This window comes from Triticum urartu, chromosome 1, assembly GCF_003073215.2.
Source record: "Triticum urartu cultivar G1812 chromosome 1, Tu2.1, whole genome shotgun sequence".
Taxonomy (NCBI): domain Eukaryota; kingdom Viridiplantae; phylum Streptophyta; class Magnoliopsida; order Poales; family Poaceae; genus Triticum; species Triticum urartu.
The window spans coordinates 444,082,544-444,154,632 of NC_053022.1; the positions used below are offsets into that span (position 1 = coordinate 444,082,544).

General features: G+C 44.5%; 1 protein-coding gene and 1 long non-coding RNA gene across 3 annotated transcripts; both read right to left on the reverse strand.

Moving 5' to 3' along the window:
* Positions 1–25,964: 25,964 nt before the first annotated feature.
* Positions 25,965–27,593, reverse strand: LOC125535257. Its single transcript, XR_007294607.1, has 4 exons — positions 27,405–27,593; positions 26,772–26,848; positions 26,431–26,529; positions 25,965–26,304 (listed from the first exon to the last, which is right to left on the reverse strand). It is a non-coding gene; the product is annotated as an uncharacterized LOC125535257 (long non-coding RNA).
* A 12,206-nt stretch (positions 27,594–39,799) lies between these two features.
* Positions 39,800–59,607, reverse strand: LOC125517347 (pyruvate, phosphate dikinase 2-like). Of its 2 annotated transcripts, XM_048682543.1 has the most exons (20): positions 59,340–59,607; positions 59,034–59,242; positions 48,984–49,040; positions 48,504–48,875; positions 46,763–46,925; positions 46,418–46,653; positions 45,973–46,101; positions 45,490–45,669; positions 44,929–45,072; positions 44,632–44,796; positions 44,315–44,476; positions 44,076–44,165; positions 43,779–43,917; positions 41,686–41,863; positions 41,355–41,484; positions 40,994–41,122; positions 40,645–40,782; positions 40,379–40,456; positions 40,207–40,298; positions 39,800–40,118 (listed from the first exon to the last, which is right to left on the reverse strand). In XM_048682543.1, the coding sequence occupies exons 2-20, from the start codon at positions 59,226–59,228 to the stop codon at positions 40,076–40,078; spliced, it is 2,820 nt and encodes a 939-aa protein (XP_048538500.1). In that variant the 5' UTR covers positions 59,229–59,242; positions 59,340–59,607; the 3' UTR covers positions 39,800–40,075. The 2 variants fall into 2 exon arrangements, with proteins under 2 accessions (XP_048538500.1, XP_048538506.1); XM_048682549.1 differs by lacking the exons at positions 48,504–48,875; positions 48,984–49,040.
* Between the last annotated feature and the right edge of the window lie 12,482 nt (positions 59,608–72,089).

Sequence of the window (72,089 nt, forward strand, 5' to 3'; positions counted from 1 at the left end):
ACCCATGTGGAGCATGGGAAGCATTCGCTGGAGCGCGGGAAGACTAAGTGGAGCACACAAACAACCCGAATACCGTATCCGGTGCCACGTGTTATTTATCACGCAAGTGTTAACATAAGGAAATGCATGTATAACTTACTAATCATCGCACGCGAGTACTCGCAGACGCATCGTGTGTGATACTCCTAGCCACCGCAAGCAACTAGTTTACATTTTTCAAAGTTTTTTGTACACACAGAATTGCACACGAACTAAATGTATTAACCGTCTGTGTTGTAAATTCTCATCACAAACAGTTCATCTGAGTCGGCTATTTGCCATGTATCACACACATCTTGTTAAGTTGAACCATTTCTATTGCATTCGCTAATCGAAAACGGTTCGTCCGAGTGAACCGTATGCCCTATATCACACACACCTTGATCTGGCTAACCGTTTATGTTACACTCCCTAATAGCAAACGGTTCATCGGAGCAAATTGTATGTCGTATATCGCACACACATTGATATGGCTACCCGTTTCTGTTGTTATGCCTCATCGCAAACAGTACGAACTGGTTAACCGTGTGCCCAGCATTGCACACGCAACTAAAATCTGAACCGTGTTTTATGCATCCTCCATCACAAATGTTTTGCAACTTTTTTGATGGTTTTTTTACATCCCCGTTTTTTATTAATGCATCACACATAGTTTCGTCAAAGGGTCTCTGATCGTAGTGTCGCGTTAGCAGCATCCTGCAGTAGTGGAAATGCATACGCCATGTAATTGATTTACTTTATTGCTATGAGTTAGCAATAGTTGGAGAAGCAATAGTTGGCGAGATGACCACGATGCTACGATGGAGATCAAGGTGTCAAGCCGGTGACGATGGAGATCATGACGATGAATTGGAGATGAAGATCAAAAGCACAAGATGATGATGGCCATATCATGTCACATATTTTGATTACATGTGATGTTTATCTTTTATGCATCTTATTTTGCTTAGTACAACGGTAGCATTATAAGATGATCCCTTCACTAAATTTCAAGGTAAAAGTGTTCTCCCTAAGTATGCACCATTGCTACAGTTTGTTGTGTTGAGACACCACGTGATGATCGGGTGTGATAGACTCTACGTTCACATACAACGGGTGCAAGGAAGTTTTGCACATGCAGAATACTTGGGTTAAACATGACGAGCCTGGCATGTACAGACTTGGCCTCGGAACACTGGAGACCGAAAGGTCGAACATGAATCATATAGTAGATAGGATCAACATAGAGATGTTCACCATTGATGACTACCCCATCTCATGTGATGATCGAACATGGGTTAGTTGATTTGGATCACGTATCACTTAGATGACTTGAGGGATGTCTATTTAAGTGGGAGTTCTTTAGTAATTTGATTAATTGGAATTAATTTATCATGAACTTAGTCTTGATAGTTTTGCATATATATATATATATATATGTTGTAGATCAATAGCTCGTGATATAGCCCCTCTATATTTTTTATATGTTCCTAGAGAAAACTAAGTTGAAAGATTATAGTAGCAATGATGCGGACTAGGTCCGTGATCTGAGGATTATCCTCATTGTTGCACAGGAGAATTATGTCCTTGATGCACCGCTAGGTGACAAGCCTGTTGCAGGAGCAGATGCAGACGTTATGAATGTTTTGCAAGCTCGATATGATGACTACTTGATAGTTTAGTGCACCATGCTTTACGGCTTAGAGCCAGGACTTCAAAAACATTTTGAACGCCATAGAGTATATGAGATGTTCCAAAAGCTGAAAATTGGTATTTCAGATTCATGCCCGTGTCGAGAGGTATGAGACCTCTGACAAGTACGTTGCCTACAAGATGGAGGAGTATAGCTCAGCCAGTGAGCATGAACTCGGAATGTCTGGGTACCACAATCGCTTGAATCAAGTAATCTTCCAGATAAGATAGTGATTGACAGAATTCTCTAGTCACTATCACCAAGCTACTAGAACTTCGTGATGAACTATGATATGCAAGGGATGACAAAAACGGTTCCCAAGCTCTTCGCGATGCTGGAATCGGTGAAGGTAGAAATCAAGAAAGAGCGTCAAGTGTTGATGGTTAACAAAACAACTAGTTTCAAGAAAAAGGGCAAGGGAAAAAGGGAAGTTCAAGAAGAATGCCAAACAAGTTGCCACTCCCGGGAAGAAGCCGAAAGCTTGACCCAAGCCTGAAACTGAGTGCTTCTATTGCAAAGGGAATGGTCACTTGAAGCGGAACTGCCACAAATACTTGGCAGATAAGAAGGATGGCTAAGTGAACAAAGGTATATTTGATATACATGTTATTGATGTGTACCTTACTAGTATTCATAGTATCCCCTGGGTATTTGATATTCGTTCAGTTGCTAAGATTAGTAACTTGAAACATGAGTGGCAGAATAAACAAAGACTAGTTAAGGGTGAGGTGATGATGTGTGTTGGAAATAATTCCAAGGTTGATACGATCACCATCGCACACTCCCTCTACCTTCGGGATTAATGTTGAATCTAAATAAATGTTTTTGGTGTTTGTGTTGAGCATGAATATGATTGGATCATGTTTATTGCAATATGTTTATTCATTTAAGTTAGAGAATAATTGTTGTTCTGTTTACATGAATAAAACCTTCTGTGGTCATACACCCAATGTGAATGGTTTATTGAATCTCAATCATAGTGATACACATATTCATAATATTGATGCCAAAATATACAAACTTGATGATGATAGTGCAACATACTTGTGGCACTGCCGTTTAGGTCATATTGATGTAAAGCGCATGAAGAAACTCCATGCGGATGGATATTTCGAAACACTTGATTATGAATCATTTGATACTTGCGAACCATGCCTTATGGGCAAGATGACTAAAACTATGTTCTTCAAAACAATGGAGCGATCCCATGACTTATTGGAAATAATACATATCGATGTAGGTGGTCCAATGAGTGTTGAGGCACGCAGCCGGTATCATTATTTTCTGACCTTCATAGATGATTTGAGCAGATATGGGTATATCTACTTGATGAAACACAAGTCTAAAACATTTTGACTAGTTCAAAGAATTTCATAGTGAAGTGGAGAATCATCGTAACAAGAAAATAAAGTTTCTACAATCTGATCGTGAAGGCGAATATTTGAGTTACGAGTTTGGCCTTCATTTAAAACAATGTGGAATTGTTTAACAACTCACGCCACCTGGAACACCACAGCGTAATGGTGTGTCCGAACATCGTAAACCGTACTTTATTGGATATGGTGCATTCTATGATGTCTCTTACCGATTTACCACTATCATTTTGGAATTATGCATTAAAGACAGCCGCATTCACGTTAAATATGGCACCGTCTAAACCCGTTGAGATGACACCTTATGAACTGTGGTTTGGCAAGAAACCTAAGCTATCGTTTCTTAAAAGTTTGGGGATGCAACACTTATGTCAAAAAGCTTCAGCCTGATAAGCTCGAACCCAAAGCGGAGAAGTGCGTCTTCATAGGATACCAAAAATCTATTGGGTATACCTTCTACCACAGATCCAAAAGGGTAAAACTCTTTTGCATAGAATGGGTCCTTTCTAGAGAAGGAGTTTCTCTCGAAAGAAGTGAGTTGGAGGAAAGTAGAACTTGATGAGGTAATTATACCTTCTCTCAAATTGGAAAGTAGCACATCAGAGAAATTGGTTCACGTGATGCCTACACCAACTAGAGAGGAAGTTAATGATGATGATTATGAAACTTCAGATCAAGTTACTACTGGACCTCGTAGGTCGAACAGAGCATGTTCCACACCAAAGTGGTACGGTAACCCAGTCTTGGAAATCATGTTACTAGACCATGACGAACCTACGAACTATGAAGAAGCTATGATGAGCCCAGATTCCGATAGATGGCTTGAGGCCATAAAGTCTGAGATAGGATCCATGTATGAGAACAAAGTGTGGACTTTGGTGGACTTGCCCGATGATCGACAAGCCATTGAGAATAAATGGATCTTGAAGAAGAAGATAGGCGCTAATGTAATGTTGCCATTTACAAAGCTCGACTTGTCGTGAAAGGTTTTCGACAAGTTCAAGGGTTGACTACGATGAGATCTTCTCACCTATAGCGATGTTTAAAGTCATTCCAAATCATCTTAGCAATTGCCGCATTTTATAATTATGAAATTTGGCAAATGGGCATCAAAACTACATTTCTTAATGGATTTCTTAAAGAAGAGTTTTATATGATGCAACGAGAAGGTTTTTTCGATCCTAAAGGTTCTAACAAAGTGTGCAAGCGCCAGCGATCCATCTATGGACTGGTGCAAGCATCTCGAAGTTGAAATATATGCTTTGATGAGGTGATCAAAGCATATGGTTTTATACAGAGTTACGATGAAGCCTGTATTTACAAGGAAGTGAGTGGGAGCTCTGTAGCATTTCTGATGTAATATGTGGATGACATATTGTTGATTGGAAATGATATAGAATTTCTGGATAGCATAAAAGGATACTTGAATAAGAATTTTTCAATGAAAGACCTCGGTGAAGCTGCTTACATATTATGCGTCAAGATCTATAGAGATAGATGAAGATGGTTGATAAGATTTTCAATGAGTACATACCTTCACAAGATTTTGAAGGAATTCAAAATGGGTCAGTCAAAGAAAAGGTTCTTGCCTATGTAACAAGGTGTGAAGTTGAGTAAGACTCAAAACCCGACCATGGCAGAATATAGAGAGAGAATGAAATTCATTCCCTATGCCTCAGTCATAGGTTCTATAAAGTACGCCATGCTGTGTACCAGACCTGTTGTGTGCCTTGTAATGATTTTGGCAAGAGGGTACAATAGTGATCCAGGAGTGGATCACTCAACAGTGCTCAAAATTATCGTTAGGTACCTAAGAGGACTAAGGAAATGTTTCTCAGTTATGAAGGTCATAAAGAGTTAGTCGTAAAGAGTTACGTCGATACAAGCTTTGACACCGATTCGGATGACTTTGAGTTTCATTCTGGATACATATTGAAAGTGGGAGCAATTAGCTAGAGTAGCTCCATTCAGAGCATTGTAGACATGGAAATTTGCAAAATACATATGGAGCTGAATGTGACAGACCCGTTGACTGAACCTCTCTCACAAGCAAAACATGATCATACCTTACTACTCTTTGGGTGTTAATCACATGATGATGTTAACTAGATAATTGACTCTAGTAAACTCTTTGGGTGTTGGTCACATTGTGATGTGAACTATGGGTGTTAATCACATGGTGACGTGAACTAGATTATTGACTCTAGTGCAAGTGGGAGACTGAAGGAAATATGCCCTAGAGGCAATAATAAAGTTGTTATTTTATATTTCCTTATTCAGGATAAAAGTTTATTAATCATGCTAGAATGTATTGATCGAAAACCTAAATACATGTGTGAATACATAAACAAATACCGTGTCCCTAGTAAGCCTCTACCAGAGTAGCTGATTGATCAAAGATGGTTAAGGTTTCCTAACCATAGACATGTGTTGTCATTTGATAACGGGATCACATCATTAGGAGAATGATGTGATGGACAAGACCCATCCGTTAGCTTAGCATATTGATCGTTCAGTTTATTGCTATTGCTTTCTTCATGTCAAATACATATTCCTTTGACTATGAGATTATGCAACTCCCGGATACCGGAGGAATGCCTTATGTGCTATCAAACGTCACAACGTAACTAGGTGATCATAAAGATGCTCTACAGGTATCGCCGAAGGTGTTTGTTGAGTTGGCATAGAATGAGATTAGGATTTGTCACTCCGAGTATCGGAGAGGTGTCTCTAGGCCCTCTCGGTAATACACATCATAAGCTTGCAAGAAAACGACTAAGGAGTTAGTCACGAGGTGATGTATTACGGAACAAGTAAAGAGACTTTCCAGTAACGATATTGAACTAGGTATGAAGATACCAATGATCGAATCTCGGGCAAGTAACATACCGATAGACAAAGGGAATTATGTATGTTGTCATAACGGTTCGACCGATAAAGATCTTCGTAGAATATGTAGGAGCCAATATGGGCATCCAGGTTCCGCTATTGGTTATTGACCGGAGAGGTGTCTCAGTCATGTCTACATAGTTCTCAAACCCGTAGGGTCCGCACGCTTAACGTTCGATGACGATATAGTATTATATGAGTTATGTGATTTGGCGACCGAATGTTGTTCGGAGTCCTGGATGATATACGGACATGAAGAGGAGTCTCGAAATGGTCGAGAGGTAAAGATTGATATAGGACGATGGTATTGGGACACCGGGAGTGTTTCGGGGGTTACCGAGTACTTATCGGGTCACCGGAAGGGGGTTCGGGCACCCCCGACAAAAGATATGGGCCTTATGGGCCAAGAGGGGAAACGCACCAGCCACAAGGGGCTGGTCTGCCCCCCATATGGGCCGGTGCTACCTCTTTTAGCACTATGTTGGTTTTCCCCAAAGAGGAAGGGATGATGCAGCAAAGTAGCGTAAGTATTTCCCTCAATTTTTGAGAACCAAGGTATCAATCCAGTAGGAGGCTACGCGCGAGTCCCTCGCACCTGCACAAAACAAATAAATCCTCGCAACCAACGCAAATAGGGGTTGCCAATCCCTATAGGGCCACTTACGAGAGTGAGATCTGATAGATATGATAAGATAATATTTTTGGTATTTTTATGATAAAGATGCAAAGTAAAATAAAGGCAAAGTAAATAGCAAAGTAAATAACTAAGTAGTAGGAGATTAATATGATAAATATAGACCCGGGGGCCATAGGTTTCACTAGTGGCTTCTCTCGAGAGCATAAGTATTCTATGGTGGGTGAACAAATTACTATTGAGCAATTGACAGAATTGAGCATAGTTATGAGAATATCTAGGTATGATCATGTATATAGGCATCACGTCCGAGACAAGTAGACCGACTCCTGCCTGCATCTACTACTATTACTCCACTCATCGACCGCTATCCAGCATGCATCTAGAGTATTAAGTTAAAAACAGAGTAACGCCTTAAGCAAGATGACATGATGTAGAGGGATAGACTCATGCAATATGATGAAAACACCATCTTGTTATCCTCGATGGCAACAATACAATACGTGCCTTTCTGCCCCTACTGTCACTGAGAAAGGACACCGCAAGATTGAACCCAAAGCTAAGCACTTCTCCCATTGCAAGAAAGATCAATCTAGTAGGCCAAACCAAACTGATAATTCGAAGAGACTTGCAAAGATAACCAATCATACATAAAAGAATTCAGAGAAGATTCAAATATTATTCATAGATAGACTTGATCATAAACCCACAATTCATCGGTCTCAACAAACACACCGCAAAAAGAATATTACATCGAATGGTTCTCCACAAGAGAGGGGGATAACATTGTATTGAGATCCAAAAAGAGAGAAGAAGCCATCTAGCTACTAACTATGGACCCGTAGGTCTGAGGTAAACTACTCACACTTCATCGGAGAGGCTATGGTGTTGATGTAGAATCCCACCGTGATCAATGCCCCCTCCGGCGAAGCTCCGGAACAGGCCCCAAGATGGGATCTCATGGATACAGAAAGTTACGGCGGTGGAATTAGGGTTTTGGCTTTGTATCTGATCGTTTGGGGGTACGTGGGTATATATAGGAGGAAGAAGTATGTCGGTGGAGCAACAGGGGGCCCACGAGGGTGGAGGGCGCGCCTGGGGGGGCAGGCGTGCCCCCCTACCTCGTGGCCTCCTGTTACGTGGCTTGACGTAGGGTCCAAGTCTTCTAAGTTGTATTCGATGAGAAAATCATGTTCCCGAAGGTTTCATTCCGTTTGGACTCCGTTTGATATTCCTTTTCTTCGAAACCCTAAAACAGGCAAAAAAACAGCAATTCTAGGCTGGGCCTCCGGTTAATAGGTTAGTCCGAAAAATAATATAAAAGTGGATAATAAAGCCCAATTATGTCCCAACAGTAGATAATATAGCATGGAGCAATCAAAAATTATAGATGCGTTGGAGATGTATCAAGCATCCCCAAGCTTAATTCTTGCTCGTCCTCGAGTAGGTAAATGATAGAAACAGAATTTTTGATGCGGAGTGCTACTTGGCATAATTTCAATTTAATTCTTCTTAATTGTGGTATGAATATTCAGATCCAAAAGATTCAAGACAAAAGTTCATATTGACATAGAAAATAATAATACTTCAAGCATACTAACAAAGCAATTATGTCTTCTCAAAATAACATGGCTAAAGAAAGTTATCCCTACAAAATCATATAGTCTGGCTATGCTCTATCTTCACCACACAAAATATTTAAATCATGCACAACCCCGATGACAAGCCAAGCAATTGTTTCATACTTTTGACATTCTCAAAACTTTTTCTATCTTCACGCAATACATGAGCGTGAGCCATGGATATAGCACTATAGGTGGAATAGAGTGGTGGTTGTGGAGAAGACAAAAGGAGAAGATAGTCTCACATCAACTAGGCGTATCAACGGGCTATGGATATGCCCATCAATAGATATCAATGTGAGTGAGTAGGGATTGCCATGCAACGGATGCACTAGAGCTATAAGTATATGAAAGCTCAAAAAGAAACTAAGTGGGTGTGCATCCAACTTGCTTGCTCATGAAGACCTAGGGCAATTTGAGGAAGCCCATCATTGGAATATACAAGCCAAGTTCTATAATAAAAATTCCCACTAGTATATGAAAGTGATAACATGAGAGACTCTCTACTATGAAGAGCATGGTGCTACTTTGAAGCACAGGTGTGGTAAAAGGATAGTAACATTGTCCCTTCTCTCTTTTTCTCTCATTTTTTTTCTTTGGGCCTTTTCTCTTTTTTATGGCCTCTTTTCTTTCTCTTTTTTTTTTCCGAAGTCTCATCCCGACTTGTGGGGGAATCATAGTCTCCATCATCCTTTCCTCACTAGGACAATGCTCTAATAATGATGATCATCACACTTTTATTTTTCTTACAACTCAACAATTACAACTCGATACTTAGAACAAGATATGACTCTATATGGATGCCTCCGGCGGTGTACTGGGATATGCAATGATTCATGAGTGACAAGTATGAAAGAATTATGAACGGTGGCTTTGCCACAAATACTATGTCAACTACATGATCATGCTAAGAAATATGACAATGATGGAGTGTGTCATAAATGGAACGGTGGAAAGTTGCATGGCGATATATCTCGGAATGGCTATGGAAATGCCATAATAGGTAGGTATGGTGGCTGTTTTGAGGAAGGTATATGGTGGGTGTATGATACCGGCGAAAGGTGTGTGGTATTAGAGAGGCTAGCAAAGGTGGAAGGGTGAGAGTGGGTATAATCCATGGACGCAACATTAGTCATAAAGAACTCATATACTTATTGCAAAGATCTACAAGTTATCAAAGAAAAGTATTACGTGCATGCTCCTAGGGGGATAGATTGGTAGGAAAAGACCATCGCTCGTCCCCGACCGCCACTCATAAGCAAGACAATCAATAAATAAATCATGCTCCGACTTCATCACATAACGGTTCACCATACGTGCATGCTACAGGAATCACAAGCTTCAACACAAGTATTTCTCAAATTCACAACTATTCAACTAGCATGACTTTAATATCACCATCTCCATATCTCAAAACAATTATCAAGTATCAAACTTATCATAGTATTCAACACACTCATAAGAAAGTTTTATTATTAATCTTACATACCAAGCATATTAGGATTTTAAGCAAATTACCATGCTATTAAGACTCTCAAAATAATCTAAGTGAAGCATGAGAGATCAATAGTTTCTATAAAATAAATCCACCACCGTGTTCTAAAAGATATAAGTGAAGCACTAGAGCAAAATTATATAACTCAAAAGATATAAGCGAAGCACATAGAGTATTCTAACAAATTCCAAATCATATATGGCTCTCCCAAAAGGTGTGTACAGAAAGGATGATTGTGTTAAACTAACAAGCAAAGACTCAAATCATACAAGACGCTCCAAGCAAAACACATATCATGTGGCGAATAAAAATATAGCTCCAAGTAAAGTTACCGATAGAAGTAGATGAAAGAGGGGATGCCTTCCGGGGCATCCCCAAGCTTTGGCTTTTAGGTGTCCTTAGATTATCTTGGGGGTGCCATGGGCATCCCCAAGCTTAGGCTCTTGCCACTCCTTGTTCCATAATCCATCAAATCTTTACCCAAAATTGAAAACTTCACAACACAAAACTTAAAGTAGAAAATCTCGTGAGCTCCGTTAGCGAAAGAGAATAAAAGATCACTTCAAGGTACTGTAATGAACTCATTCTTTATTTATATGGGTGTTATACCTACTGTATTCCAACTTCTCTATGGTTTATAAACTAATTTACTAGCCATAGATTCATCAAAATAAGCAAACAACACACGAAAAACAGAATATGTCAAAAACAGAACAGTCTGTAGTAATCTTTAGCTAGCGCAAGATCTGGAACCCAAAAAATTCTAAAATAAATTTACGGACGTGAGGCATTTATATATTAATCATATTCAAAAATAATTAACTAAATAGCACTCTCCAAATAAAAATGACAGCAGTTCTCGTGAGCGCTAAAGTTTCTATTTTTTACAGCAAGTTCAACAAGACTTTCCCCAAGTCTTCCCAACGGTTCTACTTGGCACAAACACTAATTAAACACAAAAAACACAACCAAAACAGAGGCTAGATAAATTATTTATTACTAAACAGGAGCAAAAAGCAAGGAATAAAAATAAAATTGGGTTGCCTCCCAACAAGCGCTATCGTTTAACGCCCCTAGCTAGGCATAACAAGCAAGAATAGATCTAGGTATTGCCATGTTTGGTAGGCAATCCATAAGTGGCTCTCATAATAGATTCATAAGGTAATTTAATTTTATTTCTAGTAAAGTGTCTCATGCCTTTCCTTAACGGAAATTGGAATCTAATATTTCCTTCCTTCATATCAATAATTGCACCAATCGTTCTAAGGAAAGGCCTACCAAGAATAATAGGACATGAAGGATTGCAATCTATGTCAAGAACAATAAAATATACGGGCACATAATTCCTATTTGCAACAATAAGAACATCATTAATTCTTCCCATAGGTTTCTTAATATTGGAATCCGCAAGGTGCAAGTTTAGAGAGCAATCATCAAAATCACGGAAATCTAACAAATCACACAAAGTCTTTGGAATCATGGAAACACTAGCACCCAAATCACATAAAGCATAGCATTCATGATCTTTAATTTTAATTTGAATAGTTGGTTCCCACTCATCATAAAGTTTTCTAGGGATAGAAACTTCCAATTCAAGTTTTTCTTCATAAGATTGCATCAACGATATGTTTAGTAAACGCTTTATTTTGACTATAAGCATGGGGAGAATTTAGCACGGATTGCAACAAGGAAATACAATCAATCAAAAACCAATTTTCATAGTTAAATTCCTTGAAATCCATAATAGTGGGTTTAGCAACATCTAGGGTTTTAATTTCTTCAATCCCACTTTTATCAAATTTAGCATCAAGATCAACAAATTCAGCATTCTTGGAACGCCTTCTAGGTAAAGGTGGATCATATTCAGTCCCATCATTATCAAGATTCATATTGCAAAACAAAGATTTAATAGGGGACACATCAATAACTTTTAGATCTTCATCATTATTTTCATAGGAACTAGAAGAACACGCTTTTATAAAGGCATCTTTCTTAGCACGCATCCTAGCGGTTCTTTCTTTGCACTCATCAATGGAAATTATCATGGATTTGAGAGACTCGTTGATATCATGCTTAGGTGGAATAGATGTAAGTTTCAAAGAATCATCATCAAGAGCAATTCTATCAATGTTCCTAGCCAAATAATCAATCTTAAGCAATTTTTCTTCAATCATAGCATTAAAATTATTTTGCGAAGTACTAAATTATTTAATATTAGAATCAAAATCATAGGGCATCTTATTATAATTTCCATAAGAATTGTTGTAGGAATTTGTTGGGGAACGTAGCAGAAATTCAAAATTTTCTACGCATCACCAAGATCAATCTATGGAGTAATCTAGCAACGAGGGGAAGGAGAGTGCATCTACATACCCTTGTAGATCGCTAAGCGGAAGCGTTCAAGTGAACGGGGTTGATGGAGTCGTACTCGTCGTGATCCAAATCACCGATGATCCTAGTGCCGAACGGACGGCACCTCCGTGTTCAACACACGTACAGCCCGGTGACGTCTCCTACGCCTTGATCCAGCAAGGGGAGAAGGAGAGGTTGGGGAAGACTCCATCCAGCAGCAGCACGACGGCGTGGTGGTGGTGGAGGAGCGCGGGACTCCAGTAGGGCTTCGCCAAGCACTACGAGAGACGAGGAGGAAGAGGGGTAGGGCTGCGCCAACAGAGAGATTGAATCGTGTGTTGGGCTGCCCCTTTGCTCAAGTATATATAGGGGGAGTGGAGGGGCTGCGCTCCCACCTAGGGTTCCCTCCCTAGGGGTGGCGGCAGCCCCTAGATCCCATCTGGGAGGCCGCCAAGGGGGAGAGAGAGGGGGCGCACCTAGGGTGGGCCTTAGGGCCCATCTGCGCCTAGGGTTTGCCCCCTCTCCTCTTGAGGACGCCTTGGGCCTTGGTGGGAGGCGTCCCAGCCCACCTAGGGGCTGGTCCCTTCCCACTATTGGCCCATGTAAGCCTCTGGGGCTAGTGGCCCCACCTGGTGGACCCCCGGACCCCTCCGGTGGTCCCGGTACACTACCGGTGATGCCCGGAACACTTCTGGTGGCCAAAACCATACTTCCTATATATTAATCTTTACCTCCGGACCATTCCGGAACTCCTTGTGTCATCCGGGATCTTATCCGGGACTCCGAACAACATTCGGTAACCGCGTACATACTTTCCCTATAACCCTAGCGTCATCGAACCTTAAGTGTGTAGACCCTACGGGTTCGGGAGTCATGCAGACATGGCCGAGACAACTCTCCGGTCAATAACCAACAGCGGGATCTGGATACCCATGTTGGTTCCCACATGCTCCACGATGATCTCATCGGATGAACCACGATGTCAAGGATTCAATCAATCCCGTATACAATTCCCTTTGTCTAGCGGTACGATACTTGCCCGAGATTCGATCGTCGGTATCCCGATACCTTGGTCAATCTCGTTACCGGCAAGTCTCTTTACTCGTTCCATAACACATCATCCCGTGATCAACTCCTTGATCACATTGTGCACATTATGATGATGTCCTACCGAGTGGGCCCAGAGATACCTCTCCGTTTACACGGAGTGACAAATCCCAGTCTCGACGTGCCAACCCAACAGACACTTTCGGAGATACCTGTAGTGTACCTTTATAGCCACCCAGTTACGTTGTGACGTTTGGCACACCCAAAGCACTCCTACGGTATCCGGGAGTTGCACAATCTCATGGTCTAAGGAAATGATACTTGACATTAGAAAAGCTTTAGCAAACGAACTACACAATCTTGTGCTAGGCTTAGGATTGGGTCTTGTCCATCACATCATTCTCCTAATGATGTGATCCCGTTATCAATGACATCCAATGTCCATGGTCAAGAAACCGTAACCATCTATTGATCAACGAGCTAGTCAACTAGAGGCTTACTAGGGACATGGTGTTGTCTATGTATCCACACATGTATCTGAGTTTCCTATCAATACAATTCTAGCATGGATAATAAACGATTATCATGAACAAGGAAATATAATAATAACCAATTTATTATTGCCTCTAGGGCATATTTCCAACAGTCTCCCACTTGCACTAGAGTCAATAATCTAGTTCACGTCGCCATGTGATTAACACTCACAGGTCACATCGCCATGTGACCAACATCCAAGAGTCTACTAGACTCAATGATCTAGTTCACATCACTATGTGATAAACACTCAAACAGTTCTGGGTTTGATCATGTTATGCTTGTGAGAGAGGTTGTAGTCAACGGGTCTTGCCATATTCAGATCCCTATGTATTTCACAAAACTTTATATCGTAGATGTTGCTACCACGTTCCACTTGGAGCTATTCCAAATTATTGCTCCATTGTACGTATCTGGTATCTCTACTCAGAGCTATCCGGATAGGTGTTAAGCTTGCATCGACGTAACTCTTTATGTCGAACTCTTTATCACCTCCATAACCAAGAAACATTTCCTTATTCCTCTAAGGGTAATTTTGACCGCTATCTGGTGATCTACTCCTAGATCACCTTTGTACCCTCTTGCCAGACATGTGGCAAGGCACACATCAGGTGCGGTACTTCAGCATGGCATACCGTATAGAGCCTATGAAAAAAGCATAGAGGACGACCTTCGTCCTTTCTCTTTCTTATGCCGTGGTCAAGCTTTGAGTCTTACTCAACTTCACACCTTACAACTCAGGTAAGAACCCCTTCTTTGACTGATCTATTTTGAACTCCTTCAAAAACATGTCAAGGTGTGCGTTCTTTGAAAGTACCATCAGGCGTCTTGATCTATCTCTATAGATCTTGATGCCCAATTTGTAAGCAGCTTTATCCAGGTCTTCCTTTGAAAAACACTCTTCAAACAACCGTTTATGCTTTCCAGAAATTCTACATTATTTCGGATCAACAATATGTCATCCACATATACTTATCAGAAATATTGTAGTGCTCCCACTCACTTTCTTGTAAGTACAAGTTTCTAGCAAACATTGTATAAACCTAAAAGCTTTGATCACTCCATCAAAGCATATATTCCGCCTCCGAGATGCTTGCTCTAATCCATAGAAGGATCGCTGGAGCCAGCATACCTTTTAGCATCCTTAGGATCGACAAAACCTTTTATTGTATCACATACAACCTTTTCTTACAAAAACTGGTAAGAAAACTTGTTTTGACATCCATCTGTAAGATTTCATAATCGAAAAATACAGCTAATGCTAACATGATTCCGACGGACTTAAGCATCGCTACGGGTGAGAAATTCTCATCGTAGTCAACTCCTTGAACTTGTGAAAAGACTCTTTCCCACAAGTCGAGCTTCATAGACGGTAACATTACCGCCCACGTCCGTATTCTTCTTAAAGATCCATTTATCTCAATGGCTTGCCGATCATCGGGCAAGTCCACCAAAGTCCATACTTTGTTCTGATATATGGATCCTATCTCAGATTTCATGGCTTCTAACCATTTGTCAGAATACGGGCCCACCATCGCTTCTCCATAGCTCGTAGGTTCATTGTTGTCTAACAACATGATATCTAAGACAGGATTACCGTACCACTTAGGAGTAGTACATATCCTTGTCAACCTACGGGGTTCGATAGCAACTTGATCCGAAGCTTCATGATCACTATCATTAACTTCCTATTCAACAGACGTAGGTGCCACAGAAAACATCTTTTTGTGTTGCATCACTCTCTGGTTGAAGTAAAGGTTCGACAACCTCATCAAGTTCTATCTTCCTCCCACTCAATTCTTTCGAAAGAAACTCCTTCTCGAGAAAGGACCCATTCTTAGCAACAAACAATTTTCCCTCGAATCTGAGATAGAAGGTATACCCTACTGTCACCTTTGGGTATCCTATGAAGATGTGTTTGTCTGCTTTGGGTTTGAGCTTCTCCGGCTGAAGCCTTAAGCATCGCAGCCCCAAACATTAAGAAACGACAACTTTGATTTCTTGCCAAACCAATGTTCATACGACGTCGTCTCAACGGACTTAGATGGTGTCCTATCTAAAGTGAATGCAGCTGTCTCTAATGCATAACCTCAAAATGAAAACGGTAGATTGATAAGAGACATCATAGATCTCACCATATCTCATAAGGTCCGATTACGACGTTCAGACACACCATAACCCAGTGGTGTTCCAGGTGGCTTCAACTGTGAAACAATTCCACAATGTCTTAAGTGTTTGCCAAACTCATAACTCAGATATTCTCATTGATCAGATCGTAGGAATTTGATCTTCTTGTTATGATGATTCTTAACTTCACTCTGAAATCGCTTGAACTTTTCAAACGTTTCAGACTTGTGCTTCATTAAGTAAATATACCTATATCTACTCAAATCGTCAGTGAAGATGAGAAAATAGCGATATCCACCGCACGCTTCAATTCTCATTGGATCACACGCATCAGCATGTATGATTTCCAACAAGTCACTTGCCCGTTTCATTGTACCTGAAAGCGGGGTCTTAGTCATCCTGCCCATGAGGCGTGGCTCGCATGTGTCAAGCGATTCAAAATCAAGTGACTCCAAACATCCATCGACATGGAGTTTCTTCATGCATCTTACGCCAATATGACCTAAGCGGCAGTGCCACGAGAAAGTGGTACTATCATTATTAACTCTACATCTTTTGGCGTGAACATGTGTATTACCACGACCGAGATTCAATGAACCATTCACATAGGGTGCATGACCATGAAAGGTATCATTCATGTAAACAGAATAACCATTATTCTCTAACTTAAATGAATGACCGTATTGCAATGAACATGATCTAATCATATTCATGCTCAACGTAGACACCTGATAACATTTATCTAGGTTCAATACTAATCCCGAAGGCAGATGGAGCGTGCGATGGTGATCTCATCAACTTTGGAAACACTTCCAACACACATTGTCACCTCGCCCTTAGCCAGTCTCTGTTTAGTCCGTAGCTTTTGCTTCAAGTCACCAGTAATAGCAACTGAACCGGTATCCAATACCCAGGTGCTACCAGGAGTACTAGCGAGGTACACATTAATAACACGTATATACTTTGTTGAAGTTGCCAGCCTTCTTATCTACCATGCATTTGGGGTAATTCCGCTACCAGTGACTGTTCCCCTTACAATAGAAGCACTTAGTCTCGGGTTTGGGTTCAACCTTGGGTTCCTTCACTGGAGCGGCAACTGGTTTGCCATCCATGAAGTTTCCCTTCTATCCCTTGCCCTTCTTGAAACTAGTGGTCTTGTTAAACCATCAACACTTGATGCTCCTTCTTTGATTTCTACCTTTTGCGGTCTTAAGCACCGCGAACAGCTCCGGGATCAACTCCATCCCTTGCATGTCATAGTTCATCACGAAGATCTAGTAGCTTAGTGATAGTGGCTAGAGAACTCTATCAATCACTATCTTATCTGGAAGTTTAACTCCCACTTGATTTAAGTGATTGTAGCACCCAGACATTCTGAGCATATGCTCACTAGCTGAGCTATTCTCCTCCATCTTGTTGGCAAAAGAACTTGTCAGAGGTCTCATACCTCTCAACATGGGCATGAGCCTGAAATCCCAATTTCAGCTCTTGGAACATCTCACATGTCTTATGGCGTTCAAAACGTCATTGGAATCCCGATTCTAAGCCGTAAAGTATGGTGCACTAAACTATCAAGTAGTCATCAGGATGTGTCTGTCAGGTGTTCACAACATCCACAGACGACGTTGTAGGGGTTTGCACATCGAGCGGTGCATCAAAGACGTAAGCCTTCTGTGTAGCAGTGAGGACACTCCTCGGACTACGGACCTAGTCCGCATCATTGCTTACAATATCTTTCAACTTAATCTTTCTCTAGGAACGTATTGAAATAGGGAGCTACAACGTGAGCTGTTTATCTACAACATATTTGCAAAGACAATTCAGACTATGTTCATGATAATTGAGTTCATCTAATGAACTCCCACTCAGATAGACATCCCTCTAGTCATCTAAGTGAAATATGATCCGAGTCAACTAGGCCGTATCCGATCATCACGTGAGACGGACTAGTCAACATCGGTGAACATCTTCATGTTGATCGTATCTTCTATACGACTCATGCTCGACCTTTCGGTCTTCCGTGTTTCGAGGCCATGTCTGTACATGCTAGGCTCGTCAAGTCAACCTAAGTGTTTTTGCTGTGTAAATCTGGCTTACACCCGTTGTATTCGAACATTAGAATCTATCACACCCGATCATCACGTGGTGCTTCGAAACAACGAACCTTCGCAACGGTGCACAGTTAGGGGGAACACCTTTCTTGAAATTTTAGTGAGGGATCATCGTATTTAAGCTACCGTCGTTCTAAGCAAATAAGATGTAAAACATGATAAACATCACATGCAATCAAATAGTGACATGATATGGCCAATATCATTTTGCTCCTCTCGATCTCCATCTTCGGGGCTCCATGATCATCGTTGTCATCGGCATGACACCATGATCTCCATCATCATGATCTCCATCATCGTGTCTTCTTGAAGTTGTCTCGTCATCTATTACTTCTACTACTATGGCTAACGCTTTAGCAATAAAGTAAAGTAATTACATGAAGTTTATGTTGACAAGCATGTCATAAATAAATAAAGACAACTCTTATGGCTCCTGCCGGTTGTCATACTCATCGACATGCAAGTCGTGATTCCTATTACAAGAACATGATCAATCTCATACATCACATATATCATTCATCAGATCCTTTTGGCCATATCACATCACAAGGCATATGCTGCAAAAACAAGTTAGACGTCCTCTAATTGTTGTTGCAAGTTTTTACGTGGCTGCTATAGGTTTCTAGCAAGAACGTTTCTTACCTACGCGAAAACCACAACGTGATATGCCAATTTCTATTTACCCTTCATAAGGACCCTTTTCATCGAATCTGATCTGACTAAAGTGGGAGAGACAGACACCCGCTAGCCACCTTATGCAACTAGTGCATGTCAGTCGGTGGAACCAGTCTCACGTAAGAGTACGTGTAAGGTCGGTCCGGGCCGCTTCATCCCACGATGCCACCGAATCAAGATAAGACTAGTAACGGCAAGTAAATTGACAATATCGACGCCCACAACTGCTTTGTGTTCTACTCGTGCATAGAAACTACGCATAGACCTAGCTCTGATACCACTGTTGGGGAACGTAGCAGAAATTCAAAATTTTCTACGCATCACCAAGATCAATCTATGGAGTAATCTAGCAACGAGGGGAAGGAGAGTGCATCTACATACCCTTGTAGATCGCTAAGCGGAAGCATTCAAGTGAACGGGGTTGATGGAGTCGTACTCGTTGTGATCCAAATCACCGATGATCCTAGTGTCGAACGGACAGCACCTCCGTGTTCAACACACGTACAGCCCGATGACGTCTCCTACGCCTTGATCCAGCAAGGGGAGAAGGAGAGGTTGGGGAAGACTCCATCCAGCAGCAGCACGACGGTGTGGTGGTGGTGGAGGAGCGCGGGACTCCAGCAGGGCTTCGCCAAGCACTACGAGAGACGAGGAACAGGGGTAGGGCTGCGCCAACAGGGAGATTGAATCATGTGTTGGGCTGCCCCTTTGCTCAAGTATATATAGGGGGGTGGAGGGGCTGCGCTCCCACCTAGGGTTCCCTCCCTAGGGGTGGAGGCAGCCCCCAGATCCCATCTGGGAGGCGGCCAAGGGGGAGAGAGAGGGGGCGCACCTAGGGTGGGCCTTAGGGCCCATCTGCGCCTAGGGTTTGCCCCCTCTCCTGTTGAGGACGCCTTGGGCCTTGGTGGGAGGCGCCCCAGCCCACTTAGGGGCTGGTCCCTTCCCACTATTGGCCCATGTAAGCCTCCGGGGCTGGTGGCCCCACCTGGTGGACCCCCGGACCCCTCCGGTGGTCCCGGTACACTACCGGTGATGCCCGGAACACTTCCGGTGGCCAAAACCATACTTCCTATATATTAATCTTTACCTCCGGACCATTCCGGAACTCCTCGTGACGTCCGGGATCTCATCCGGGACTCCGAACAACATTCAGTAACCGCGTACATACTTTCCCTATAACCCTAGCGTCATCGAACCTTAAGTGTGTAGACCCTACGGGTTCGGGAGTCATGCAGACATGGCCGAGACAACTCTCTGGTCAATAACCAATAGCGGGATCTGGATACCCATGTTGGTTCCCACATGCTCTACGATGATCTCATCGGATGAACCACAATGTCGAGGATTCAATCAATCCCGTATACAATTCCCTTTGTCTAGCGGTACGATACTTGCCCAAGATTCGATCGTCGGTATCCTGATACCTTGTTCAATCTCGTTACCGGCAAGTCTCTTTACTCGTTCCGTAACACATCATCCCGTGATCAACTCCTTGATCACATTGTTCACATTATGATGATGTCCTACCGAGTGGGCCCAGAGATACCTCTCCGTTTACACGGAGTGAAAATCCCAGTCTCGATTCGTGCCAACCCAACAGACACTTTCGGAGATACCTGTAGTGTACCTTTATAGCCACCCAGTTATGTTGTGATGTTTGGCACACCCAAAGCACTCCTACGGTATCCGGGAGTTGCACAATCTCATGGTCTAAGGAAATTATACTTGACATTAGAAAAGCTTTAGCAAACGAACTACACGATCTTGTGCTAGGCTTAGGATTGGGTCTTGTCCATCACATCATTCTCCTAATGATGTGATCCCGTTATCAATGACATCCAATGTCCATGGTCAGGAAACCGTAACCATCTATTGATCAATGAGCTAGTCAACTAGAGGCTTACTAGGGACATGGTGTTGTCTGTGTATCCACACATGTATCTGAGTTTCCTATCAATACAATTCTAGCATGGATAATAAAAGATTATCATGAACAAGGAAATATAATAATAACCAATTTATTATTGCCTCTAGGGCATATTTCCAACAGAATTACCATAATTATTAGAGGGATTACTAGGATAAGGCCTAGGATTAAAATTTCCTCTATACGCGTTGTTACCAAAATTGTTCCTACCAACAAAATTCACATCCATAGATTCATTATTATTCTCAATCAAAGTAGACAAGGCATATCATTAGGATCAGAATAAACACTCTTATTAGGAAGTAATTTCATAAGTTCATCCATCTTTCCACTCAAAACATTAATTTCTTCTATCGCATGCACCTTTTTATTAGTAGATCTTTCGGTATGCCATTGAGAATAATTAACCATAATATTATCTAGGAGTTTAGTAGCTTCTCCTAAAGTGATTTCCATAAAAGTGCCTCCCGCGGCTCAATCTAAAAGATTTCTAGAAGCAAAATTCAATCCGGCATAAATTTTTTGTATAATCAACCATAAATTTAAACCATGAGTAGGGCAATTACGTATCATTAGTTTCATTCTCTCCCAAGCTTGTGCAACATGTTCATGATCAAGTTGCTTAAAATTAATAATATCGTTTCTAAGAGAGATGATCTTAGCGGGAGGAAAATACTTAGAGATAAAAGCATCTTTGCACTTGTTCCATGAATCAATACTATTTTTAGGCAAAGACAAAAACCAAGCTTTAGCACGATCCCTGAGCGAAAAAGGAAATAGCTTCAATTTAACAATATCATTATCCACATCTTTCTTCTTTTGCATGTCACACAAATCAACGAAGCTATTTAGATGGGTAGCGGCATCTTCACTAGGAAGGCCGGAAAACGGATCTTTCATGACAAGATTCAGCAAAGCAGTATTAATTTCACAAGTTTCAGCATCGGTAAGATGAGCAATTGGAGTGCTAACAAAATCATTGTTGTTGGTATTGGTGAAGTCACACAATTTAGTATTATCTTGAGCCATCGTAACAAGCAAGTAACTAACACACAAGCAAACAAAAAGCAAGCGGGAAAAAAGAGGCAAATAGAGAGGGAGGGTAGAGAGAGAGAGGGCGAATAAAACGGCAAGGGTGAATTGGGGAGAGGCAAATGGAAAATAATGTAATGCGGGAGATAAGGGTATGTTATGGGTACTTGGTATGTTGACTTTTGCGTAGACCTCCCCGGCAACGGCGCCAGAAATCCTTCTTGCTACCTCTTTTAGCACTGCGTGGTTTTCCCCGAAGAGGAAGGGATGATGCAGCAAAGTAGTGTAAGTATTTCCCTCAGTTTTTGAGAACGAAGGTATCAATCCAGTAGGAGGCTACCGCGAGTCCCTCGCACCTGCACAAAACAAATAAATCCTCGCAACCAACGCAAATAGGGGTTGTCAATCCCTACAGGGCCACTTATGAGAGTGAGATCTGATAGATATTGTAAGATAATATTTTTGGTATTTTTATGATAAAGATGCAAAGTAAAATAAAGGCAAAGTAAATAACTAAGTAGTAGGAGATTAATATGATAAAGATAGACCCGGGGGCCATAGGTTTCACTAGTGGCTTCTCTCGAGAGCATAAGTATTCTACGATGGATGAACAAATTACTGTTGAGCAACTGACAGAATTGAGCATAGTTATGAGAATATCTAGGTATGATCATGTATATAGGCATCATGTCCGAGACAAGTAGACCGACTCCTACCTGCATCTACTACTATTACTCCACTCATCGACCGCTATCCAGCATGCATCTAGAGTATTAAGTTAAAAACAGAGTAACTCCTTAAGCAAGATGACATGATGTAGAGGGATAGACTCATGCAATATGATGGAAACCCCATCTTGTTATCCTCGATGGCAACAATACAATACGTGCCTTGCTGCCCCTACTGTCACTGGGAAAGGACACCGCAAGATTGAACCCAAAGCTAAGCACTTCTCCCATTGCAAGAAAGATCAATCTAGTAGGCCAAACCAAACTGATAATTCGAAGAGACTTGCAAAGATAACTAACCATACATAAAAGAATTCAGAGAAGATTCAAATATTATTCATAGATAGACTTGATCATAAACCCACAATTCATCAGTCTCAACAAACACACCGCAAAAAGAAGATCGAATGGTTCTCCACAAGAGAGGGGGAGAACATTGTATTGAGATCCAAAAAGAGAGAATAAGCCATCTAGCTACTAACTATGGACCCGTAGGTCTGAGGTAAACTACTCACACTTCATCGGAGAGGCTATGGTGTTGATGTAGAAGCCCTCCGTGATCGATGCCCCCTCCGGCGGAGCTCCGGAACAGGCCCCAAGATGGGATCTCGTGGATACAGAAAGTTACGGTGGTGGAATTAGGGTTTTGGCTCTGTATCTGATCGTTTGGGGGTACGTGGGTATATATAGGAGGAAGAAGTACGACGGTGGTGCAACAGGGGCCCACGAGGGTGGAGGGCGCTCCTGGGGGGCAGGCGCGCCCCCCTACCTCGTGGCCTCCTATTACGTGGCTTGACGTAGGGTCCAAGTCTTCTGAGTTGTATTCGATGAGAAAATAATGTTCCCGAAGGTTTCATTCCATTTGGACTCCGTTTGATATTCCTTTTCTTCGAAACCCTAAAATAGGCAAAAAAAAACAGCAATTCTGGGCTGGGCCTCCGGTTAATAGGTTAGTCCCAAAAATAATATAAAAGTGGATAATAAAGCCCAATAGTGTCCAAAACAGTAGATAATATAGCATGGAGCAATCAAAAATTATAGATACGTTGGAGATGTATCAGCCGGCCTAAGAGGAGGAGGAAAGACGGGAAGGGAAAGGAAAGAGAGGAATAGGATTCCCCCTTCCTTCCCTCTCCCCCTCTCTTTCCTTCCCCCTCCGACATATATGGCAGGGGGAGCACGGCTAGGGAGGAGCCCAAGTAGGATTCAGACCTACTTGGGGCGCCTCCTGGCCTCTCCCCTCCCCCTCCCACCTATATATATATGTGTGTGGGGGGGGGGGAGGGGGCGCCTAGCACACCCCAGACAATTGTTTAGCCATGTGCGGTGCACCCCTCCACCGTTTACTCCACCCGTCATATTTTTATAGTGCTTAGGCGAAGCCCTGCGAGGATCACTTCACCATCACCATCACCAAACCGTCATGCTGACGGAACTCATCTACTACCTCGATGTCTTGCTGGATCAAGAAGGCGAGGGACGTCACCGAGTTGAACGTGTGCATAACATGGAGGTGTCATGCGTTCGGTACTTGATTGGTTGAAGTGCGATGAAGTTCGACTACATCAACCGCGTTGTGAAACGCTTCCGCTTATGGTCTACAAGGGTACGTAGACACACTCTCCCCTCATTGCTATCCATCTCTATGGATAGATCATTGCGTGTGCGTAGAAAATATTTTGTTTTCCATGCAACGATTCCCAACACCACAAGGCAGGGGTTGCGCCCTAGGGGGGCCTCCACCATTGTGGACAGCCGCTAGGTCCCCCTCTATTGATTCTTTTGCCAATATTTTTTATTAATTCCAAAAATATTCTCCTTTAAGTTTTAGATCATTCCGAGAACTTTTATTTCTGCACAAAAAACACCATGGCAATTCTGCTGAAAACAGCGTCAGTCCGGGTTAGTTCCATTCAAATCATGCAAATTAGAGTCCAAAACAAGGGCAAAAGTGTTTGAAAAAGTAGATACGATGGGGACGTATCACCCCCGCTGAATCAAACATCCGACAACGGTCTCGGGGACTACACCCAGTGGGTGCACTCAGTGTGCCCCCACTGGATCGACTTTCCACTCGGTACGGCCTGACCGATCCGAGTGGAAGATTACAAAAAAACATTCTCAGACCCCCGCCGAATCAAACATTCGACGGCAGTCTTGGGGACTACACCCACTGGGTGCACTCAGCGTGCCCCCACCGGATCAATCCCCACTCAGCGTGGCCTAACCGACGCAAGTGGTGAACTACAAGCAAAAAATCTGAAGACCCCCGCTGAATCAAACATTCAACGGTGGTGTCGGGGACTACAGCTACACCCAGTGGATGCACTCAGCGTGCCCTCACTGGATCAACCCCCACTCGGTGTGGCCTGACTGGCGCGAGTGGTGATCTACAAGAAAAAAATACTAAGGCCCCTGTCGAATCAAACATTAGACGGTGGTTTCGGGGACTACACCCAGTGGATGCACTCAGCATGCCCCCACTGGATCGATTTTCCACTCGGTACGGCCTGACCGGTCCAAGTGGAGAACATTAGAATGTAAGGCTACGACTAAACAAGTACTAAATCAAGAACACCTAGTGGGTGTGCAGAATCAAGACAAACGGGACAAAATCCAATCAGAAATCCACTTACAATCGCACTTACTCGAACATTCACGTGAAGGGTCATGCTGGCGTCATAAGCTAACTTGCTGCCTTCATACACCGCCTACAGACGCTGCATCATCAGATCAGCCTGGATCATGGCTTCCTTGCTGGCCCCGGCCTGGTCTTCTGGAACATGATGTAGAGTGAAAACAGTCGACACAGGAACACTCGACGCAGGAGTTGACGATGCAGCTGGAGGGATCGGCACTTGTGGTTGGCCAGCACGTCCCGAAATTGGAAGAGTTGATACCAAAGGCGGAGCAGTCGACAGTGGAGCAGTGGAGATAGCGCCAGCTTGAGATGAACCACCAGGCTTCTGAAGCACGCTGTAGGCGGTGTTCTGCTCGACGACGCCCTCCGAGTGAAACTACGACGAGTGCTCGAGGTCGTACCTCCACCACTCGCACCTTTCGGAAGCTCGTCCTCATCATCGTCAGGAAGTTGTATGATATCTAATGGTTCTGCGGCCACTCGACATCGACAACTCATTCAATCGATGAGTCAACCAATGGAACAAGATAGAGGGCAAACGTATCTCACCTCGCTGAGAAGTGGCCACGTCTACGGTGTCCTCTGCATGCTCCTCATCAACTTGCATGGGCGACGTAACCTAAGTAGCAGCTCTGACACACAAAGTTCACTCGGTCAGCAAAGGCATAAAGGTTTGCAGTAGTAAGATAGAAAGTGAAAAAGAAGAAGCACTCACGTTGAAGCGATAGGCACAGTAACCACTACTATAGAAAAGGCTACTAGCACCGCGGGTAAACTGGCTACTAGCGGCGCGGGTACCCGCGCTACTAGTATCGCGCTACAGCTAAGTCGATAGTAGTAGCGCGGATGCAACCCACGCTACTACTAAGTCTGTTAGTAGTAGCACGGAAGGCACCGCGCTACTACTATATCAACCAACGCTACTACTATCCTAAGTAGTAGTAGTAGCGTGCACTTTTCCTCCCGCGCTACTACTAGCTAATTAGGAATTAAAAATAAAATTTAGATGCATTATTCCTGGATAGAAATAGACATGCCCAGTGCAAAATAAACTCATGTCAAGGAACAACATCTCAACTGAAAGAAATCACGACATCCCATTTAACATCAGAAGAACACAACCATCATCTAAAAGGTGGGTACCTTCCCTATCATTCCACCACCAACCTAAAAAAATCACTTCTCTAGATGTATCTACCAAGGCTTGGAGTTCAGGCGCCGGTGGACCTCCCCCCTGACGGTGGCGTCGAGGACCTCCACCTCGGCGACCTCCGATGGCGCGATCACCTGGATGATCATCTGTGTGCAGTAGTTACCGGGCTTCATGGTGAAGTCCACCTCCAAGTGGTTGAAGAGGTAAGTGAAAACCACACCCATCGGGCCCTGGTAATCCTCCTCGATCACCCCTGCACCCACATCAGGAAAGTGAAAACTTGTTGGTTCACATCCTGTTTCCAAATCTAGTATTGTATTTGTTTTCTTTATTGTGCATGCACATGAATCAATAGTAATAGCCGAAGGCTGGTCCTTACTTGTTGCTCGACACGTGAAGAAGGTCGGGTCCCCTCCTTATTGCACGAACGAATCCAAGGAAGACACTATCGGTGGCTCCGAACCCGGCTTCCGCTTATCTGTAGACAAGGAATAGTTTCAGCTAACAAAGGAAAATGAGAACAAAGAGCAATCAGTAATTGTGAGACAAGAAATAACTTCTGTTGTAACCCGTGCATTGTGTTCTATCCCAAGCTAAACTACCTAGTATCTATAGTGGTCATGGTCAACTCGCTTTCATTTTCATAAAATCATGTATCTGTCGTGTTCCTCCCCAGGTTTACGTCGGGCTCATTTGGCTCTGGCAACGTGGCATTCTCACCGGCCAGCATCATGACAACCGAAGACATCACCGGCCTGTTCCTAGGTTGCACGTGGGCAATCAGTAGATAAATGCATCTGAAAAATAGATGTAAATGAGGCAACGCCCAAAGTTAACTTCTTGAAATCAGATAAAAAAGGTGGAAGATATGAAGTGCAGCAACAGCTTTTGTGATATGAGAAATGCTAGCTAGTATAAAAATCATTATGTAAAATATAAAAAAGTTAACTTGTGTGGCCACAAGTTTGCAGCTATTCAAGCAATTCAGATCATTAGTAATTAACCTGGCCGAGGATACTCCTAGCATATATAACATAGTAGGCTCAAGCAATTGTTAGCTTCATTCTGTAAATCCTAGAGATGTATGCAAGGTATATTCATCCATCCAACTACATGCCTGAATTGCTCTACCAAAAATTTCATCAGTCCACTGACAGGAATCACACCCAAACAGTCTCTACAGCTTCTCGCTACATCCTAACTAACTTCTGCGCATATTTTAGTTGTGTTCTTATGTTGACTATCAATGTACTAAAGTCGTAATCTTATCTTCACCGGGTTAAATGTGGCTCGGCTAACTCCCTAATGCAAGTAAATTCTTGAGCCCAAGGAGGAAGAGTATTGGGGACTGACCTGAATGGCAACCTACCACTTCAGCAAACCAGCAGTGTCGTCTCTCCCCGTCAACCATCTATAACACCAAACCGATAAAACAAGCCTAATGAAATGTACTCTGCTTATATGTGCCTATTTTATTCGACGAAACATATTTTCAAGAAAAATGATGTCAAACTGTACACTGGAAGACCATATCAAAGTCCAAAACGACATTTATAGTGAAATGATGTGACATTCAAACATTCAGATCCATTGTTATCTACAAACGTATGGACCAATAAATATACTACTTTGTGCTACACGAATTGCAACCTGCGGAAAATGCAAAGGTCGACAATCATCTTTAGAAGAAGAATAAACAAAATCCCTCGATATTGTTAACCCTTTTATCACCGAGACGCTACAACTGGTCATGCCAAATTAGATTGGTCAACTACAGTTTTGGATGGTAGACTCGCGTGCACTCTCCCAAAGCATAATGGTCAAGCATCTACCTAAAACAAATATTCAGGTCTATTCATGAGGTTCATCGTGCTTCCAGGGTTTCGAGCTGCACCATTGACACTGGACAACAAACATAAGGTTTCTGGCTGATCTGCTTGTTCGCAGAGTGATTAGGACAGTAGCGAAATTAACTAGGATTCAGAGTTAGGTCGGTAATTTTACCACGCCAGGGAACTTGTGGATCCTCTCCTCGTACTCTAGCGCCGGCTGCTAGCTCTCCCCCTCGGCGCCCACCTGCGCCTCGTCTTTAATCGCCGGAAAGGGGGAAGCAGGAAAGGGGTTCGTCAGCTAGGAGCACAAGGTGGGCAGCGGAATGGATGGGAACACGAACGGGGGCTGGGTTTAATTTACCTCGTGTGCCGCCGCCGTCGTCATCGTCGCTGTCGTCGTTGGCGTGGAAGAGGGAGGCGGCGGACAAGAAAGTCGTCTCCATGGTGAACTCTGTGTTTGGGCAGCTCACTCGGTCGGTCAGCTCCTGCTTTGGTCGGATGAGGGCTGGGTTGAGCCGGGGAGATGGAGGAGGCGGCGCCGGTGTGGGAGAAGGAGAAGGGAATGAGAAGAGTGGTGGGTGTGGTGGATCATGTGGATGGTGCAGCAGTAAGTAGTAGCGTGGGTGTCTCACATGTGCTATAGCTATTCATTTAGTAGTAGCGCCAGTTAGTACCCCACACTACTACTATGACATGTCCCGGGGGGAGACGCGTCAGAGACCACTTAGTAGTAGCGAGGGTTATAAACCCGCGCTACTACTATCAATTTAGTAGTAGCGGGTGTTATAAACCCGCGCTACTAGTAAGTAGCAGTAGCGGGGGTATAAACCCACGCTGCTAGTAAGCGTCTGCCTATAAGCTTTTCCCTAGTAGTGAACCTTTATCCTGGGCAAGGCCTTCTGAGGTTTGGATGGAACAGTCTTGGCTTGCTTGGCAGTTTTTTCAGTCGGGTCAGGAGTTGGCGTCCGAGTGCACTTCTGGTTCCTGACACTCGACACCGCAGTCTTGCTCTGGCCGGCTGTCGGATCTTGAGTCTGCTTGGTACAGCGCATAGTGCATGGTGGCGACTCGACCTCTTCACTATCATCAGAGTCGTCGCTGTCATCTTCACTATTGTCTGCATAATCAAAGTCGGCACTCCTGCCCTCGCTTTTCGCTCCTCCGGTGAATTGTTCCTCGTTCGGCATGGGCGAGTACATCTTCATGAATGCCTGCAATATACAGATTTCAACATCAATCGGGTTCCAATTCAGTTGCATATTGAAAACAGAGATGATTCACTCGACAAGTTATGTCTCACCTCTCTTGGTGGATGCTCGGCATCGAAGGGCAGAATTCATTTGGCTCCGCGTGGGTTATCACAGGCTCCGGTGATGCTCCTAAGCCACTGGCCACGGTAACCTCACCGACCTCTTCTGGATGGGTCCTGGCAGTGCCGTCTGCACCCGAGTACAACCACATGGGATGGTCACGCGCTTGCAGAGTCTGGATGTGCCGACTGGGGAACACCTCCAGCAGATCTAGGCCCGTCACTCCACCTCGGATCAGCTCAACGACTGCTTCAACCAAGATCGCCACATTGCCCTTCTCCTCCTCATCCACAATCAACGAATGGGGGCGCAGAGTCTCTCTAGAGAGAAAGGGGAAGACCAGTCGATGCACCAGGAGTCGGAATGTCTTTGCAGTAGAACCAGGGTGACTGCCACCCCCTAACCGACTCGGGAAAGGTCGTGGAAGGGAAGGCGCTCCTACCCCTCATTTGAACACCTAAACCCCCACACATCTGGATCACGTGGGTTGTCGTGTCACTCGTGTTGGCTTTCTTAACCGATTGGGATTGGCAAGTAAAAATGTGTTTGAATAGCCCCCAGTGGGGATGGAATCCCAGGAAGTTTTCACACATTGAGACAAAGGCAGCAAGATACGATATGGTGTTCAGAGGAAAGTGGTAGATTTGTGCATCAAAGAAGTTCAAGAAGCCACAGAAGAATGGATGCGGAGGCAAAGAAAATCCTCTTTCCACATGAGTGAGAAGAAGAACCCGCTCGCCGTCGCGCGGTGCAGGCTCGAACTCCCCTTCCGGCAACCTCCAAGATCCGGGCGCCAGCAGGCCGTCGGTGACGAGCCCCTCCAAATCATCCTCAGTGACCGACAAGGGGATCCAATCACCCTAGATCCAGCCAGGCGGCAGAGCGGACCGTGAGCTCGACCCCCTCTTGCCCTTGGCCACCTTCTTAGCGCGCTCTAGTGCCTTCGTCTTGTCTTTTGCCATCTCCGCGGTGGTCGACGGGAACGAGCAGAGCGGCGTTGCGCTGAGGTGGGAGAAGCAGAGAGACGGGGGAAGGGGAAAAGTGGAGGACAATGTTGCACGCCTCGTCAGCATCGACTTTTATACCCGCGCGTCTGAGTGGCCGACCTATGGGCCTGCGCAATCTCAGTGCATCCCATAACCGGCGCCATCCCGATATGTGGCGAAAAATGTGGAGCAAAGATCGAGGAGTCCCTCCCCACTTGCCCGCTTACCGTGGTGCAGCCGACCCGCGCGCTTCTCCAAATTTCAAATCCCACAGAATCCGGGTCCAGTAAATCAATTGAATGCGTCAGAGATATCCAAATCCAGTCTGTTTGATGCTCTGCTATTTGTTTCACTCGGACACTCAAGAAGCCAGAATCGATCAAGGCAACTGGTAGAGGATTTAACAACTCGCATACTTTCAGACCCATAAAAAGTGTCTCCAAGACATTGAGTCGGGCCGAAATCAGCTTCAATCCTTCGTCACTCGGACCTCGATCCATTCGGGGGCTAATAACAATGACATGTACCTAGGGTAGGGTCCTAGGCCTGACCTACATACCCTACCCAAGGACACTACGCAAGAGGCCAAGACCTACAAAGATAGAAAGAAGATACCGACTGGAATCATCACAGAGTGTAACTCACTCGACAGAAGATCCACTCGGATATCCCACTTCCACTCGATCGTTGTTATTCACTTGGAATACAAGATTTCACTCAAAGGACAGGAGACCTAGAGTCACCCAAGGATAGCAACGGTCAGACAATCACTCCATCGGCATAAAGATCATTAAACGCGGGCGTTACCAGTAACGTTCGTACCTTTATTCTCTCATTGAACCCTTGCGTAACTGAGGGCTGCAAGGAGTCGGCATACTCTATATAAGCCACACCTCCCCTCTTGCACAAGGGTTCGCACCCCCTGTAACTCAACACTCCAATCAACAAAGTCTCCGCGGCACCGAGACGTAGGGATATTACCTCCTCCAAGAGGGGCCTAAACTCGTAAATCTGAGTGTATAATCGCGCCGTAGCTAGACTCTGCCCTCTCCTACGTACCCCCTACCTCTACCCATACTCGATTGAGTCAGCCTCGGGGCCCCAGCCTGAATCGTCGATGTAGAGCATGCCGTGGCGACTCTTGGTCATGTGGCCGATCTCGTATCCCTCGATCCTTGGGAGAGCTCCCTCCAAGAACTCGACACCATCGAGCGACAGCCCCATGGTGGGTGCCAACTATCGTGGTTTTGTCATGGCAGATGTCCTCGTGAAAGGACTTAGTCGTGAGGCCATCGTCGCGAGGTGGTAGCTTGAATGGGGTTGATTGGAATCAAAAGGCAAGGGTTTACCCAGGTTCGGCCCCTCCCTATGGAGGTAATAGCCTACTTCCTGCTTGATTGATATTGATGATGATGATCTCAATTACAAGAGTGCGACTTGGCTATCCTAGTACTCGAGAGCTTGTAAGTTAAGTCTTTCTACCTCAGGGGCTCTCCTTTATATATAGGTCGAGGCCCTTGGCTTACAACAGAGTCCGGGTCGTACTACGACCCATGCCCTAATTAGTTTCCTACTCGTCTTGCTTCCCAAGTAAGGGAATTACGACATCCTTCGTTGAGCCGCCACCTCTGGCACTAGGACATGAGCAGTCCCACTCTACGAGTCGCCCCATGGGCCTTGAGGTCTTGATCACCACAGCCATGTTAAGTCTTATTCGCCAGGCTACCGCCGGATAACCTGGTCCTGAACGGGCAAGTCATTCCGTGGGGTTATATCCCCAACAAGATGGATGTGTGGCCACACAAGGAAGGACCGAGCCCGGAATGATGATATACGAGATAGAGTTGGGGTAGTGCCGATTGAAGAGAATCTTGTCCAACATCAGCTGGGATGATTTGGGCATATTCAATGCATGCCTCCAGAAGCGTCAGTGTATAGCGGACGGCTAAAGCGTGCCAATAATGTCAAGAGAGGTCTGGGTAGACCGAACTTCACATGGAGGAGTCCGTAAAGAGGGATCTGAAGGACTGGAGTATCGACAGAGAACTAGCCATGGACAAGGGTGCGTGGAAGCTTGCTATCCATGTGCCAGAACCATGAGTTGGTTACGAGATCTTATGGGTTTCACCTCTAGCCTACCCCAACTTGTTTGGGGCTAAAGGATTTGTTGTTGTTGTTGTGATGCTAGATGCTCATCTGCGTGAAGTCTATGCCAAATTTCATGGAGTTTGGACATTTCAGCAGCTCTCGGCAAAAAAAAGACAAATTTGGGGTTATAAGAAAGTGCATTGTTCACATACTATTTTGACTGGTTTTTTTATTTTTTATTTTTGCCATGAGCTCCTCAGATGTCCGAACAAGCTGAACTTTGGCACGATCATCACACATAGGAACATCTTCCACCTAAAAAAGAATTAAGAATTTTTTGAATTGCTTTAGTATTCTTTTTTAAATTTACTGTTCACTGGATACAGATGAGCCTCGACACCGAATTGAATATATAACATATAAATATGATACATACATGGTCGTATTTATTGTTTTTGCAAACATGTGCCAGTAATAACTGTTACTGGGAGGATTTTGTTAGATGTGTATAGTCCCTTTTCGGTACATCCCCATTTGTATAAGGGGTTTCTTGCACTTTACCTCACATGTATATGTAATGGCCTTTGGCCCTCAGTGAATACTAGTTGCTCATTATCTAACATGGTATCAGATGCTAGGTTAGTCTCGCTCTCCCGCACGATGCAACTTCGTGCTCCCCTTCCTAGCCTACCTCGTCTCCGGCCACTCCCGCTCGATTCTGGCTGACTGCTGCACAATCCATCGCCGCCTGCTACTATTCATGCCGCCGCGGCCGCACCTGCCCCTGCCGGCTTCCTCTACGGCCTCCTCTACCAGCGCGGCTGCTACCTCTTGAGCACTGCGTTGGTTTTCCCTTGAAGAGGAAAGGGTGATGCAGTAAAGTAGCGTAAGTATTTCCCTCAGTTTTTGAAAACCAAGGTATCAATCCAGTAGGAGACTACACTCAAGTCCCTCGTACCTACACAAACAAATAAGAACCTCGCAACCAACGCGATAAAGGGGTTGTCAATCCCTTCACGGTCACTTACGAGAGTGAAATCTGATAGAGATAATAATAATAAGATAAATATTTTTGATATTTTTATGATATAGATAGGAAAATAAAGATTGCAAAATAAAATAGATTGGAAAGTTATATGATAAAAGATAGACCCGGGGGCCATAGGTTTCACTAGTGGCTTCTCTCAAGATAGCATAAGTATTACGGTGGGTGAACAAATTACTGTCGAGCAACTGATAGAAAAGTGAATAATTATGAGAATATCTAGGCATGATCATGTATATAGGCATCACGTCCGCGACAAGTAGACCAAAACGATTCTGCATCTACTACTATTACTCCACACATCGACCGCTATCCAGCATGCATCAGAGTATTAAGTTCATAAGAACAGAGTAATGCATTAGGCAAGATGACATGATGTAGAGGGATAAACTCAAGTAATATGATATAAACCCCATCTTTTTATCCTCAATGGCAACAATACAATACGTGTCTTGCTGCCCCTGCTGTCACTGGGAAAGGACACCGCAAGATTGAACCCAAAGCTAAACACTTCTCCCATTGCAAGAAAGATCAATCTAGTAGGCCAAAACAAATTGATAATTCGAAGAGAGTTGCAAAGATAACTAATCATACATAAAAGATTTCAGGGAAGAATCAAATATTGTTCATAGATAAACTTGATCATAAACCCACAATTCATCGGATCTCGACAAACACACCGCAAAAAGAGTTACATCAAATAGATATCCAAGAAGATCGACGAGAACATTGTATTGAGATCCAAAGAGAGAGAAGAAGCCATCTAGCTAATAACTATGGACCCGAAGGTCTGAGATAAACTACTCACACATCATCGGAGAGGCTATGGTGTTGATGTAGAAGCCCTCAGTGATTGATTCCCCCTCCGGCGGAGCTCCGGAAAAGGCCCCAAGATGGGATCTCTTGGGTACATAAGGTTGCGGCGGTGGAAATAGGGTTTTAGTGGTGCTCCTGGATGTTTTGGGGGTATATGAATATATAGGAGGAAGAAGTAGGTCGGTGGAGCCACGAGGGGCCCACGAGGGTGGAAGGCACACCCAGGGGGGTAGGCACGCCCGCCTGCCTTGTGGCCTCCTCGTTGATTTCTTGATGTCCACTCCAAGTCCCCTGGATCATGTTTGTTCCAAAAATAACTCTCCCGAAGGTTTTATTCCGTTTGGATTCCATTTGATATTCCTTTTCTGCGAAACACTGAAATAGGCAAAAAAACAGCAACTGGCACTAGGCCTCCGGTTAATAGGTTAGTCCCAAAAAATAATATAAAATAGCATATTAAAGCCCATTAACATCCAAAACAGATAATACAATAGCATGGAACAATCAAAAATTATAGATACTTTGGAGACATATCAGCGGCCGCACCTACCCAAGGCCGTGCCGCTCCCGTCCAGCGGCCGCTACTCCTGTTTCCCGCGACGCCCCTGTTTCCCGCCCTTGTTCGGCTACTGCCGCTGCCGCTGCCTCGTCCAGGCGCCGCCATCCTAGGATCCCCGGCTTGGCTACTTCCTCTTGGCAACTCTGCTTTCGCTCGAGCGAGCGTGCCCTTGCCCGATCCAGTATCGGGGGCCATGCTTCGAGCGCGCGAGTTGCCCAATCCTGATACAGTTTTTGGATCCGTTGACTTTAAAAAGGGCTCCTCATGTCTTCTTCAGGCTATGTCGTTGTTCCTCGGTGCTCGGTGATCTTCGATGGCACCAACTATGCTGAGTTTGCGGGTTCTATGCGTATCCATATGCGTGGTCTTCTGCTGTGGGGTGTTCTATCTGGCGAGGTCCCCTGTCCGCCATGTCCTGTTGCTCCCGTTGCACCTACCCCACCGGTACCGCCAGTTCTTGCTGTTGATGCTTCTCAGGCTGATCGGGATGTAGCCAAGGTGCTTGATGATGCTGCGGTTGATGCTTATGATCAGCAGGTATCAGCTTATTCAGATGCTCTTTCCGTCTACTGTGATGATCGGTCTGCTTACACTCAGTGGTGCAATGATGATGCTCGAGTTGCTGCTGTTCTTACTGTGAGTGTCCTCCCTCTTTGCTTCGGAGTTCATGGGCCTTGGCACTGTTGTAGCGATGTGGTCTTACCTCTGTCAGCGCTATCAGCCCTCTGGTGATGCTCTTTACTTATCTGTGGTGCGTCAGGAGTATGATCTTCAGCAAGGTGATTCATCTGTTGACGAGTTCTACACACAGAGTTCTGCCATCTGGCGCCAGCTTGACTCTCTTCGGACTGTTGTCTGTGGATCTGGTCGTTGTTGTCATACTATGCGGTCTGACTTGGAGTTTCAGCGTGTCCATGAGTTCTTATCTCACCTCCGATCTGAGTTTGAGCCTCGACGTGCTCACTTGCTTGCTCATGGTCGTGTTCCTATCTCGGAGGTACTTGCTGAGCTTCGTGCTAAGGAGACCCGCCTTCGTTCTGCTGGGTTGCTTGCAGTCTCTTCTGTGTTGGTTGCCCGAGCCCCTGTGTTGTCTGCTCGTCCCACTGCTCCACCACTCCTGCCCACACCTTCGAGGGGTGGGTCGCCTTCCTTATGTTGAGAAGGGTCGGTCGTGCCGTGACACCTTCTATGACTACTGCTCCAGGCCAGGTCACCCAGAGTCTGATTGTCGCCAGAAGCAGCAAAACCAGAGGCGCTCTTCTTCCAATGGGGCTCCTATGTCATCATCGACTCCGTCACTCACTGACCAGGACATTGTGCGCCTCAAGCGCCTTCTGGCTTCCTCCGGTTCTTCCTTGACGGGCTCTGCTGCTGCTATGACTGCTTTCTCCACTTCATCACCGCCGACATCTACACCGTCAGGTACATCCTCGTGGGTTCTGGACTCTGGAGCTTCCTTTCATATGTCTTCTGATTCTTCAGTGTTGTCCCCTCTTCACCCTCTTGATTCTCCTATTAATGTTCTTACTGCCGATGGCACATCCCTTCCTGTTGCTAGTCGTGGTCTTCTTTCCACTCCATCCTTTTCTGTTCCTAGTGTTTCTCATGTTCCTCGCCTTACCATGAGTCTTTTTTCCGCTACCCAACTTACTGATTCTGGTTGTCGTGTCATTCTTGATACCGACTCTTGCTCCATTCAGGATCATCACACCAAGGCTTTGGTTGGTGCTGGCCCCCGGCGCCGTGAGTCAGAGGGCCTTTGGGAGGTTGACTGGCTTTGTGTTCCTTCCGCTACCACCACTTCTGCTAGCTTCCATGCTCTTGCTGCCTCTTCATCTGCGTCCTTCCAGCAGTGGCATCATTGCCTTGGTCACATCTGTGGCTCTCGCTTGTCATCTTTAGTGCGTCAGGGCCTCTCAGGGTCTGTATCTGGAGATGTTTCTTTACATTGTAATGGTTGTAGACTTGGCAAACAGATCCAGTTACCTTATCTTACCAGTGAGTTGGTCTCTCAGCGTCCTTTTGACTTAGTTCATTCTGATGTCTGGGTCCTGCTCCCTTTGATTTGAAAGGTGATCATCGCTAATATGTTTTGTTTATTGATGATTTCTCTCGCTACACTTGGCTCTACTTCATGAAATCTCGTAGCGAGGTTCTCTATATACAAACGATTTGCTGCCATGGTTCACACCCAGTTTTCCACGCCCATTCATACTTTTCATATTGACTCAGTTGGAGAGTATATCTCCCAGTTGTTGTGTGGTTTTCTTGAGGAACAGGGTACTCTTGCCCAGTTCTCATGTCCTGGTGCTCATGCTCAGAATGGCGTTGCTGAACGAAAGCATCATCATCTACTTGAGACGGCTCGTGCGCTGATGATTGCCGCTTCTCTTCCACCCCACTTTTGGGCTCAGGCTGTTTCTACATCCACCTATCTCATCAACATTCAACCATCGACTGCTCTGTTGGGTAGTATTCCTATGGAGTGTCTCACTAGTCGTTCTCCTGACTACTCAGCTCTTCGTATGTTTGGACTGTGTGCTATGTCCTTCTTGCCCCGCGAGAACGCACCAAACTGACTGCTTAGTCAGTTGAGTGTGTTTTTCTTGGCTACAGTGATGAGCACAAGGGCTATCGCTGTTGGGATTCTGTTGGTCGTCGCTTATGCATCTCGCGTGATGTGACCTTTGACGAGTCTCGTTCTTACTACCCACGTCCTTCTTCCTCGAGCTTCTCTGTGGATGATATTTCCTTTCTTCTTCTTCCCGATACATCCTGCTATGTGCCTCATGTTTCACTTATTCCACCGGCCCCTCTCATTCCTTCTCCCTCACCACCGACCCCCTCTTCTCCATCCTCCTCCTCCACCTCTCCACCATCATCTCCAGTCCATCCCCCTCTCTCACCGTTTCCTCTCGAGTACACTCGTCGTCCTCATACTGATGATGCTTCCCCTGATTCGCCAGACGCACCTTCCACCTCTAATGCACCTCCGTTCACGCCTCCCCCGCTTCTTAACCTCCGTGCTCGGCCTCGCCCTCCGCCTGATCGCTATTCTCCTGATCAGTACAGTCTCTCAGATATTGCTGAGCCCACTTCCTATCGGACTGCCATGACTCAGCTTGAATGGCAGCTTGCGATGGCCGAAGAACTTGCTGCCCTTGAGCGCTATGGCACATGGGATCTGGTTTCCCTCCCTTCCGGTGTTCGTCCTATCACCTGCAAGTGGGTCTACAAGATTAAGACTCTCTTCGATGGTTCTCTTGAGCGCTACAAAGCTCGTATTCTGGCACGTGGTTTTCAGCAGGAGCAGGGACGCGATTATGATGAGACATTCGCTCCTGTCGCCCACATGACCACTTCCCGCACTCTCCTTGCTGTGGCTTCTGTTCGTCATTGGTCTATCTCTCAACTTGATGTCCAGAACGCCTTTCTCAATGGCGAGTTGTGTGAGGAGGTTTATATGCAGCCACCACCGGGGTACTATGCTCCTGATGGTATGGTATGTAGGCTTCGCCGCTCCCTCTATGGTCTTAAACAGGCCCCTCGCACCTGGTTTGAGCGTTTCGCCTCTGTGGTGACTGTCGCTGGTTTCTTGCCCAGTGATCATGATCCCGCGTTGTTTGTTCACACGTCTCCTCGTGATCGGACTCTTCTCCTTCTCTATGTTGATGACATGATCATTACTGGTGACGACTCTGACTACATTGCTTTGTTAAGGCTCGCCTTCGCGACCAGTTCCTCATGACTGATCTTGATCCACTTCGCTATTTTCTTGGGATTGAGATCTCCTCGACCCCTGATGGCTTCTACATCTCTCAAGAAAAATATATTCAGGGTCTTCTTGCTCGCGCTTCTCTCGGTGATGAGCGCACAGTTGTGACTCCTATGGAGCTTAATGTTCAGCTTCGTGCCTCTGATGGTGACCCTCTTCCTAATCCCACTCGCTATCGTCACCTTGTTGGCAGTCTTGTCTATCTTGCTGTTACGCGTCCTGACATCTCCTATCCTGTCCACATCCTGAGTCAGTTTGTTTCAGCCCCCACCTCTGTCCACTATAATCACCTCCTTCGTGTTCTACGATATCTTCGTGGCACGATCTCTCAGCGCCTTTTCTTTCCCCTCTCCAGCTCTCTTGAGCTCCAGGCCTACTCTAATGCTACCTGGGCTAGTGATCCCTCTGATCGACGCTCGTTGTCTGCTTACTGCAGTTTCTCGCTCGAGTACAGAGGCTGAGTTGCGAGCCATGGCTATGTTGACAGCTGAGGTGATCTAGTTACGGTGGTTACTTGAGGATTTTGGTGTGTCTGCTACTACCTCGACTCCCTTACTATCAGACAGTACCGGTGCTATCAGCATTGCGCGTGACCCGGTGAAGCATGAGCTCACCAAGCACATCGGTGTGGATGTCCACTTTGTGCGTGCTGCTGTGCAGGATCAGACTCTCGCTCTCCACTATGTGCCCTCTGAGTTACAGTTGGCGGACTTCTTCACGAAGGCACAGACTCGAGCGAAGCATGGTTTTCTTCTCTCCAAACTCAGTGTTGTTGATCCACCATGAGTTTAAGGGGGGTGTTAGATGTGTATAGTCCCTTTTCGGTATATTCCTATTTGTATAAGGGGTTTTTTGCACTTTACCTCACATGCATATGTAATGGCCTTTGGCCCTCAGTGAATACTAGTTGCTCATTATCTAACAGATCTGTTGGCATCAATAAGTGTACATATCTGGTACTATTAATTTCCTTTGACAGGATTTGGACAATTCACAGCAGTAGTTATTTATGTGGTTTAGCTGGACATGCTTTACATTTGAAAACATGGCATGTTTAACTTTTGTTCGATTAGGCAGGCATTCTAAGGAAACTACAATATGTGCTCAAAGTTTGTAGGGGAAACATCATTTTATAATTGCTCCATTTGTTTGCTGAGTTTTTGTGTACAGGCATCAATTTTGTTTCCTGAGTTAGATTGCTCTAGAAGTTGGACTCGGACAGATGACAGAGTCTGAACTTCCAACTAAAATCAAGTGAAAAGATATTTGATTTACGCAATTGGGATGGGATCACATGCTTCACTTTCACAAGCAACTCGTAGCAGCCACTGAACAAAGGAAGAAATGGAATCACTTAAATTGATAGCACAGATAATCGCCACCTTTTATTCGATTTATCTTCGTCATCATCGCTGTTTGGTACATTACCATGGTAGTTCAGGGGAAATGCAGAGAAGCAGCCATTTCAGGCTTACACGCGCATACGCATCATAGACTACATATATGAAACGGCCTTTGTTAGGCGGCAGAGTTTCCACAAGTCCATGGCTATGTCTTATTTATCTTCACCAGATGCACCAACAGCAGGCTATCCGGTTGACGGGGCAGCGTCCTCAGACAAGGACCTGGGCTGCAGCTAGCCTAGCAATCGGGACCCTGCAAAAAGGTTCCATATCAAGATGTTAACGGCTATAAATAGCGTCAAGGTAGTGCTAATCCTCCAAATTTCAATATTTCAGCCAACCTGAACGGGGAGCATGAAACATAATCCAGCCCAGCCTTTGCGAAAAAAGCAACTGAAGATGGCTCTCCACCATGTTCACCGCAGATGCCCACCTGTTTGGAAACACGAAATCGATCAGTCAAATGAACTAAGAATGAATTCTGCACAACAGTGTCCTCGGTGGAATACTTACCTTCAAGTTAGGCCTCGCTTTGCGACCCCTCTCTGTAGCAATCTTTACTAGCTCCCCCACTCCTCTCTGATCAAGCACCTGGCATATTCATTGACAGGTAAGTTGCCAAGTACAATATGATAAGGTTATGGCTATACAAAAAAAATCAAGAGAAGAACATGCCAAATGCCTAGATATGTGAGGTGCTCACGTATGTGAAGGATGATAATATGGGTGGTACTACAAACAAACTTGAAGTGGTACGGTCCCAGTCATAACAAATTTACCTCAAATGGGTCATGCTGGAGGATACCCTGAGCCAGATAGATGGGGAGGAACTTCCCCACATCATCCCTACTGTAACCAAATGTCATCTGCGTGAGGTCGTTTGTTCCGAAAGAGAAGAACTCAGCCTGCTCTGCTATCTGTCAATGGATGTGCAACCAGCACAACGATGTCAGGTACATGCGTATTTTCCCTTGATATATCTGATAAACTAATTCTTTGCATTTGGAGAACTCCTATCGACCAAGAGTTCTGCTAACTAATGCGTGTATTATTCAGTTTACATGCTGAACGTCAATGGCCAACATTTATGGTTTTACAGAAAGAACAGAGCTATCACAAGCTTTTTACCTCATCTGCCACTAGAGCAGCCCTGGGAATTTCAATCATAGTCCCAACTTTGTAATCAATGGTTTTCCCCATATTGGTGAAAACATTGTTAGCAATTTGGCGGATAAGAGCCACCTGATGTCCCAATTCCTGGCAAAACCAAATGTCAATTGTCACAAGGAAAAATCAACTGCTGAATCAAACTTGCAATAATAAAATCAAGTGCGGTTTGAAGAGAAATGAAAAGGTCAGGTTTCCATAAATAGGTGGTGTATGGTTGTATCCCATCAAATGGATTATGTCATTTTTCAACTGCACCAACTGTGAAGTGAAGGTACACCTCTATACCAGCCAAAGAAGATACATGTGAAGAAAGACATACCTGAGGTGTTCCAACAAGAGGAACCATTATCTCTGGAAATACTTGAATACCCTGGTTGGTCATGGATATAGCAGCTTCAAAGATGGCCCGGGCTTGCATTTCTGTTAATTCAGGATACGAAATACCAAGCCTGAAATATTAGCATCAAAAGCATTAGTAAAGGAAAGAAAACAGAATTGCGAATGAGAACAGGCAAGTAAATGAATGGGAAAGGAAAACTTGATCCAACAGTGGTTGCATTAAAAATATGAAAAAGATTTACACTTTATTCTGTTGATCAAATGGATATAGTTCAATCTCCAGCATAGCTAAACAAATAAACAACACCAACCTGCAACCACGGAAACCAAGCATTGGGTTTACTTCTGAAAGTTTCTCCATTCTTGCAAGGACATCATCCTCAGCGGCTCCGGTTTCAGCACATAGTTCACGCACAATATCCTCCACATGCCCTTCTGGAAGGAACTCATGAAGTGGAGGGTCCAACAGCCGAATAGTCACCGGGAGCCCTGAAATGCAAACATTGATGTTCAGGTGGTTCTGTGTGACAAAATGTAGTTTGGATTCCCTTGCAAAAAGTGCAGTCTATAACTAATGTTGTATGCCATCGATGGAAAGTGTTTATTTGATATCAGTTTCCATGGGACATGTTATTACAAGCCCTGGCAGAATTCTATACTCTAAACTACATGATGAATGCCAAAAAAATACCTCAAGGTTAGAAGCACAATTCTTATAAGATCCTGTAATCTTGCAAGTTTATCTACTTTGTGTGTTCACAGTTAACACCCAATAGTCAATATTCGCTTATTTAAGAAAGTATAAACCAGCTCGGGATATTTGAACTCTAGTGCACCTCATCTAGTGAGAAAGGACAATATACTGGCAAATTTGACAAATCTGACCTATAGACGAAATCAAATCACGGAATGAACTGCCCGTGAAACTATTTCACACGCCTGACCCTTTTGTGTAGCGCCCGCCACGACGGCGCCACACTACACTGTGCAACGCCTCACAGATAGGTGCTACACGGCCAGCGTCATACCCGAAAATTACTAAAACAGTGTGCAGCGCCTAAGAGCTAGGCGCCACACTATACAGTGCAGCGCCTAGCTCCCGGGCGTTGCACTAGTGCAGCGCCTGAGAGCTAGGCGCCACGGGTCAGCTGCGTGAAATAGTTTGACGGACAGTTCATTTTGTGATTTGATTTCGTCTATAGGTCAGATTTGTCAAATTTGCCCAATATACTACTCCCTCCGTTCCTCAATCTAGTGCGCATAGATTCCAGCCCAGGTACCAATGTGTGTGCTGGCGTTTATTTTTGGACGAGAAAGCCCTTGGTTTGTCCGAGAGTACTAGTTTGCTGGTATGCTGGCTTCCGTCTGTCCCAGCGAGCATCTACGGCCAGCAAGCAACCGGCCAGGGAAGCGGAATGCTGGCCAAGGACGCGGCGATGCCTGCCATGGACGCTGGACAGATGAGGAAGTTGGTTGGCACCTGTAGGAGCTGCATGGTGAACGGCGGCGTCCTCGGAGTGGCTCACTCGCAGGCGAACGATGGTGCGACCTGGCCGACGCCCCGTGACGGCCACCACGGCGGTGGATCCCACAGTCCAGGAGCGCCTTTCATCGACATTGGCGTCCACGCCCGCGGCGGCGCCCATGACGACCTCGTCGTCCACCCTCATGAAGCTGGCGGCCAGGGTCCCGCGCACACCTGCTTCATCGACATTGGCGTCCACGCCCGCGGCGGCGCCCATGACGACCTCGTCGTCCACCCTCATGAAGCTGGCGGCCAGGGTCCCGCGCACACCTGCATGCCTTGTGCAGCCGCCCCATCTCCTCGGCGAGCACCATGGCGCTAGGAAGGGCCGCTTGACGGCCAAGCTGACAGCCAGATCCCGCTGCCCGCGTCCACCGCCAACAACCCCTATGTCGCCTTCTTGACTGAGCCGCTCCGCCCGACGGCACCTTCCTTGCCGCTAGTCAAAGCCGCTAGTCAAATCCTGCCGCCACCAGTCGATTCCCTCTCAGGATGCGGAACCTGCTCTGCGCCGCCGGCCATGGACACGGGGACACGAAGACGATGCTTGCGGGAGCAGGGGATAGCCGAGGGAGGAGGTGCGCTACAGGAATAGGATAAGGGATATTTTCGTCAAGAATGGGGCAAAGTAGCAAACACGCACTACATTCCGGAATTTTCATAAAAATCTTAGGCGCACTATAAAACGGAATGGAGGGAGTAGCAAACACGCACTACATTTCGGAATTTTCACAAAAATCTTAGGCGCACTATAAAACGGAATGGAGGGAGTACTAAACGGATGTATCTAGCACTGAAATACGTCTAGATACATCTGTTTGAGAGTCATCTAATTCCAGACGGAGGGAGTATATGAATACATAGAGATTTTCCACATACCATCCATGGCACGGAAAATGCCTTCAAAGTCAGACCTCTGGTAAGGCAGAAGACGATCTAGTGCTTTCTGCCTCAGTTCGACAGTTGGAGCCATTATCATCTGCCTCACAGCCTTAATCCTCTCATCAGAAGCAAAGAACTACAAAGTATACAAAGGAGAACATTAGCCTTTTTTTAATTGCCTAGAAGAGCAGACTTGTGTCCATAAAGTTCACTTCGAAAGTTGAACTGCAGAAAATAACTATCATAACAAAATAAATCCTCAAAAAAGCAAACAGTAAAGAAATTAACACCAACCATGTGTTCTGTCCGACAGAGTCCAATTCCTTCTGCCCCATTTTTCCTTGCTGCCAATGCATCCCCGGGGGTGTCTGCATTAGCCATAACCTAGAACACGCAAGATATGCATAATAAGGATTTTTTGTTGAAGCTTGTGTAATGCTTAGGCCTAACGCAGTTAACAAGACTGATGTAAATTTTAGTTAAAGTCAAATTGAGGCAGTTTCTGTTCTTGTTTTTATTCCTAGGAAGTTTACCTTGAGCTGCCTAACTTCATCAACCCAGGACATGAAAGTTTCCAAGTCAGCACTAAGGGCTGGTGGGGAAAGTGGCTGCTTGCCAAGGATCACTTCACCAGTTGATCCATTGAGTGATATCCAGTCACCTTCATAGAGCATCTTGTCTTCAATAGCTACCACCTATGCGTATAGACCATATACCAAAGTAAGCACCTCTATAGTACAAAATGATGAACACAGATTTATCATACTCCCATTATGAATTTTAAGGCTGGAATGAAGTGTTGCGTCTAACAATGTATTTCCTAGACATCTGCAGCAATAAGTTGAATCACCTTTTCAATTTCATTTACACGGATGCTTGAGCACCCTGACACACAGCATTTTCCCCAGCCACGTGCTACAACGGCAGCATGAGAAGTCATACCACCTCTTGCTGTAAGAATTCCAGCGGCTGCATGCATGCCACCAACATCTTCTGGGCTGGTCTCTGTCCTCACCTTTACATTCAGAAAGTTCAAAAAGTATCAGGATAACTCAAGAATAGGACAAGTCCAACCCAAAAGGACATAGGAAAATGAAGGAGACATCCTGCTATAAAAAAAAGGAGGATGATAAGGACATGTACAGACCAGAATAGCAGATTTCCCTTGGGCATGCCATGCTTCAGCATCCTCGGCAGTAAATACAATTTGACCCACAGCAGCCCCAGGTGATGCTGGTAAGCCTGTAGTAATAACTTTGCCTTTGTATGAAGCAGCCTCGGGGTTCGCAAACTGGTTGTCATAACATAAGGGTAATAAAACTGAGTCAATATATTGCCAATATCCAGTTGCAAATAAAATTCAAACGAGGGATGTCAATATAAGGGTTAAAATAAGGTTTCAGAAACCAATACATCTGATTAAATTTGAACTTGTAAAGTAAGAAAGCAAGCAACTATCTATATACATCAGATTTTAGTAATATGTCAGAATCATAGGCCTATTGAATGAGTATACTATCTTCATTAAATATGAATGCATTCTCAGCATGCAAACGATGTGGTTCTTGTGTAAAATCATTAGGTAATGCAAATATATCCTGAAAGAGCAGATAATTTATTGGGATAACACAGGCAGTAACAAATTGCATGCATGTATTTATATGTATCAGTTTTATAGACCATTTGGGCATATTTGATTATCTTATACCTGTGGATGAAGAAGCTGGTCCAAGTGGCCTGGTTCTACCATCTTAATCGCTGTATTGCGATCAACAAGAGCCTCATTAACCATGTCTACAGCAATCTTCACAGCTCCTGTGCCAGTACGCTTTCCGGATCTGCATTGTAGCATCCAGAGCCTATTTTCTTGAACTGTAAATTCAATATCCTGAATTAAACATGAAAAATGCAAGTTATTCCCCATTGGAAATAGTAGGGGTTCAGGTTAATCTTTTGACATATTAAGGCAGGATCATGACCAAAGAGCATTCATGTCATGTGGGCAATTGTAGAGAGCACTGTAATGGTGCTTGAAAATGATCACATAAACTAATTAGATAGCCAAGTTCTTCACGATGTTTCAGAATAAGTTTTATATCACGCTATGGGCCAAACGCCTTGTTTCATAAAACAGCAACACTGACAGGCCCCTCAGCAGAGCTTCCTGCAAACAGTTGGTAAACTAACATACCATCATTTCCTTATAGTGGCTCTCCAGTATGTCACAGTTTTCAACAAGCTCTGCATAGGCCTCCGGCATGTGATCCCTCATGGCATCAAGATCCTCCGGGGTTCTGATTCCAGCAACCACATCCTCACCCTGCATAAGGCAAAAAAACAGTTAATTTTTTTTTAATGTTTTCTCATAGCTGCATAGCAGCAGGAAAAACCCCAAAGCACAGGGGGGATGCAAGAGTTGAGTTTTCAGATTACAGAAGAATCACAGGTTCAGGGAAACAGTTAAATTATGCACAGCCATTCAATGAATATGCAATATCCACAGACTGTATTATCTTGATTGCATAATCTATTTTAATAAAAGTGGGCAACATACTGCTCTTTTGCTGTGCGCACATACGCAGAGCATGGCAGCTAGAACTTAGAAGCAACCAGGAGCGATCAGAACCGAGCCATACCTGAGCATTGACTAGGAACTCGCCATAAAGCTTCTTCTCCCCGGTGCTAGGGTTCCTAGTGAAGAGGACACCAGTGCCGGAGGTGTTCCCCATGTTGCCAAACACCATGCACTGCACGTTCACGGCGGTGCCCCTAAGTCCGGTGATCTGATTAATGCTTCTATACTTGTTCGCTCTCGGACTGTCCCACGAGTCGAACACGGCCAACACCGCTAACTGCAGTTGCCTCTTGGGGTCTATGCCAAGGCAAGAAACAACAAGCATATACACATATCAACTGGGTGCCAAAAACACAATGTCAGTTTCAAAATATATAAATAAAAAGGTGAAATTCATGAATTCAACCTGAGGGAAATTGTTCTCCTTTGGCTTCAACGTAGACGTTCTTGTACTGACCCACTAGCTCCCTGAGGTCATTGGCAGTGAGGTCGGTGTCGTTGTCCACCCCCTTGGTTGCTTTCATGGCTTCCAGCTTCTCTTCGAAAAGCGCATGGGGAATGTCCATGACCTGGCAAGAGGAAATATCCTGCTAAGGAACAAGGATCCTGCTACTACTGCTAGTTGCTAGTAGGAATTACTGTAAACAAAACGTCGAGCCAACTTTTCGGTACAAAAGAAACTGCTATTCAGTGAGGAACGCACATCCCAAAATGCAGTATTGGAAATCCAGTTGCCAGATTAACTGGGCTGGATCCAGCTGACGTTCCTCCTTTTGTGGAACAATATACTACCAAGCAAACGAGTAAGAGGAATTTGATTAGCTCAGGCGTTCGACCCACAGCCTTCTTGTGCTAAAACAAAATCTGTTCGATCCAAACGAGTAATGACTCGGTGTTTCCTCTTTTACCAGGGCGCCCCAGTCGGAGCCGATCTAGCCGCCGAGGCACAGCCTCCATGAGGGGCACAACGGCGGCCGGGCGGTCCGGCCTCCAACCGCGCGGGCTCCGCCGCCGCCGCCGTCCTGCCGCGCTCGCAAGTGAACCGGTGAAGTGGAGTCTTTTTTTCTTTTCTTTTTTTTGATTTGCTGGTGAAGTGGGGTCGTTGGTGGGCATTGGACTGGTGAAGTGGAGTATTTTTTTTTCTTTTCTTTTCTTTTACGTAGAACAGAGGGAGTACTAGTAAATAAAACTTGGTAATATCATTGGACTGCAGTTTCACTCTAGAGCTACTAGAAGACAACACCAACTTGGCAGGTTTGTCTAAACCTACTACTGTATATGAATTAATATTGCAGATGTCATGGCTCAATGAAGTCGGAGCTGAAATTTTTTGTCATGTTTTTCGTCACCCCAAACTGACTGTCTTAATTGTTTTGCTTTCTAAGAACAAGACAATTTTTTTCATGAAAACAGACAGGTTGTGCTACGGTAGAATGCTTGTCTTATTGTATTATCAAAGTTTGTCTCGTTGCTTTTTGTCTTACTATTTCAGAAGTAACGGTGTCAAAGTTTGCCTCCTTTTTTGTTTATCTTATTTTCAGAGTGGGGTGAAATAATAGTGTCAAACCGTAAGACAGAGGTCACCTTCATCAGTCATTCCTTTCTCGGAGAGAAACAGTTGCGGTCAAAATACGGCAGTGTTGCCGTGCAAACTGTCCTTGGGAATCTGATTAACTGTGCTGACAGTAACAGAAAAAGAATGCTTCTGAAAGTGTTTGCGGTTCAGCTTTCTTCATCTGATGAAACAAAAACTCCTCTTTATAAAGCAACCCAATTCATTTATTTGTTTCATATTTTTATTAAGCTGTTTTGTTCTCTTGTAAATTACTCCTACTCGCTAGCCAAACGTACTTATATACTTGAATAAAAAACAATAATTTTCGACGGTTAAAAAGCAAGCATACAAGAACCCCCACGTAATCCTTGTCACCTTCGTCATAATGCAGCAGCAGCAGCAGCCAACGCCTCGGCGACGCAACCCGCGTCAGACGCACGTCGCTCCCTCCCTCCCAAAGCAACGGCTGCTCGACGCACGCAAATTAACTCTACTCGTCCAAGCAAGCGATGGAGCGACCAGGTAGCTAGCGGCGCACATGCATGCATGGAGCTAGGCTTAGCTTAGTCAGAGCCGGGTGTGGTATACTCACGACGTTGCCGAACATGTCGAGGAAGCGGCGGTACGAGTCGTAGGCGAAGCGGTCGCCGCTCTTGGCCGCCAGCCCGGCGGCCACCTCGTCGTTGAGCCCCAGGTTGAGCACCGTGTCCATCATCCCGGGCATGGACACCGCGGCGCCGGAGCGGACGGAGAGGAGCAGCGGCCGCGCCGGGTCGCCGAGGCGCGCGCCCATGTACTCCTCCACCCAGCGCAGGCCCTCCAGGGTCTCCTCCCACAGCCCCGGCGGCAGCGCCCTCCCCGCCGCCTGGTACTGCTCGCACGCCTCCGTCGACACCGTGAACCCCGGCGGCACCGACAGCCCGATGCTCGCCATCTCCGCCAAGTTGGCGCCCTTCCCGCCCAGCTGCACACACCATGCATCCACGATCCAGTCATCATAGTCAGCATATATGGTGAATTATTAGTGAAAATACATCAACTGAGAGTGATGGATCTAACGATTAGTACGTACCAGGTCCTTCATGGCCTTGTTGCCCTCGCTCTTGCCCTTGCCGAAGTGGAACACCCTCTGCACGCGCGCGCATTGAGCAGGAGCCATTAGTGCGACGCAATGCTACAGGCCACACCGGCCAGTGACGACGAACAGTAGTAGTACAACTCGATAGCTGCTGATGAATGAGCTCGTTGGATGCTCATGGAGTGAGAGCCGGGTTCTATTTATAGCAAGGGGAGGGCGCGGAGGCCTTGGCCACGTAGAAATGGCGTGGCACCCCGGTGAGACCCACCGTGGGACGTCACCGCACGGTCGTCGCATACGGGGGACGGACCAGCCCGGGGGAGGGGCCGGGTGGGCGCGTGCTCGTCCGGTGAGCTCGGTGCCAAGTGTCATGTATCTCCAACGTCGATTCTCAAACGGTCTAAGTCATCCAATGCAAGCCTGTATAGGTCCGTAGGACAGTGGACGCATCTTTCTCCCGTAAATCGAAGATAAACATGAAGGCCTTATGAGCGTCCGGATCACTGTCACGCCCGCGTCTAACCGCCCTGACCATCTGAACCCGCCACCCATCCCTCCCGCGCTTTTCATACGATGCACCGTATTCATGTCGGCCCAAAGCATACAGCGGTCAGTATTGATGCCCGCGATTTGACCGAACAAGAGGGTGGTGCAGAGGACGTGACCTCTCACTGCTGACATTGAAGCAGAGCGTCGGCCAAGAGAGCGCCACCCTTGCTTGCCCGGCTGAACGCGCCTTCTCGTCGCATTCGAACGACCACATATTGTCCGTCTTTCTTCATTAAAACACGCGTGTGTGCTAAGAAACCTACTCCGGCCACACGTCTGTTCGCGAGCTGCACATCATTAAACACAACGCCGGTTGTCCCCCTGCTATTTAAACGATATTAGACGCCGGGTAAAAATCACACCACACTCCGTTCTCATCTTCTCCTTGCACACCATTTTCTTCACAAGCTCCATGGCATCCGCGCGAGCAGGAAGCCGAGTTCTCCGGCATAAAAGCTGGTTGGGTGGCCCGTCGAGCCCGCCGGATACGAGTGAGTCAACTCTCTACTCTGCATGCGTCGACGGTCCAGGCGGCTGCAGGCCAGCTCAGGGAGGCAGAAGCTCCAAGCCAGCGCGTCGCTTAGCAACTCGCCGCTTCAAGCCAGCTCGCCGAGAAGTGGTGTGTTGCTCCAGGCCGACACGCGGTGGACCACGGCGACACAAGCATTGTGGCTGCCGTGGACGACGGCGTGTTGCACCACTCCTCCTGTGCATGCGACCGCGCCATCTGCCGTCAACGTGTTTGTGACCGCGCCCTGCCGACGGAGGTCAGTGACGCGGCATCCAGCACGTCCGCATCCGTCGCCACCGTCAAGGAGAAGTAAAACATGGGAGGCTGTCGCCACTTGGGTCCCATGAAGGCCACCGCCGAGGCGACACCGGCGTACACAGCCGGGGTCTTGCCCAGTCGCAATTTATCGTCTTCCCCTTCCCATCCAGCTAAAGCACATCGCGGCGGTTCCACCTCGATGATCGGCGTTGCCAAACATGGAGAAGCGAGTTGCCCTTTGCGCTGAAGCATATGCCTCCGGGGCTCACGGCAGTCCGACGAGCGGACTGCCGGACTTGAGGAAGACAAAGGGATCCGTCGTGGTCGGCTGTAGACTACTTTAGTGTATCCATGTCGCGGGAATGGAGCTCTGCCTTTCGGACGTGCACATAGTTTTAGTTAAAATATGTCCAAAATGTAATGAATTTCGTTCGGCCTATATGAAGTCCGCTGTGTTCGCATGATTTTCATCCGATTTGTTAAAAAAAATGTTTGAATATGTGCGGGCAGAGTTGGATGACGGCCTCCCGCATCCGTGTCCGTGGATGAATGCGGGAGGAAATATACTGGTCGGCGTTGGAGATTGCCCTAATGTGTGAAAACCAACTCTTAGGGTGCCATGTATATGTAGCTATACTCTACCCTTTTCTATTTGCCACCACGAAGTATGGTTGTTGTTGGTTATTACGTGAGTTCCGTTAGCTCGACGTATTTTTTTTGCGCCGCTGATGTACGTACGTAAGTTTATCTTCGATGCAAATGGAAAAGATCAGAGGCTGCCATCGTATCCCCAGTTTAAGGTGCACGTCGTCCGTTGGCACCCAGCTGGGCAGCTCAAGGTGCGGTGCGTGAAGCTGTACGAACCGGCGAGCCAAAGTGACACCAGCTCAGTGCCCGCGCCACGCGGTTGAGGAACGGAACGGAACGAAAAGGATAGCGGCGTCCGTCGTGGCATGCCGGATGGGGGAAATGGGTTGGGCCCGCGTAAAGTGGTTGGTGCGCGCCGGACGGATTCGCGCCGCGGCTCAGGCTCGGCAACACGTACGCACGCTCCCCCCTAATCTCTGCAGGGATACGATCCCTTTTTTCTGAGGAGTTTGCATGCCGTCAATGACCATTTCGCGACTACGACATCACTTGTCAGGCTAAACCTTCTTGGGAAAGGACATCAGGCATATGATGTTCATGCGAAAATTCAATCAATCGTGTATATAAAATGCATTGTTGGTAGGAACCCGGAAAACTGCAGAGGAATCGTGTAGCCAGCGGGTAGAAACTAGGAGGAAATGGTGTGCGTGACAGGCTAACTCACCATGCTCTCTTTGAAGAACAAAATTTAAAGAAAAACAACTCAACCTGAAGAACGTGCTTGATCGGTGTTCATTGACGACCTGCACGGCGGCGTGTGGTACCGGGCGAAGACATTTCGTTTAAAAACGAGTCTGCGTGGCGGCCTCTTCTCTAAAGGATCGAATCGAAGATCGTCTACCGCGGGTCAAACGAAGATAAGGCAGGGAACGACACGACAGAGCTGGAGCAGAGTGTTTCGCATTTGAACGGTGGCTCCGATCAAATCACTTGCGCACGCATTTGTGGTGGTTTTATTCCAAAAAAGAAAAAGAAAAGTGTGGTGGTTTTGGATTGCTTCTCCCGCCGTGGCCGGAGCGGATAGTATCGGCACGTACACCGTACACGGTTCCGTGCTGTCACGCAACCACCATCGGTCCGCGGCTCCGAGCGGTTGCAGCAGCAGCACAAAGCTACCCGGGCCCAGCCGGGTCCGATATGAACGGGCAAAACGAACCCGCGGGGTGCGAGTCCCAGGCACCCTACATCGGAAAGCCGTGTACCGCGGAGGTGCGAGGGGTGCCATGCTGAAATTAAAATTAAAAACGTCACGCTATCGAGCGGTACGTGATCTGTGCTCCGTTTTTTTTTAAAGAACTGTGCTCGGTTTCTCTGTCACGCTCCACGGGTAGGGCTGGAAGTCAAGACTGGGCCGACCAGCTCGGCCCATTAGAGCTCGTTAAGGTTAAGATACAGAGTTAGCTTCACCTCAAAACCCCTAAAAAAAAGCTTCACCTCAAAAAGATATGGAGTTAGCTCAGCTAAGCTTGTGTTAATATAACGAACTCATATTTAAACTTGGCTCAACTCATGTAACTCAGGAGCTAGGTATATGTGTTATGTGTGCAATAATCTATAAAAGTACATTTACAGGCACATGTTTTTCTCCAAAAATAATAACAATCTACCATTTACACTAAGATGTCACTCGGCACACTCCGTAGAAGATAACAATCAATAATACCACCCCCCCTCCCCAAATAAAAATATCAACAATAATATTGGCACTAATCTCGCGCCCCTTATGATTGGCAAGTTTAATGAGTTCAACCTTTAGATCAATCCATTAGACTTGTTTTTTTTGCGAGGGTTAGACTTGTTTTGTTAATGATCTTAGATTTAAAACTTCACTCGACCCGTTAGTCAACGAGCTCGAGTCGAGCTGAGCCAAACCACGAGCTAATTGTTTAGCTCATGGGCTTCGAGTTTTAATTTCGGACCTATACATCGGGATAGCTAACACTCAAAAAAGGGACAAAAGGATCATACGACTCAATAAACTAAAGTGAACTCATAAATTAGTGCCAGCAAGAAAGTCTAAAATTTATTGAAAATGACGCGCATCAGATCTTGTCAAAATCTCATCGAGAGATTTATGTGCAAAATGTGTTGAAAGCTTACAGATAACTGGGCGGCTGAAAACTCATCACAGTAAAGGGAAGGAAGGTGCAATTTCATGATGGGTAGTGCTCAGTGTTTCCTGGTGTCCACGTGGCTTTGGTCTTTTGAGTCGTAAAAGTGGTTGTGGTTGTAGTGTGTTGGGAGCATTTGGTGGACCGTCTACATGGTCGTGAGAGTGAGTCGCTTCTGGAGTGTCACTTTTGTAGTGTTTGTATCGGTTTTCGCCCGGTTTTCCTAAATTAACTGGGCAATTCTCTTCTTCTTAATTAATCGATGAGGCAATCCTTTTGCCTCTGTTTCGAATTTTTTTTTGCCAAATCAGCAGCCGCCAAAACAATTTTGTTGCGACTTCAGAAAACATAAAATCTACCAAGCCTACGGGTGAACTCATATTCATGTTTTTTTAGACATTTTACGGTATAAATTACTACTGTTATGGAGTGGTAGCAGCTTAGATCAGCCATTCATAAGTTGGATATTCTGAGCATTTCACATTTTAATCCGTGTGTTTATTCACGTTAAGGATGAACTTGATGCACAGAGATTTATGGATCTCATGCACCATGATCTCTTGAGTAAAAATAATTTTAAAAGATCAAAAATTACCAGCCCACGTGACAAACTCGTTTGACATAGAAATAAATTGCTAGGAATGCGTGAGTTTTATTCCAAATAAAAATAGGGTTACAATCACCTGTACTAGCTTTGAAATACTACACAAGCTACATGCAGAAACCTATGCACTGACACCTCCCATTATCTACATGTGTATCAATCGCTAACGTTGCTAAGCAAAGTCGTTGTCATATAGTAGAATTGGTTGACGGTTTAGTACATGAACCCGAACCCGTGGGTAATTCAGCCTCTGGTTTTCTAAGTATGACGGTGGTTTTCCACAACCATATTTAAAAAATAACATGCAACATATGCCAAATCACAATGTAGTGCAGGCAAGCAAGCGTATACATTGCGCGTGCTCACTTGGAACCGACATATTCTAGCATATTTTGAATAGATATGCATTAAGTACGAAAGACAATACTTTGCACGAGTATTTTGTGTACGTGCAACCTAGGTGGCACGTGTGCCTAGTTATGGATGCAAAGTTTGATCTCTTAGTTTGTAAAAATAACGAGGTCTCCAAAACAAGAAAATGGCAATAATAAATAAGTTACTAAGTTAAATTTGTTCTACATCGACTTATAACGTTTAGTACTATTATTATCCTCGAGGGATTCTCTTCAACCGTAATGAGTGGGTTTTTAGACTAGATGAGACCTTGTAAACATTGCGATAATTAGCTAAGAGTTGTGTGCATTAATCGGTGCAGAGGCTTGGAGCACGGTCTTCTTCTTTTTTAAGAATTTCCAAGGTAAATACACAGCTTCAAAAGTTTGAACCAAAATACTTTGAAGAAGCGTTATGCTGCTGCTCCCGTTGCATTTTTTTTTTTGCAATCCACTCCTGTTGCAATTTGCCAGTAAATAAACACACATTGAACAGATCGATGCTGAAAACATGTGCGCCGTATATACAACCTAGGTAGGACGTGGTTTTCTCGTGATGGTGCCAAGTGAAATGAACCTCCGCGACATAGACAAATGCCATTCGTGCATGCATGGACTGATCTACCCTGGTGCTACTTGGCTGCTGCTGTCAAAACCCCCGTGATTTCTTGTGCGATTGTACTCCATACATATCAAAAGTAATCTGGTTCTTGTTTTAACCTGCGTGATCACAGCCTTGGCCACTTGCTTGATGGTCATGTTTATGGACTTAATCAAATTGCTAGATTGCCAAAATGCGTTTGTCCATGCCTTACCGTGGATTCCAAGCCTGATTCCTTTCACATTCTCCATGTACTGGAACATGGAAGGAAATTAGCTCTTTGCCTAGGCCAAGTTGTGCCTGTTTTTCTGGTTTGGTGAAACCAGGGGCTTGAGTTGCAATCCGAATAGCAGAGTTCTGCCTAGCCATACATGCATCTATGCAGCGCAAGAAAATTGGAAAATGTCTGTACTTAGTAGATGGCAGCCTCACAGATCTGAGTTACGCATAACTTTATCTGATTTCGGACACTCCAAACGATGGATTGGTTCTGCAGTTTTAACCTTTTTCTTAAATGGTCCTTTTTGTACCTGCTATTGAACAAAATTTCCTACATTTTGTTCTGTTACTAGAGATAATTGGTCATGTGTGGCAGCAGGGTATAAATATTGTATTACGTTAGCTCATAATTTACCGTACATATTAATGTGATTGTGTGAGAAAGTAGGATTTTATTTGGTAAGCACTTACTCCCTCCGTAAAGAAATATAAGATCATTTGGTCATGTGTTGCAGAGAGAGTACTTGGTAATGTTTATTGTCTTATCAAAGAAAAAATAATTTTATTTGGTAAGTCAATAAGTGGTGGACTAACTGAGCTACTCCCTCCGTTCGGAATTACTTGTCTCGGATATGGATGTATCTAGAACTAAAATACATCTAGATACATCCGTTTCTGCGACAAGCAATTCCGAACGGAGGGAGTAGTTTTTAAGGAAACAGATGGAAAAAAAATAGAAATGAAAAAAAATAGGAACAGGAAGGGGGAAACGCATTTGGACAATGAAAGAAAGGCGAAATTTTGGAGAGCGAAATAGGGAGCCTTATCTCTCTTTTTAAGTAGTGTAGACTAGGTAATTGCGCGCGCATTGCAGCAAGGACATAAACATTATAGTAGTGATTTGCCTGCCTGTATTAATGTGATTGTGCCTAAAATATATTATTATATTTTATTTGGTAAACACTTATCTGGTAAGCATTTATTGGCTAGAAAACAAAAAAAAATGGAAGTCAATAAAAGTTGGGGTGTTGAGCCGGTTTTCAAAGAAAACTGATCAAAAAAATCAAAGAATCGGGGGAAAACAATTAAAACAAGGAGAGGTAGGGGCAATTGTATGTAAAGCTAGACGAAGGACGAGTGGTGGATAGAATATCTTTTCCATTTAAATAAAAATAGGTATAGAGAAACAAACTCCTTGATTGTTAAACTGGCAACAACAACCGTCAAATAGAGAAAAGACTGACCATTCGGTCCATAGACCATAGAGGCCGGTTCCGAGGGTAATGTCTTTCTTTTTGAGAAGTTCTGAGGGTAATGTCTCGGTATCACTTAATATTGCAAGACTGAACGTGGCATTACCTTAGCGCCCGCTAAATGGGCCACGCTCATGAGCACATAAGCACGAAATACACATGAAAAATACACTATGCACGCAAGAATGTATGCTAGTTCCTTTTTCCTGTTATTTTTCTTATTTTTAATTGTCCTAACAAATAGATGGTGAACATTTTAGATGAATGTTCATGGAATGTAAACATTTGATTGCACAATTTTAAAAAAATCATACCACTAAAAAATATTCGTGTTGTTTCAAAAATGTTCACACGTTTAAAAATTATTTATGCTTTCTTAATAATGTTCATGAAAATATAGAATTTATTCATGTAATTAGTAAAAAAGTGTCAACTATTCAAAAAAAAGTCATGGAATTTTAAAAACATTCACAAAAATCTTATGTTACAAGACATGTTACAGTACAATTTATACACTCTAGCAAACCTTCACGCATTAATACAATTTTAATATGTTCTAGATGTTCATGAAATATTAAAAAAATGTTCATGCGACTATAAAAAAATGTTCATGACAAATAGAAAAATATTTTTACCATTTTAAAAAATTGTCCACAACACTTAAAAAAGTTCATACATATTTAAAATGTAAAAAAAATTGCGTAATTTTTCTGAAATATTCCTGACATGTAGACAAAATTTCTTAGAGTAAACGAAGCATATAAAAAAAGTTCATGAAAGAAAAATTAAAGAAATGAGAAAAAAAAAGAAAAACTGCAAAATTGTAACAAAAGACATGGAAAAGAAGAAAGTAAAAAAAAACGGGTTGAATTTTCCCAAAACCGGCGAAAGGTTCTCAAAACCAGTCTCAGCGGCTATTGGGTCAACCCACTCGCAGGAACCCTATAGACAAAAGCTCTATACTTCACAATAAGCGAGATTTAGCCATGCCGCGGGTTCTGAGAAAGAAGGGTGGATCCTCTAGGTGGCATACTCAGCCCAGATATGACATACTTATTTTAAAGATGATGTTCAACCCATTGGAAGGTCTAGTTCACTGCGAGTATATTTGAATGTCAGACGAAATACAGCGTACTAAACTATTTTCATGACCATACATTTCAATCCACGGATGGTTACAAATTATTTGGAAGACCAATTTTTTTTGTTAACTCTAGTTTGTTTTGGTTGCCAACTTTGATCAACTCATAAGTAAGCAAAACATTGAGCAATATTTTGGCTAGCTAAACATTTAGCATGGGAAGCTTTGGATCAAACTAAGCATATCCACTGCGACATTCGCTACTGAGGTCATTGTCTTTTCACTTCTTACATCATAGACTAAAAAGAAACAACGCCTCCGCTAAGCTCTGTCTGGTCATTTTTATATCTCACCTGTTAATAGAGAAGTTGAATCCTAATCATCTCTGCCTTTTGTTTTGAGGGGGTAATCATCTCTACCTTGATTTTGGATAGTTTATTAGAAAAGTCTCTAAACATCTAAATTTAGTTACGCTTGCCAAACCGTTCTACAACCGTTCTACAGTGAACTTGTTGTAAGATGATACGGGAAACCCACCAAAGAAAACTATGTTGTCATGTTTGCCAGAGTTGAATTAAGTAAAACCGTACCCGCATGTTTTAGTTTAACCAAATATCAAATCACAAAAAAATTATTGAACAACACACTACAAATGAAGACCTCTTCTATTTTTTTAGTTAGCCATACATGGTTTTCTATACCGAGATTACATAGCTGAATGTCAAAATATGTAAAGACAACTCGACTGTCAACGTGTACAATGGCAAACATTGACTTACAATTGGATCATTCCTCTTTTTGTGTGTTTTGAAATGAGATCTACTATTCAAGTGCCCCACCCCCTTTGTTTCAATCAAGAAAGAAAAAAGATTGACAAACTATGGTGAAGTTATGTTGTCATTGGTCACCAATGAACCTAGCTATATGTACAATGACGTATTGGAAAAAAGGAACTTTGAGTGTAATAAGTATGTGGATCTAGCATACTCCCCCGTTCGCGAATAAGTGTACTTCTAGCTTTTGTTCTAAGCCAGAGTTTTAAAAGCTTTGACCAAATTTATTGGGAAAAATAGCAGCATTTATGACACTAAATTAGCATCACTGGATCCGTCTTGAAATGTACTTTTATAATGTACCAATTTAATGTCATATATGTTACTTCTTTTTCTATAAAATTAGTCAAAATTTTAACACTTTGACTTAGGACAAAAGATAGAAGTGCAATTATTCGCGGATGGAGGGAGTATATAGCTTTGGCCTCACGGAATGTGAATCATACAACCCCCTATGCGACTTATACTTCAATTTGAGACAATATAGATGAGAAAATGCCGAGCACTTCTGTTAAGAAAAATGTAGATCATTTTAGTTGCCAAGAACCCATGAACAAGAGAATGCATTCCATCGTATTGTAATTTTGAAGATACTTAGTCATGTGTAAATCGAGTGCTCATATTGTGGATCTACCTCAAACACGTAGTACCTAGTAAACTAGTAATTAGACAAGCGTCTGCGTTTGTATTGTGCTTTAAAGAAATGAGAAAAATAAATGATCTTCTGTAGTACTTCAGCATATATGTACTACATCCATCTTAAAATAAATGTCTCAATCTTGACATAATTTTGTACTACTAGAGTTAGTACAAAGTTGAGAAATTTATTTTAAAACCGAGAGAGTATTGTTTAGTTGAGACTGACTAAACTGACGCGGTGCTTTGCATGATCGCACGGATGCCATTTGAATCAGGAAAAAGCCCGCACAAGTCAACCGGAAACGATAACACTCCAGTGGCACACACGAGTCGCGAACTGTTTACCTTCTTTGTGGCGGGCATCGGCGCCGCGACTGCGTTGGGAGGCGAGCAATGCCGGCCCCGCGCCGGGTGGGTCACCGCCTTCGATTTCGCTTGCCGGGCTCTCGGCGCCGCCACCGATCGGGCCGCCTCCCTGCTCCTCCCGCCGCCGCTCGTGGTCGGCCTCTGCACGCACACGGCTCTCGAAACCGACGGCATCCTTCCCGCCTCACCTGCACCGATTCATCCATACGCCAGCTACTTCACCGCGTGATCGGTCACCGGAGCAGAATCGAAACAGGGCGGTGGAGCACCAGCCGGCGTACGTACCTGACCGGAGCGGAGCTGAGCTGAGCTAGCGGGAGCGCGGTGGAGCTCCAACGATGCGGGACTGCGGGAGAACCACGGGATCGTGGGCGTGGAGGGCCGGGGTAGATGTATCTGTGTATGTTTGTGTGTGTCAGTACGTATGGGCGGCAGCGCGTGTGATCGAGGCGAGATCGCACAGAGAAAGGGGAGACGAACGGGTGAATCCGGCGGCTGTGGAATATACCGTCCGCGACATGTGGCGCGAGGGTGGTCACAGGTGAGCCAGTCGCGGCGGGTGCACCTTATCCCGGCCCTTGGCCCCGTTGCCTCCCAGCGTCGTCGCCACGAGTGGCTGTAGACGCGAAGACCCCCGGCTCCAGGGAATTCCCGAAGCCCGGTTCCGGCAAGTGGTGGAGAACACCGGAGTTCATCAACCTCACGGCCCCCCTTTTTTGTGGCATCGACCGTAGCAGGACCACTCTCACAAGCTGATGTGACGTCAGAAATATCACTTTTGAGAATATGGTTGATTGGGGTTAATTCCTGCCTAAGGGCTTCTGTAGCAGATCTCCAAAAATCATATTTAGAGCGAAAATTTCTGGTGTGAGGGATTAATCCTTAGCTTGCACGCCACTCTCTCATCCCAAATGAACAACCGCCGCCTCCACCTCGATTTCACTTCCTAGATGCCGCCGCTGCTGCCACCTACCTCTCTGTCATCCAATGGCGGGGCTACAATAAGGCTGGATGGGCCATGCCCTGCCCAACATTTTGAAATTTATACATTTTTTTTACCATTGAGCCTTAGAACACCAGCCCATATGCTATTTTTTTCATTTTGGCCCGCCCAGAGTTGGGCATCAAGCTCCACCACTGTTGTCCTTCCTCCACCTTGCCGCTGCTAGAGACTAGTGGTAGGGCTAAGCCCCGACATTGGTCGATGAAGGTGGCGGTGGGGAGGTCTCCGCTAACGCAGCCTTCGGTAGTGAGATGCAATTTATGAACGACGACTTGAGGCAAAGGGTATGGCTGTGCAGTCGCGGCGTGGCAGTTTTGGCCCGGCTGACAATCTTTGAGCGAGATGTTGACTAGCGAGTAGAAATAGGTGAAAACCAGCTTTCTGCAAAACAAAATCACAAGCCATTTCCATTGTCATATCCACGCATATAAATGTCAGGTTTGTTACGACTCCTTGTCTGTAACTTGCCAATACATTCAAAATATTGACATATATAATTGTTACATTTTACTCTCTCTATTCCACAATATAAGGTGTATTGATTTCTGTGCAAGTCAATCATTTAAATGTTTGACCAAGATTATAGAACAAAATGACAACATCTGCAATACCTAATAAATAAAATATGAAACTACTTTTCATGATGGATCAAATGATATAAATTTTGTATTTTGTATTATGTAGTTTGATATATTTTTCTAAAGAACATGTACTTGTTTGACTTTCGGAAAAACAAAATACACCTTACATAAAGGAACGGAGAGAGGGAGTATGTTGTAGAGTTATCTGACAACGAGTAAGAGGTGCACAGTAGGGTCACAAGTCTACACTTAACTTGCCAGAGGCGTTAATGGGACACCATAGTTACCTTTTATGCTTTCCGTTGTGTTTTATTTTGAGCTAGCCTTCGGGTTAGTAGACTGTAATAAATCATATTCTGGATCTGCGATTTAGTACTTATTACATATGATATTCTTGATATTTCATCATGTACTATGAGTGCTAGTGTCACATCCCAAAAGAATTTCAATTTTTGGAATGTGAACTATTAATTTAGGTTTTTTCTTGCATTTTGCTTGCTATTGCTTGAGCCTAAATAGATTTGACTAGGTTTTGAGTGACATTTGGGCCTCAAAAAATTTATGGAATTATTTGAAACCCTAAAATCATTTTTAGAGTTCATTTTATAATGCCAACATGGAGCTTATAAAAATTCTGTGGCATTTTATTTTATTATTGGGATGGGAATAATTTCCCTTAAGCACCAAATATTGAATGGGCATCTATGAAGTTTTTCCAAAATGCCTGGAGTAAATTTGATATTTGAATCAAATCCCAATTCAAAATGAAAAGAGAGAAAAGTAAAACAAAAAACCTAAACTTATCCAACCCAACCTAGCGGCCCACTAGCCCAACTCTTGTCTCACGCCCATCAAGCGAGTGTGCGCGCAACGCAGCCAGCCGAAACCGGCCCAGCCTCACCCCAAACATCTCGCTTCTCTCCCTATGACATGCCGACCCCACTTGTTGGGGGTCTCCCTATCCTTCTGATGTGCACACAGCGCACAACCTCACAACCACCTCCCAAGTCGCGCCTGAGCCCCATCGGTTGCGCTCTCCCAATTCCTTAGCTTACGCACGCCTTCTCGCCGCCAGTCCGTCGCATCGGAGCTCCAAATCGCCGCCACCTGAGCAAGCTCCAACGAGGAATTCTGCACAACCCTCGGTGAGGAAATTACTTAAACTTTAAAGTATTGGTCATGAGGGACTATATATCATCGGGTGGACTCTATACTAGCATCGATCTTGAGAAAATTCTTGTTCAAGTTTTCAAATTGCATACACCTTATATGGAAAGACATAACTGGCATGATGAGCATATCAAATCTTGTGGGTAAAGTATAAAACTTTTGTAGAGAGTAAAACTATTCGAATAGCCGAGGCCCGGCTCCAGGGAATTCCCTAAAGCCCAGTTCCGGCAAGTGGTGGAGAACACCGGAGTTCATCAACCTCACGGGCCCCCCTTTTTTGTGGCATCCACCGTAGAAGGACCACTCTCACATGATGACGTGACGTTGGAAATATCACTTTTGAGAATATGGTTGATTGGGGTTAATTCCTGTCTAAGGGTCCGCATCCGTCCGGTCAGCGGAAGCCGTCCAACACGGGCTTGTATCGGTCCACCGCGCAATCCGAACGCACTTTATCTTGTAAATTAGACAAAGTGGGGGAAGCTTTTTGGTAGTCCAGACAGTAGATACGTAGGACCGTGACATCCCCGGCTCACCCAATCCCCCCTTTCGGTCCCATTTCCTTCCACGTCGCCCTTTCTTTCCCTTGCTTTGCATCCTCGCCCTCCACCTCCGCTGCCACCGTTGTACGCCTCTTTGCCACTACAGAGGCATTGCTGGACGTCTGCAACCAGCACCGATGCACCTGCTCGCCTCTACGATGGCCTTGTCCACCCTTGATGAATGACCCACAAGTATAGGGTATCAATTCTAGCTCTTTTCGATAAGTAAGAGTGTCGAACCTAACACGGAGCAGAAGGAAATGACAAGTTGTTTCCAGCAAGGTAATGTCTGCAAGTGTTGGAATTGTAAGTAACAGAGTAGTTTGATAGCAAGATATTTTGTAACGAGCAAGTAATGATAATAGTAACAAAAGTGCAGCAAGGTAGCCCAATCCTTTTGAGGCAAAGGACATGCCAAAACGGTCTCTTATAATAAGCAAAGCGTTCTTGAGGGTACACGGGAATTTCATCTAGTCACTTTCATCATGTTGATTCGATTCGTGTTCGCTACTTTGATAATTTGATATGTGGGTGGACCGGTGCTTAGGTGTTGTTCTTACTTGAACAAACCTCCTACTTATGATTAACCCCCTCGCAAGCATCCGCAACTACGAGAAAAGTATTAAGGATAAATCCTAACCATAGCATTAAACTTTTGGATCCAATCGGTCCCTTACGGAATAGCGCATAAACTAGGGTTTGAGCTTCTGTCACTCTCACAACCCATCATCTAATAACTACTCCACAATGCATTCCCTTAGGCCCAAATATGGTGAAGTGTCATGTAGTCGGCGTTCACATGACACCACTAAGGGAATCACAACATACATACTATCAAAATATCGAACACATATCAAGTTCACATGATTACTTGCAACATGATTTCTCCTGTGACCTCAAGAACAAAAGTAACTACTCACAAGTTATAAACATGCTCAAGATCAGAGGGGTATTAAATAGCATAATGGATCTGAACATATAATCTTCCACCAAATAAACCATATAGTAATCAACTACAAGATGTAATCAACACTACTAGTCACCCACGAGCACCAATCTATAGTTCCGGTAACAAGATTGAACACAAGAGGTGAACTAGGGTTTGAGATGAGATGGTGCGGTTGAAGATGTTGATGGAGATTGCCCTCCCCAATATGGGAGAGTTGTTGGTGATGATGATGACGATGATTTCCCCCTCCAGGAGGGAAGTTCCCCCGGCGGAATCGCTCCGCCGAAGGGCAAAAGTGCCCCTGCCCAAGTTCCACCTCGAGACGGCGGCGCTCCATCCCGAAAGTCCTCCCCTATTTTTTTCTAGGTCAAAATGACTTATATACCAGAAGATGGGCACCGGAGGTGGGCCTGGGTGAGAACAACCCACCAGGGTGCGCCTGGGCTCCCTGGCGCGCCCAAGTGGGTTATGCCCACCTAGTGGGCCTCCTCTGGTACTTATTTGCTCCAATATTCTTCATATATTCCATAAAATTCTCCGTAAAGTTTCAGCTTGTTTGGAGTTGTGCATAATAGGTAGCCTGACGTAGCTTTTCTAGGTCCAGATTTCCAGCTGCCAGAATTCTCCCTCTTTGTGTGTACCTTGCAAATTATGAGAGAAAAGGCATTATAATTACTCAAAAAGCATTATTATGCACAAAAACATCATAAATAACAGTAAGAAAACATGATGCAAAATGGACGTATCAACTCCCCCAAGATTAGACCTCGCTTGTCCTCAAGCGAAAACCGAAATCGAAAAACATGTTCACATGCTTAGAGTGAGAGGTGTCAATAAAAACAAAATACGGACATAGAAGCATCATGTTGATTATTATAATAGCAACAAACTTAAACATAAGACTTTTATTCATAGTCAAGATCGAAACCCAGGCTGTCACACTATCGAAGTATGAAGCATAAACTCTATTAGAGACAAACAAACTATGTTCTCAATCAACTTTGCAACTACAATTCATCACCTTTTCAGGAAGGGTCACATATCGTAGCCTTTAGGCAAGTCCACATACTCAACCATCATTTAGTATTCTATGATTGCTAACACTCATCGCATACACATGAGCAAAACATTTCAACCGGACACATAGAAAGATAGGGGCTTATAGTTTCGCCTCCCAACGAATTCACCTCAAGGGTGATGTCAACAATAATAACTCATGCCACCCATATTCAACTGGACATATGTGTGCCTAGATCTTCCCTCATCACATGATGCTTGCCAAAGGAGAAAAATAAAAAGGAATAGAGAGACAACTTTGAATCTTTGCATAAAAGTAAATACATAAAAGTAAAAGATGGGCCCTTCGCGGAGGGAAGGAGAGGTTGACATGCGCTTATTTGTTCATATGCTCAACCCCTTAGTGCAAAAGAATGTCACGTTGTATTGCCCCTTGTGATGGCAACCTTTATTATGCAGTCTGTCGCTTTTATTCTTCACCATCACAAGTTCATACAACGCTCAATTTTCTCATACACTAAATGATCTCACACTTTTAGAAGCAATTTTTATTGCCTTATTGCACCGATGACAACTTACTTGAAGGATCTGACTCAATCCTTAGGTAGGTATGGTAGACACTTGAAAATAAGATTTGGGTTTAAGGGTTTTTGGATGCACAAGCAGTATCTCTACTTAGTGCGGAATTTTTGGCTAGCAAAGATAGGAGGCAAGCACCACATGTTAAAGGATCCATGACAATATGACTTCTATGTGAATATGAACAAACATAAATCATTAAGTTGTCTTCCTTGTCCAACGTCAACAATTCTGGCATACAATATTTTGATGGGGGCTCACAATCACAAAAGATTTCTAGGATAGTATATTTATATGTGAATCTTCTCTTGTGAGGACCCCGATTCCAAGTCACATCGATCTAGCCGGTAACACCTCATATCACTTTGCGGCCTCACGCACGGTATTCCCACGGGTGTCGCCTTACCATGGCCCGGGACCGTTTGCGCCTTTTGGCTCACATATATGATAGTGTCGCTAGCATCCATATGACAGAGAACCTGGGCCGACATGGCTAGTCGTGAACCCAAAGCAGCACTAACCTATGGGAACAGGCATACATGAATCACATCGAGCATGTCGGTCAGCAGCGTGTGAATCCGGGCTGTAGCACTGGCTAACAGGACTCCGGGAACCCGGGCTGTAGTAGGCTAGGCAGGACTCCGGATGTCACCGCGTGACATTTCCCCAAAGGGACAGACACATGAACAAAGTTGTAGCGACCAGACCTCAAACGGTCCAATCTCTATGCTCAGGTGTCATCCCTGGATCAGTAATGCTGACACCACACAGTACTTGAAGGATTTATAACAGAGTAGCAATCACACACTTATTACATCGAGTGTCTCAATAGAGAACTTATTACAATAAATATGGCTTAAGGCCATCTAATAACGATAACATCGGAAGGCTTAGAAGATAGTGAGTCCATCAACTCCAACGGCATCACTGAGTATAGAACCACGACCTAAAACTCCTTAATCATCGTCTGAAAAGTCTGCAATATTAACGTTGTAGCCCGAAACGGGTCAGCACATGGAATATGCTGGCAAAGTAACACATAGAGAGTAATGGAATGAAACAGCTATACTATATGCATATTTGGCTGGTGGAAAGCTCTATGGTTACAGTTTTGCGTAAAGCTAATTTTTCCCTACTGCAAAGGAATAAATTTTATTTAACTATCATGGTAGTTGTTAAACATTGAGAATGGTTGACAACATTCTCAATCCCAATTAAGCATCATCATTAAACAAAACCCATCAAAATTAAATTTTAGAGTAACATGTTGAGATTCACATGATAATCCAAGTACTAGATACTCAAGATGTCCATAACCGGGGACACGGCTAACCATGATTAGTTTATACACTCTGCAGAGGTTTGCGCACTTTTCCCCACAAGACTCGATCGCCTCCATTTGGTTTCTCGCACTACACGGTGTTTGAGGAACGGATGACCGAGACATAGTCTTTCAGAAGCGCTAGCACCTTACGATGGATAGACCGTTGCACCTACTTTACCCTACATCTGCTAGTCTACCCTGTAAGAGTTCGCACGACTTAATCAACTATGCTAGAGCCCATAATAGCTTGTGGCTGCACACGGAAGTTTCTAGTATGAAAAATCTCATGATCCCTTTGGGCCTGGGTGGCGGTCCATAAAGAAAAACAGGCAATCCTAGAATACCCAGGTACCTCAATCCACCCAGATGTGTGTTTAAGTTGCCACCTTAGATAAACCATTAATTAACAAACTCACATCTGTCATGGATATCACTCATCCAATCCACGTCTACTAGCATAGCATGGCATAATAGGCAAACGTAGAAGTAACTCCCAAAGGTTTGATAATACAACAGGTAATAGGTACTACCTCAACTACTTCCCATCCCACAATTTAATTAGATCCTAATCATGCAATGTTTGAGGATTGATCTAATGCAATAAAACTGGGTAGTAGGAGGTATGATCAAAGTGTTACTTGGCTTGCTGATGATCCGCGAAACCTAGAGATTCGAAGTAACAGGCGGCGCACTCCGGGTATTCTATCACAGACAAACAAACAAGCATACAATAAGTATTCATCTAATGCACAGGTAAAACTCGAATAAGAGATCTAACCAGAAAGTTCAACTTAAGAACTCCGGTTTGCAAAAAGAATCAAATCAAACGAAGCAACGTAAGTCAAACGACAAAAGAAACAGGCTTCATTTACTATTCTGGATCTAGGGCAATTTTTACAGTGGCAAAAACTTGTTTAAGTTGGTTAAACGGATAGAGGGTTTCGAGACAAAACTCCAGGTGCTTGAATCGCCTGATTCCGATAAACGAGTGAAAAGTTATACTAAAACGAAAATCGGATCAGGAATCGCGATCAGAAAAATCGCGGATTTAATCCGAGAAAAGAAAAACGACAGACGTTCGCTAGAACGAACGAATGAACGCTCGCTATTTAAATAAATCGGAAAAACCGATCTATTTAAAAAAACTGAAACTAAGAAAACGAACAAAACTATTGGAAAACCGAACGGTTTTTCGGGAAAAAACCGGCGACTAAAAAAAAACTACCCCGGCAACTCCGGCGGCGGCGGTGGTCGACGACGGCGCGGGGGTCGGCGGCGGTGCTGGGGCGGCGGCGGTCGGGGCGCTAGGGTTTGGAGGCCCCGGGCTGGGCTCCCCGGCTTATAAAGCCTGGACGGGCCTAGTGTCCGGGTCGGACACGGCCCGTAGGTTGGTTGCGTTTTTTTATTCCGCATAGAAAAACAAATAAAAGGAATAGTAAACGGACTCCAAAAATCCCGAAATAAATTTCCCCGGCTTCTAAAATCAAGCCACACAAGGTGAACATTTATTTGGGGCCTAAATGCAATTTTGAAAAACGCACATTTTTCCTAAATTCAAATAAAAATCGAAAAACTCCGAAATAAAATCTTATTTGATTTTATTATTAAATCCTCAATATTTCTTTATTTTGGGAAAGTCATTTTATTCCCTCTCTCATATTTTTGTAATAGAAATAATTGATGATAAAATAATTAAAATCAAATGATCGTATTCTCAAAATTTGAGAAAACTCAAATATGAAAATAATGAAATCCCCAACTCTCTCCGTGGGTCCTTGAGTTGCGTAGAATTTCTAGGATCAAAACCAAAAGCAAATAAATTATGATATGCAATGATGATCTAATGTATAACATTCCAAATTGAAAATTTGGGATGTTACAAACCTAGCCCCCTTAAGATGAATCTCGCCCTCGAGATTCGGGTTGGCTAGAAAATAGGTGAGGGTGGTCCTTGAGCAAATTTTCCTCTCGCTCCCAGGTGGCTTCATCCTCCGTGTGGTGGCTCCACTGAACCTTACAAAACTTGATAACCTTGCCGCGGGTGACTCGGCTGGCAAACTCGAGAATCTTAACTGGTTTCTCCTCATAGGTCAAATTGTTATCCAACTGAATTGCTTCCAATGGCACTGTGTCTCTCAAGGGTATGTCAGCCATCTCCGCGTGGCATTTCTTCAACTGAGAAACGTGGAACACATCATGAACTCCTGACAATCCTTCAGGCAATTCCAACTTGTAGGCCACTTCTCCCATACGTTCCAATACTCGGTATGGTCCTACAAATCGTGGCGCTAACTTTCCCTTAACACCAAAGCACTTTATTCCCCGAAGTGGGGATACTCAAAGATAAACTCTGTCTCCGACTTCGTAAACTGTCTCCTTGCGTTTTGAATCTGCATAACTCTTCTGCCTAGATTGAGCTACCTTGAGCCTATCGCGAATCAATTTCACCTTCTGTTTAGACTCTTTAATCAAATCAGGCCCAAACAACTGGCGGTCTCCAACTTCATTCCACGACAACGGTGTCCTGCACCTCCTTCTGTACAAGGCTTCGAAAGGGGCCATCTTTAAACTGGATTGATAGCTGTTGTTGTAAGAGAATTCTGCATATGGCAAATTGTCGTCCCAACTAGATCCATAATCTAGCGCACAAGCTCTCAGCATGTCCTCCAAAATCTGATTGACTCTCTCGGTCTGTCCATCTGTCTGTGGATGAAAAGCTGTGCTGAACTCTAGCCTGGTACCCAAAGTTTCACGCAACTGATTCCAGAACTTTGAGGTAAACTGGGTTCCTCTATCTGATACTATACTCCTCGGAACTCCATGTAAGCATACAATCCTGGTCATGTATATCTTTGCCAACTTAGCACTGGTGTAAGTGGTCTTTACCGGGATGAAATGAGCTACTTACGTCAACTGATCAACTAGAACCCAAATCGAGTCATAGCCTAAATGAGTCCTGGGTAATCCCGTGATAAAATCCATGCCTAACTTATCCCACTTCCATTCGGGTATCAGCAATGGCTGTAGCAATCCTGCTGGCTTCTGATGCTTTGCCTTTACTCTCTGACATACGTCACAAACCGCTACATACTCCGCAATATCTTTCTTCATTCCGGTCCACCATAAAGTATCCTTCAAATCCAAATACATCTTGGTATTTCCTGGGTGAATCGAATATGGTGAATCATGTGCCTCTTGCAGAATCAACTTCCTGATCTCCGGGTCATTGGGCACATAAACACGGTCTTCAAACCATAGGGTGTCGTGCTCATCCTCGCGAAATCCTTTAGCCTTTCCTTCGCTCATTTTCTCCTTTATAGAGGCAATTTCCTTGTCAGTCTTCTGAGCTTCTCTGATGCTATCCATCAAAGTTGACTGAATCTCCAATGCTGCTACATAGCCTCTCAGAACTATTTCCAAACATAGCTCACGAAGATCCTCGGCTAACACTTTTGGTATTTCTCCCGTCATTAGTGTATTGACATGGCTCTTATGGCTCAATGCGTTAGCTACTACATTAGCCTTTCCGGGATGGTAATGCAATCTCATATCATAATCCTTGATGAGCTCCAACCATCTCCTTTGTCTGAGGTTTAAATCCTTCTGCATGAAAATGTATTTCAAACTCTTGTGATTCGTGTACACCTCGCAATGATTTCCAATGAGGAAATGTCTCCATGTTTTCAATGCATGCACTACGGCTGCTAACTCCAAATCATGCATGTCATAATTCAATTCGTGGGGTTTCAGTTGTCGTGAGGCATATGAAACAACTCTCCCTTCCTGCATAAGCACTGCTCCAAGTCCTCGTCGTGAAGCGTCGCAATACACCTCATAATCCTTGGTCTGGTCTGGCAAAATCAACACTGGTGAAGTAACCAAGCGTTTCTTCAACTCCTGGAAACTAGCCTCACACTCCTCAGTCCATATGAACTTGGTATCCTTCTTTAACAACTCCGTCATAGGTTTTGCAATTTTGGAGAAATTCTCAATAGATCTCCGGTAGTATCCTGCGAGTCCAAGGAAACTCCGGATCTCTCCAACTGTTGTTGGTGCCTCCCACTTGGTCATGGTATCAACTTTAGTGGGATCAGCTGCTATTCCTTCTCCGGATATAACGTGTTCGAGGAATCCTACTTCCTTCAACCAAAACTCACATTTGCTAAACTTGGCATATAGTTGATGTTCCCTGAGCTTTCCAAGAACCAAACGCAAATGTTTCTTATGCTCCTCTTCATTCTTCGAGTAAACCAGAATATCATCAATGAACACCACGACGAACTTATCCAAGAACTCCATAAACACTTTGTTCATCATGTTCATAAAATAGGCAGGTGCGTTAGTCAGACCAAATGACATAACGGTATACTCGTACAGCCCATACCTGGTGGTAAAAGCTGTCTTAGGTATATCCTATTCTCGAATCTTCAACTGGTGGTATCCTGATCGCAGATCGATCTTGGAAAATACCTTAGCTCCTTGCAATCGATCAAACAAATCATTGATCATTGGTAGTGGGTACTTGTTCTTGATCGTTACTTCATTCAACCCACGATAGTCAACAACCATCCTTAACGATCCATCCTTTTTCTCCACTAGAAGTACTGGTGATCCCCAAGGCGACGAACTTGGGCGAATGTAACCTTTATCCAGTAACTCCTTAATCTGCTTCTTAATCTCCACCAAATCCTTTGCGGGCATCCTGTATGGTCTCTTTGATATTGGCCCTGTGCCTGGCAATAGCTCAATCAAAAACTCAATATCTCTATCCGGTGCCATGCCTGGCAACTCTTCGGTAAATACGTCAGGGAAATCCCTTACCACTGGTACTTCCTCCTGCACAACTCCTGATAAAGAATTTACTTGTGTCCTATTTGGTGCATGCCGAGATACATACTTGATCCTTCTTCCTTCTGGCGTCGTAAGCAAAATTGTCTTACTGGCGCAATCGATGTTTCCCCCATACATCAACAGCCAATCCATACCGAGAATTACATCCAAACCTTGGGATTCCAGAATAATTAAATCCGTTGGGAAAATATGCCTTCCTATACTTAATGGCACTTGGAAACATCCTTGACTGGCCATATACTCCACTCCTAGTGAGCTTACTAGCATAGGTGTTCTAAGAACCTTAGTGGGCAAGTTATACTTATCCACAAATCCCCTTGATATGTATGAATGCGATGCACCAGTATAAAAAAGAACGAGTGCAGTAAATGACTTAACCAAAAACTTACCGATTACTGCATCCGGCTGCTCTTCAACCTCCTCCACATTAACGTGGTTCACCTGTCCCCTGTTGAAAGGGTTCGACTTCTTCCCAGAGCTTCCATTGCCATTCTGGCCTTCAGGACATTCATTGGCATAATGTCCGGTCTTCTGACACTTAAAGCAAGTGACTTGGCTCAGGTCTTTCTTGGCTGGGGTTGATGGGTTGGTACGGTTCTGGCCGTTGCGTCCTCCATTACCATTACCATTCTTGGTGCCATTGTGATTGTGCGAGGTACCTCCTCCATGAGTATGCTGAAAATGCCCTCCCGATCTAGGGGTAAATCGCGGCTTCTGCTGAGCTCTTGAATTGTACTTTCCTTGTGCATACTTCCTCTTGCGATTTTCAATTTGCTGCTGCTTCCCTTCAATCATAAGAGCACGATCTACCAACTTCTGGTAGTTGTTGAAGGTTGCTACCATCAACTACATGCTCAACTCATCATTTAGTTCTTCCAGAAACTTCTCCTGCTTAGCTGCATCCGTAGCAATGTCATCTGGGGCATAACATGCTAATTTACTAAAGTCCTCCACATACTGGCCAACTGTCCGTCCTCCTTGGCGCAAGTTGCGAAACTCTCGCTTCTTCAAGGCCATAG

Excerpts from the sequence above, each read along its gene's own strand:
- LOC125517347 (XM_048682543.1), bottom strand. The coding sequence starts at position 59,228 with ATGCCGTCGGTTTCGAGAGCCGTGTGCGTGCAGAGGCCGACCACGAGC. Across the intron at positions 49,041-59,033 it reads CGATGCCCGCCACAAAGAAG|AGGGTGTTCCACTTCGGCAA; the intron begins GTAAACAGTTCG and ends GCGCGCGTGCAG. Across the intron at positions 48,876-48,983 it reads ACAAGGCCATGAAGGACCTG|CTGGGCGGGAAGGGCGCCAA; the intron begins GTACGTACTAAT and ends TGGTGTGTGCAG.